The sequence below is a fragment of the Tachysurus vachellii genome, chromosome 15 (genome assembly GCF_030014155.1).
Source record: "Tachysurus vachellii isolate PV-2020 chromosome 15, HZAU_Pvac_v1, whole genome shotgun sequence".
Classification (NCBI taxonomy): domain Eukaryota; kingdom Metazoa; phylum Chordata; class Actinopteri; order Siluriformes; family Bagridae; genus Tachysurus; species Tachysurus vachellii.
In genome coordinates, this window is record NC_083474.1 from 15,188,472 (window position 1) to 15,249,419 (window position 60,948).

The window sequence follows — 60,948 nt, forward strand, 5'->3', positions numbered from 1 at the left end:
TTTAGCTTTTCAAATATCAAGCTAATTTGTGTTGATTCAAAGGTGTGTGTACATCAGCTAGTTAGACAGCATCTCTTTAGCTTGTGCAAATGACCTCTTGGACTGTGCTGTAGGTCTGGCAGGGACACAAGACTCCCTGAACAAACACCCAGAGCAGCTGTTATGACAGTTATAGAGAAGAGCGAGGCTGCTGATCGACACCGAATCGATACGACTGACTCTCTCTCCTCTACAGAGTTAGTGTTGGCTGATTTACATCCTGGTATGAGAGAAAAGGACCTCAGAGAGGAAAAACCCCAAACACACAACACTTTCTCTGGCACCAATATTTATACATCAAATATATATGATACACATTAAATACAATGATACATCATATATAAATACATATATATATAATATCTAATAATGCTCCATAAAGCTCTAATACTACAGTACACTTTTAATTTTGCACTGACAAACTTACACTCACTGACCGTATTATTAGGAACACCATCACATCTGCTCACTCGTGCACACACACACGAAATGTTTCAAAGAAACTTTCAGTGTAGTGGCTCAGCTTACAGAACCACCTCGTTGATTGGAAAGGTCAGAGGAGAAGGCACGGTTTAACCTGACAGGGTGACAACGGACACTCAGATCAGCACTCTTTAAGATACTCTTACAGATAGAACTTTATTAACCCGAAGGAAATTCTTTTGCCAGAGACTTCATCAGATTACAAGACAAATAAATCTAATGAAACATAAATGAAATATAAATGAAATATTATATATATATATATATACTGCTAGGGGCAGTGGTGGCTCAAGTGGTTAGGGCTCGGTGTTGTTGATTGCAGGATCAGGGTTCAAGCCCCAGCACTGCAAAGCTGCCACTGTTAGTTTAGTTTAGTTTATTAATTTATAAAGCACACATTTAAAAACAACAGCCGTTGCAGCCAAAGTGCTGTACATCAAGTAGAAACAAACAAGAATAGTGCAAAAATAAAAACACTGTTGGGCCCTTGAGCAAGGCCCTCAACGCTCCCTGCTCCAGGGGCGCTGTATCATAGCTGCCCCTGCACTCCGACCCCAACCTCCTCAATTGGGATATGTGAAGAAATGAATTCCACTGTGCTGTAAAGTATATGTGGCGATAATAAAGGCTTCTATGGCTTATATATATATATATATATATATATATATAATGTATACAAAAGTACAAAAAGGTGCCAGGAAACTAATAACCCTCAAACTTATTAAAAAATACAGCATCTCAGATTGCACTATATATCGAACCAGGTGATGTTTTTCTAATCTAATCCAATTTTGGTGGACTTAAACTCACTGTAGCTTCTGTAGCTTAAAGTCCTGTTCTGAGGAGCTGAACCAAATCTTCTGCTGTTGTAGTTCTTCTACCTAAAAGTCATATATGTTGTGCACTCTAAATGGTTCTCTGTTTTTCAGTCACTGAGATCATATTTTTTATGTATTTTTTTTTCCATTCTGCAACTGCAATAGTTATTAACAATTACAAAAACATTTCAAACATCACTGAGTGCTTCAAGGAAGTGAATGATGTGTTAAATTATTCCTCATTATAAGTTGTACAACATTATTAACTTTAGTTTGTAATGTGATATGAAACACTTTATTTCAAATGAATTACAAAATCATATACAGACTAGTCATTACTGAAGTTTGGAAATGAATGGCAAAATAATAGCGACACGAAAATAACTGGGTGCTTGTTAAATAGATGGCGAGTAAACTACATGTGTGTCTTTATCATTTTTAGAAGCACTCAAAGACGCCTGTTTAACTGTTTGAAATGTTTATTTGTAATAGTTTAAAATACTACACTAACTAGAATTATTAATATTCTAACTTTACTCTATACATTGTACTGTATATAATTCTTGATAAATGTAAAATGATTCATTTGAAGTATGTTTATAAACTTATACAATTTATAAACTTATAAAAGAATGTATTAAATGTATTAAAGTTTTAATACATTGTTTTGAATAATTTAGAACTTATAATCACGTTGTGTCCCAGTGCGAGTGTCACTCTGGAATATAATGTCATGTGGCATGATGATATCTTGTGAATAATTTTAAAGCAACTTTAACGTTAATTAACATTTGTAGAACTATTAAATAAAAGACAGACGTTCTAAAAGACAAACGCATGTAACATCTACTTAACCCTGGAGGAACAGAAAGCTCTGTGCTTCATGTGTGTTTGGACGCAGCCCATAATGACAATTTTAAATCGTTACAATATTCTTAGAATTGTTAGTTTATAATTGTTGAAGCTTTAAAATAAATAGTTAATACGTTTAATACGTTAATTTACATTACATAATTCTAGGTTATCAAGGAATTATTTAGTGCACATTAATCACAGATATAATTCTTTATGTATATGGGTTTGACAGAATGGGTTACCACAAACACCTTTTGGATGAGATGTATTACTAATCCTTTGCACCTAAAAATGATCTGTCTGCTCTGAGCAAGGCAGAAAAAAAAAGAAAGCAGAAAGAAAGAATGGATGTAAGACTAAAGCTAGTGGGCCGGGGCAAGTGGGTCCCGCTGGGTGATAATCTGATCAGCGTTATGGAAACAATCAAAATAATTCCCTTAAATTAGCCTGACGCGGCACCCTGCCAACCAGGAGATTGGAAAGCGATCGCAGAGAGACCCATCCTAATATGAGCGCTAGCTGTGCAACCAGGGCAGAAAATTGGGTGCCTAACAGAGGAGGATTCCTTATTGGCAAACACGCGGTAGTCAAATTAGCCACTGTAAATACAGGGGGTGGTATAACAAAGACCCCCAAAAGAGCTTCAAGAAACCCATTGTCTTATTTGGCTTAATTTAGACTGTAGCAGAAATCATTTTGGGTAATGTGACACTTTTCATTCACTAGCCGTAACAAGAAAACTGGAACGAGCTACTTTGTGAAAATTTTTATATAAGCACTTAATTATACACATGTGCAGTTCTGAACAAATGACTTGAGATTGGAAAAAATGAATCATGGAAAAATTATACAACAGAAATTGGAGACTCTATTTTGAGGAAGGGTTTAAGATATTCAACTATACAGTACCATGCCGCTGGGAAATGCCTAGCTCTAACGTTACCGCAATGCTTGCACCTTTGCAGCATAATGTATTAATTGTAATAAACAGTTTTCATTTATAAAAGCAGGATTGAACAGATTGTACCAACTACAGAAAAATGCTAGCTTGTTGACAGGGCCTCTTTTTATTATAAAATTTTTTGGGGTATTTCTTCCCCTAATAGCATGATTTGCTACATGTGAGCAAGAAGAAGTTAAACATGTGTAATACACACTTTTTTAACTGATCACAAGCAAAATTGTATCCATATTAGTCAGATTGGGGAGCACAGTGGCTTAGTGGTTAGCATGTCTGCCACACCTCTGAGGTTGGGGGTTTGTCTCCTATCCATTCTGCCTGGAGTTTGTATGTTCTCCCCGTGCATTAGGAGGGCTTTCCTCCTCAGTCCAAACACACATGTTATTGACAGACCAGCATCTCTAAATTCCTCATAGTGTGTGAATGAGTGTGTACAAGACGACCTGTGTTGGAATTGTGATGGTAGGGGTGTCCCCACCTTGTGCCCTGAGTCCTCTGGGAGAAGGTCTAGGCTCCCTAAGACCCTTAGTCGGATGGATTCTCTGTATTATTTTTTGTGCAACAGAATTTTTTTTAACCATTGACCAATTTATCTGTCTATCTATCTATCTATCTATCTATCTATCTATCTATCTATCTATCTATCTATCTATCTATCTATCTGGCTGTGTGTGTGTGTGTGTGTGCGTGTGTGCGTGTGTGTTTTCACAGACAAGTCAGAATATATCACCACTGTGATTGCAACTCATGGTGAAGTGAGGATGTGATGGAAAAGTAAAAGCTGATGCGATTATAATTATAAATGATGACAATGATTCACAAGCCTGGAGATGATCTCCTGTACATCTTTCCCTTCTATCCCACTGGAAGCAGGATAAATGTGCATGCTAACAAAGCGGCTTTCTGCCAAGCGCTAGGATCAGCAATTGAGCTTAAATGTGTGGAGATCCCTACTGCATTTTTGGCCTAGCATGTTTAGCTTGATTTGACAGCGCTATAGCATCAACACTGTAATTTTCATTAGGCCAGGGCCAGCCTTAGCTTAACACCATAGCCAGCGAGCAATTTAGAGTTTACAATTCAGCCTAATGTGAGAAGGTTTGCCATGAACCATTTGTCATTTGCTATTTGTCAGCACACACGCACACTGCTGACTGGCAATGAATGAGCGAGGGAGTGCAGAAAAAGACATAATCCATTTTTTGCTCACGCAGCCAGCTTCTTTACATACGCAAAACAAAAACAACTGCATGGGAGAGCGAAGGCTAATTTAATAGGATTTAATTCTGAGAGAGGGAGTAGTGAGGGGAGGGAGAAGCGAGGCAATTGAAGGCAGAGTCTTTTTCATGTATGGCAGGAATACCTCACAAATTACAGAAGGAGGGACACAATGATGCTGATGATTACCTTTGAGGGCCACAAAACAAATCGGCCTTTTCACAATCAAGGCCATGGTGTGTCTAATCAAATGAAGGCAAAAGCCAGTAATCCGAGCATTAGAGGAGAAAATGAACCGCTGCTGTCACCCATCCAGATTCATACAAGAGCATGAGGGGTACATGGAAGAACAAAAAATAACCTTGTATACACACACACAAAAACACATTTGACATATTATCCTTGTGATGATCTTTAACTGAGATAACTATTAATTAAACCTAACCATCACCTTAACCTCAGTAACAAATAAGAAACCTTTGGGCTCTTTTAGTTTTTATTTTTAATTGTAATTTTTTTAATTTATTTTAAATAAAAGCTGTAATTTTCAAGTTTGGCCCACAAAAACTTAGATATCCGTAATATTCTAGAGACATTTGCCCTTCACTGTATATATTAAAACACCCCATTGCACACACACACATACACACACACTAAATAACCAGGTTACACACTACAGGGGGAACTTAGAAAACGCCCAAAACTTGATTTTTCAAAACATTTCATAATACCCTAGCCTTAGGCCTTAAAGTCAATGTAAAACAAGACATATTAAAAAAAATTACCATAATATTCAAAAAGTACATTTTAAAGTCAATTCATATGCAAATTAAATCCTTAAAAAAAGCCACCCATACTTACAGTATACTAGTTACTTTATACTTTCTATTTCTTATTTTATAGTTTTATAAGCACTTTCAAAATAATAGAAAATTTAACTCAAATAAGAAAGTCAACTCTACAGTGAGTTTTGCTTGCATATTTACACAAATTTGTTGTGCTACTGTATATTTATCAAACCTAATCTTTTTTTTGCATTTTTGCAGTGTTGGCATGTGGATGGCATGGTGGTACAGAGCACTGCGCCTTGCAGTCCCAGGGTCCCTGGTTTCATACTGGCTTTGAGTTACTGTCTCCATAGAGACTCCCATGTTCTCATCAAGCCTGTGAGGGCTTTCTAAAGTTTCTCCATTTCCCTTCCAACTCCTAAAATGCATGCATATAGGTAAACTGTTCATTCTAAATTGCCACTTGGTGTGGAAGGACTATGCAAATCTGTGCATATGCATCCTACACTGTGTGTATTCCCACCTCACAACCAATGTTCCCAGGATAAACCCCTGACCATGATAAAGCTGATAATAAAGATGAGTGAATGTGAGCTTGCATCCAGCCTCAAACCGACTTTCACTATGATCAGTAACAATATTAGAAGATACTCTATCCAAACAAACCAAATCCAAAACACAGATGCTTTGTTTTTATGCATTTTACATGGCACCAGGATGGGATCCTCATGCAGTGATATATAAATTTAGTGGCAACATGATATAGGTCTTAAACTTAAAGTCGCACAAACAGGGGCTACGGGAATGCTTCCATGTTCTCTGCTTGGCAGATAATGGAGTCTGTTTAGCTGTCCTTTCTTGTTGTGTATTAGCCATGTCTGATTCAGGAGCCTGAGCTCTGGTTCAGAGGGGCAGATTAGGTCATCAGTTACCTGCAGTGCAACCATTGTGTCCCGGCGCTAGCAGCCTGCTCTGGGAGTCATTCAGTGTGATACGTGGCTAATATCTACACAGGAGCACAATGAGCTTGGCTGACTCTGCCAGAGCATTTGTCTTTGTACATGGGTCTTTTTGCTCAGTGCTCCCATGCAGTACAGGAGGAACCTATCCGGCAAATTCGTTGTACAGTTATTATATTTTACTTCCGCACCCACTTTTCATAGTGACAGTCCTTTGAGAAAGAGAGAGCATTGTGGGACTCATAAAACGCCCCAAATTGCCCACAGAAGCAAGAACAAACAATATACCACCTGCTCAAGAGACTAAAACACCTTTTTTCCCCTGCTTGGGAGTATGGTACAATACAACATGGGAATAATCAGAATGAAAATGTTGTACAGAAAGATGGTTACTCCTCTAAACTCCACGTCTCGTATGCCGCATGTTCAATGGATGCAGCCGAGATCACAGCATTTGAATAATACCAGCTGAAGGCACCTTTTTACCAGCAGAAGGGATTAAAATTCAGAAACGTGTAAACGTCTTTAAGAGGCTGGCGCTCGGTGATAAAGCATGACATTCGTCTTTGAGGGAGAGAGAGTAAGAGGCGTATGAGATGAGCAGAGAAGAAACACACAGACGTTGGCAAATGTGGTCTCTTCATGATCTTCTGGGCTGGGCTATACCTTCACTTTGACTGCTTGCCTTTTTTCAGCAACTGGTAAGCCTTCAATTAAATGACGGCTACCTTTTTCAAGTTAGTAATCCTCTTAGTGTAGAGCCTACCCTTTGCCATGTACGGTTTCAGTGCCTGGCAAGACAGTGCGCAAACTCTGTGAGCAGAATTATACCACTCCATCCTGCTGACTTCAGCAGTCTCAGCACCGATAAACACATCACACACACATAAACACACTCTTACTCTACGTTCATGCTAGGAGGTTACTGCCAACCATTCATTTTTTTTATGTATGTGTGCCACTGTGCTAAATTTCAGCAACAGCAACATTTCAATTGAGATTTTCTTAATTCTATAAATATGATGATGTAAATTAACAAATCTAAACAGATTAGGATGATCCTATGGCAAGTATGGGCAAATATTCCTTCAGTTCCCTATTCAAAACTTCCAACTTTATACTGTAGCTTCTACCACTTCTCATTAAAATGCATGATTCAGATGACAACACATTCACAAGCGACAAACTAAAGGTAACTTGTCGCTTGTAAAAGTGAACCACAGGATTGCATTACTTCCTCAGAATGACCTGATGGTGACCAGACAGCAATGCATCATCACTAACCCATCATCATCACCATCATCAACAGGCTGTAGGTCACTCTGTAATATAAGTAAAACAAAATTGTAATAAGGTCTTAGTGAGGAAAATAATCCGGTGGACCTCAGGATCTGGTCATGTGACAGTAAGACATTCGACTGCCTATTTTCCGAATGTCCCACTCTCAGCCACTCAATGCTTTTTCAATGCCCCTCTGTCTCCACTCCAGAGAAAAAGAGGGCAGCTTAAGACTAAATTTCAGCTTGTGTGATTGGACAGTTCTGTAGACCTTTCCCTTGGTGCCAAATTGCCCTACCAATTTCCACTCCTCTACAATTTAGCAAATCTGAGTGAGGAAAATTGCCATTGTTAAATATTTCATTTCCTTCGATGTGAATTTGGTTCTATCAACATCTCAAGTTCATTACATCTAAGGAAATGGGTGGACCGTAAAAATTACATCCAAGGATATATATGCAACTTGATGTTCTCGGACATAATAGGGTTGTATCCATTATTGTAAAGAGTTCTGCAAGTGTATGGCAAAGCCTTTTCAGTTGGGTCTTGGTTGCCTGGTCCAGGTACAGACATGATTACAGTTCTCATTCACTTCAAATATGTCCAGGTGATCATGTTGAAATTGCCAACTGTCCGTGGTTATAATGGTGCTCCAAACTCGGGCAGAAAGTCACTTCCTGTGACAGCAGTCATAGATTTGTGGTTCATCCACTAACCTAAAAGGTGGTCAGTATTCAGGCTTTTTGTCACCCCGATGCTACAGTACCCTGACAACCTGTACTAAAATAGCAACATGATTCCTGATACTTTAGACTTCATAAATAATTGCTAGCTTGGCCTGTTCCTGTCAGAGGAACTGGACGATACTTTGCATGGCATTCTAATGACCACTGTGCCGAACAGGGTTGGCAAAAACAGAGTGTATGCAGACTAAAATCACTGCAATATCGGCTTGGTCAAAATGGGCTAAACCACAGGGCAGGAGCGAGGGGAGGAAAGAGGGTCTCCGCATGAGAGAGCTTTGTCACATCTAGTCACAGAGCGTGGAGAAGCTGACACACGCTATAATCAAACAGATTTACCTCTACACATACACACACAGGCCTAGGGCTTTCAACACTCTGGCAGCTTAGAGTCTGGGAACAATAACACTGGACACACAATACAAACACTCACATCTCAATGTTCAGCGTAAATACAGAAAGAGGTGGAAAGGAGGGAAAAGAGGGAGGGAGGAAAAGAAAAAGTGAGTGAAAGAGAATAAATAACAGAGGCCAGTGACCCATGCTAGGTGTGGGAGTAAAAGAAGAGGAGATGGAGATCTGTGGTAGTGACACTGTCCCAAACTCCCTTCCTATTGTCCAGTCACTGTTAGGATAGACCTTGGGAATTGTCTGATTCTTCAGCTTTTTCATGTTTTACACAGTCAGTAAAGTCGATCTTTTTTGAATGCCACAGTCTAATAGACTCATTAGAGTGAACAGTGCAATTGGGAATACACTGAGAAGGACATGAAAATTTGATAGAATGTAATGTAAATTGGTAATGGTGAATCATGGGAACAAGATAAGCCAGAATCTGCCAATATTTCAGTTTGATGTGCATAATGACAGGTTAAACTGGGATTCCGTGATTTACAGGATAGCTTCTGGCTTCTTCAATTCTTTTTCAATAAAGTACAGTATGATAATATTAACACTCTGCAATCCATATATTCCTAACGAATTATTGATTCATCTGTGATAACACATTTTAAAAGGTAAACGCTATAAATTAAAGATTCTGCATCAAGAATTTATTTTAAAAAGTTATTCTTTTCCAAAAGCATACCTGTCAAACTGATGGATCAATTTGGACACTTACAGTACCGTCCAAACACACATATCACTAAAAGCTAAACAGTGTCTCATACATAAAATCATCCATGTTATAAAATCGAATTCTTTACTAAATTACACAATACTGTTCTATACTTCTTATAGAGTCAAAAAAAATTACACAAGGCTTTAATTGATTGAACATCTATACCTATAATTCAAGGCATGGTAATACGTAAAACTTTGTCTAAGAAAAAATAGAAACAGGATCAAAATAAAATAAGTTAATTTCATAGATTTTTTTTTAAAGACAATCAGATGTTAGCTATTTTATGCATTTTATCACTTTTATTTAAAATGTAGTTTAAAATATGTATTAATTTGGATCAATATAAGTCCATCGCTCTGAAACACCATTTAAAATGGTCAAAACAAAATTATATATATATTTTTAAATCTATTAATTGGATATCATGCATTATGTTATAACCTTCTTTTAAAGGCAATTTGAGTGAAATTAAAATACAGTGCCTTCTTATATACCCTTTCAATCTACTTCCCTCTTTCAGTTAAATAAGCTATATCATTTTATTTTAATACTTGTATGCACAAATGTATATGTTTTATTTTAACTGAATACTTTTAGAAACTTTGTGCATGGTGGCCTGGAATCCCATCCACTGCATAAGCTCCAGATCCACCACAACACTGACCAGGATTTTTTTTTATTTAGTAGCTAAGGAGGACCTAATTTTTTTTGCATAACCCAATACCCTTTCTCTCACACAAAAGGAATAATTGGGTTCTAGTGGGTTCTTCTGGAACCATGTGGTCATGTGATCTATTGCGTCTCCAAGAGACAGCAGTAGCAAGACATTAGTACTGGTGCATCTCAAACCACAGGCTACAAGCAAACTCTGCTAGTGATGGCAAGTAAAAATCGCAATCTTAATCAATAATTACAAAAGACACAGGCCAAAGAAAATCAATGAAGATAGTACTGTCAAGGGTTTGCACTTCAGACATTTAAGGACATAAAATGATTTCAATGGAATGTAGTAAAGAGTTTACTCAGGAGAAAAACACAGTTTTGTATTCATGGTGTTATTACAGCATATGAAGTAGAGAATGGTGCAATAGTCCATTTAAATGACTTTTTTTTGTGTCAGTTTGCAGCACCATTGTTCGTGCAATCATCTTTCTCTGTGGCCCAGACTATGAGAAATACAGTCAGTTTTTACTTCAGACCGCTGCAACATTCCAGCCTGCTACAATAAAACACGGCAACGTTATTTACAATCTGTGCACGGCTGCACCAATTAGCAGCAATTAACACCAGGCATGGAGCACCTGCAGCTTATTTTTCAGTGAGCGCTGGGCCAAAGTTTGTGGGACTCATGGTGAGAAATCCCTCCCAGCTATACTGTCTTTCTCTTAAACATCACAGTATGATCAGTGCAAGGAGCATGGACTAGATGTGGTTTGTCCTACTTGCCAATGACCAGCAAAACCTGCAACATCCAGTAGCAAAGAACAGAGATAGAAAGGAGGCATGGGGGAAGAGGTGGAGTGGATAAGATGAGGAGAAGAAGAGATGAAAGAAACAGCTGTATACAAATGACAGGAGCGCGTCGCATGCAGACACCCGCCGGAAGAGGTCTGTGTGCGGTCATCGAGCAGCTTCAAAGCACCAGAGCCAGCCGCAATGCACAAAGAGCCTCAAACACTGTTCAGTGTCCTTGCTCTCTCTCTCTTTCTCTCTCTCTCTACACACACAGTACTGCTTACATACTGGCACTTGCTACAGTGTAGAAAGAAAAGGAGCTGTGCTGAAGGAGATGCAATATGAAACTCACTTCTGCACCAACTAGAAAACCCCTACACTTTGTGGACACTAGATTTGTATAGGGTACTGACAGGAACAGGAGAAAGGTTAATTTAGTGTTTTAAGACTCATGGGCATTCTAAGTGACCAACATGTGTAGACTTATAGATAAGGTATCTGTAGCTTATGTGTATAAAATGCGAAAATAACATGTAAGAACATAACAACATTAGAACATTAAGAACATTAAAGATGTACAACACAGTCTGTTCTTGTGTACTTTTACATCTCTCTAGAGAAATATCATTATATAATAATTATTAATATAATTATAATATAAGAAGACATATTACATATAATATCAGAAAGAAAATGGTCCATGACACCATGAAAAAGAAAAATGCAAGTAATAGGATTGAAGTTAAGCATCAGAGTGGGAAATCATTTAATTAAAAAAAATATGTTAAAAAAACTATTGAGCATTAAAAGTTTACATGCTAAAACTTCAGGTAACTAACTCCTTTATGCCATGTTTTGCAAAGTATAGTCTTCCGTGCCAAAAAAGTATAATAATGTGTGAATAATACATGCTACATATCTAGGAATAATACTTGCTTCCAAATGTAAGAGGTGATTTTAAGAGAACTTCACTATGTGCCGTCCAGTCTCTTTAATCTCATCGCAGAAGGCTGACCACAGCAAACAGAACGACAGTCTAAAGCATGAGAGAGTGGTTATTATGCTGAGGGGCACCACCATGGCAGAAGGGAGTATATTTGCTGTCTTGTGTCTCAGCACCAGGCAGTTTTGGATGTAATTCCCTCACCTGGAGTGTGGCTGGGGTGGGGATATTTACCAGGGTTGTGGGGGTGTTGAGGGGTTGTGTCTGAAAGTTGAAGTGGGTGTGGGTGGTGCGGCTAAGAAGGGGGTGAGTGTTACCAGGAGAAGGAATCGCACCTTCACGACACCCCATAGTAATTACACACTCGAGTGGCTGGACTGTGGAGGAAATTGAAGGCCTGAGCAGGAGCCCAGCTGCCTCGCTTTCCCTCCCCATCAATGTGCCCGTGATTGAGGCTGCTTACCCACACACACACATACACACACACCCTCCACTTCCCTCAATCCTCAGAGGAAATGCCGCTTTGTGTCCTGGTAATGAGATTCTCACACACCAACCTTATTTACCATCCCAGACAGGGGAGCAGCGAGCAGACGAGAACAGAGGAGGAGAAGAGAGGAGAGGGAGTAGTGTGCTGCACAACTTTACCTCTCAATTACAGAGACACTAATCAAACCAGCTCCAGAAGTGTGCCTCTGTGGGCTCACGTCTAAAGTACAGCAAATGGAAAAATAAGTTATTTCATAAAATAGTAAGAAATATATAAAAAATATAAGAAATGAAAGTCTCAGTATGGAACCACAGACTCTTACTGCCAAGACTCAGAACTTTACCACACCGTCATCTACTTCAGCAGCTGATCACAGGAAAGCCTAGTTTGAACAAAACACACATATATCCCAGCCAATATTTAGTAATGTTTAACAGGTTTTATGAAGGCCAGGCTGAAATGATACCTGGATGCAACAAAGTTTTGAGAGTTCTTTAGATGATTGTTTCAAAACTTCTAAAAGGGTTCTGATTGGTACTTTTATGAAAGGCAAAAACCCTCTGTTGCAGGGTACAAGATATTTCCCATTCAGAAACCTGCTAGATTACTAAAATCATTAACTGTACAAAGAACTCTTGACTATATACAAAATTATATTACATCTGAAGTTTTTAGAATGGTGCATTTTTTGCTAACATTGTTTGGAATGGATTTAGCAGGTTCTGTAATGGATATGTTTAAATGTTACCAAAACAACATTTCTGCAATGTTCTAAAAACATTAACTTCTTTAAAAAGGAGCTTTAAATGATTTAAGAACATCAGATGGTAGTCTTATATGGGCCTAATATAGTCTTATATAATTGTTATAATTGTAAATGCATCTGACAAGTCTTAGGAAGGTTAGTCTGAAATGTTCTCCAAACAACATTTCGTCAATGTTCTGAAAACAGGCTGTAAGACAGTTAAAAAAAAAAAGGCTCATGGAGAGTTTGTTAAATGGCTAATGTTTTGAGATTTCTAAAAAGGTTCTGCTTGGAACCTTTCCTGATAAACAAACCCTACGTTGCATTTCTCAGGAAAGATTAGTAGAAGAAGCTGTTGGAAGCCTAGAATTTTTACCTGCCAAAGAACACTTGGAAAGAAACCTTTAAAACTGTACTGTACATCCCATGGTTTTAGAACTTTGCCTTAACATTGCTTTAGTAACATTCCCATGAATGCATTGGGCAGGTTGTAAAAGGCTAGCTTAAATATTACCCAAACAACAGGTCTGTCTCAAGTCACATACTTATGCACTATTCTGTGGTATTTTGTAGCATAAATAGTCCGAGTAGTGTGTGTTCACATCCTAAACTCAAATTCAACTGAAAAAATAAGTGTGGAACCTTAGACACGTTATGCACTGAATGCTTACAGCATTGCTTACGGATTGGAAGAGGATGGGGCTTCCAGATGCTAATGCCTGATGAGGAAACATTTTTAAATATGGCTGACACAATATTACTGACACAATACTATCATTTTAAAATTCATACACTACATGGTAGAGTACATAGGGCAGGTTCCCAGTACATCATTTTGGATGCTGATAACATTCCTTTAGTGTCCTGATAGCATGAGATATAATGAAAGTCTTTTCTTTAGATGGTTTAATTCTAGCTTTCTAAATCGGCTAACATTAATTTTTTTTATTTTATTTTTTTTTATTATAAAAGCCAAGACATGCTTTTAAGGTTCTACTAAGAACCTTTAAGAGCTTCACAGAAGCATGAACTGAAGAAACATTTAAAATAATTTGTAATGTGAAATGTTTGCACCAGAATGTTCTTAGATTAAAAATGTATTGTTTTGTTGTATGAACAACCCATCCATGTGGTAATTCCCACTAAAATGCTTGTGTTTCCCAATGAATTCCCAAAAAGTTCTCAGGAACTTTAGTTTGCTGTCAGTGTATTAGAATACACTTTTGGTCTATTTTCCAACACATCTGGGAGATCAGGTTGAGACTCTCAAAGATTTAGCCTTGTTTCTCTGTCTCTCTTCCATCCCATTGTATATCTAGTAGTACAACTTTTGTTCTAGCTAGCTAGATTGTTAGTCATTAGCTAGCATTCATTCTAGGTGGCAATATTTCTCGTGATCCCTATTCCTGTTCATGTAAACAGTAAGCTTTTAGTAAACAATTGCAACATTTTCCAGCAACATTTAACTTAAACCTCAAGAAAAAGCTCAGCAACTACTGCTAGTGTGTCACATCCTTGCTTTCTTCAAATGAGTGTATTGGAGGAGTGATGAAATGAACCTTTTTTTAATACAAAGTGAGTAAGGCAGCTCGCTAGGCCTGCCTGCCTTTAGCATGGTGACCAGCAGGATATTTTTGGCCACCCGGTTGTGTGAGGAGATAGTGGGGCGCTTTGGCCCCGACTGCCCTTCTCTACTGGCACAGTGTGAACACACACTTGTCACGGCAGCCTGGGAACGCACACAATTAAACACGTCAGCATGTGGTAACTGCCCCAGGCCAGCCGGGACATGGCTCACACTGCCGCCACGCTGCCCCTGGACACCCCTCTGCGAGTGTGTGTGTGTGTGTGTGTGTGTGTATGCACAGTCAAGAAGAGTTGATGATTAAACTAGCCTCAATATACAAAACAAAGCTTGCCTGTGACCCCAATTTACACTGCACCACTCCAAGACTCTGCAAGTCAAAAGTAATGGATGCACTTCCAAACCATCACCATCAACACATCCCACATTTCTGACTTCCCACTTCAAATATTCACATCTCTAGGATGCAACTCTATCAGATCTTAATCCATAAGCCACTAGTTCGTCTGAGCAACTCAACCAACGTCCGTGTCTCTGCTTGGCAACACGTGTTGTTTTTGTTTGTGATAGGCAGAGGCAGAATTACCCTGATAATGTGCAAAAAAGTCAATTAAATTAACTGTGAAAGGCTATTTATTTTGACCTGAGGATACATTTCTTCTCCGTTCTAAGGAATTACAAGGAAAGCAGCACAGTCCTTATATTGGCAAGAGAACAAAGAACGAGAAATGGGGTGAAGTTGTGCTTGCATCATACTGCCATCATGTGGGAAGTCAAGGCAGCATCATGTGTGTTACACCAGTGTCTGGGCCTCATCTATAGGAAATAATATCCATGACAAGCACAAGCACCACTGCTGCAACATTTTAAAATACACAGGCTAGCATCGGCAAAGATATGTTGTGTAGTAATAACTGATGCTGTAAAATGTACAGAAAATCATAAATATTAGTATTTTTAGCAGTCTCATAGACGTCTGGTGGAGAAGTGGAGTAGACTGGGACACTGTTCAAATGTGGAATTTTGTTGTTTTTTTATCATAATGACAGCAGTTGTTTTTTTTCCCCTATTTTATTAAAAATGCAACTGCCAAAAAAAGTTTGATACTAGATGACTGTCATTTATAACGAATTACAGTTAAAAACAAATGTAGACCCTGTTGTTACTAATGCCTGGTTTTCTGATATTGTGTGCATGTCTGCATTTATTTACTTGGTCATGGCTGTTATTAGTGTTATTATTTATTGTCTCAAACCTCATTTTATTTTACTTTCCTTTATTATGTATGATGCATTACAGTAGATGAGATCATTATCAACCAGTATCAAACTTGTTATGGTTACTGTTTAGTCAACTGGAATCTAACTGCATTTTTTAATATAATGAGGTATATTACTGTATATACTCTACAGTATTCTAAATCAGACTGTATATACTATATCATACTCTATTATATACTGTATATACACTACAGTACTCTAGAATAGACTGTATATATTCTATAATACTCTATAATATACTATATATACTCTACGATACTCTATAATATACGGTATATACTCTATAGTACTCTAAGGTATACAGTATATACTTTACAATAATCTATAATTTACAGTATATACTCTATAAAACTTTATAATATACTATATATGCTCTATAATACTCTATAATATACTCTATATACGCTACAATACTCTATAATATGCTCTATATACTCTACAATATACTGTATATACTCTACAATACTCTATACTATACTGTATAATATACTATATTTAATATGCTGACTTATTTAGTGTATGCAATGAATTGTGTCCTTGTAATAAATTCTGTGCAATGATATACACTGAAAGGAGTCTTACACTTGTTCTTAGTGGCTAAATGTGGTAAAAAAAAAAATCAACCAGTAAAGCCCATTTGCATGAGTGGCAAAATGTCGTCAAGATTAAAACACTAATCCACAACAGTTCAGAAAGACCTGGCTGATTAGAAACCATCATACACACAGTTCTTTGCTTTCTGCTGCTACTCTCTAATTCACACACACACACAAACACACGCACACACACACACAAACACATGCACACACACACACACACACACACGCACACACACAGAGCTATGCATGCACATAAAAAGTACACAAAATGCTGTAAAATCTATACTGTTGGTGTTTACAATGAACATGTTAAATGTAATTCATTAAATCTGTCAGACAGAAGTACAGTATGGAAAGGCAGAATGTTTTCTATCATGAGTGCACAGAACTAATCCCACAGCATTGAAGGCATACAGGGAGAGAAAAACGCCTGGCTTGTAGAGTCTTGTTATCCGTCTACCTGCTGGCTGAAGAACTGGCAGAACAGAGTGAGAAAGGCTTATGCTGCCTCTCTCCTGATGGGCTGCTCTTCAGTCAGTCACACACACTGCTCAGGATATCCTGCAGCTCCGACTGAGTCACACACAAGTCCCACAGAGTCCTCATCAGCTTTCAATCCCTGCGTCTTAACTAAGAGACAGAAAGAACACACACTAAAAGAACCAGCTACACAGATATATATTCAGCATGTTACACAAACGGTTTAATTAAATCTGATCAATTTCTATGCTTATTTCTAATCTTTTTTAGAGCAAATAAAAGTAAATTATGTAACAAATGACATAATTGAACATATTATTGATTATTCACCTTAAAGTGTTATTCATATTACATCTTTTTATTTTTTAAAATTTATTAAACTACATCACTTTTTTGTATCGATTTTATGTGGCATTTAATGTTGTGGAATATCCAGAAAATTCGAATTTGTGCCTGTTATTATTTATATTAAAGCAGCTCTCACAGCACCCACCTTCTGTCTCTCTCACTCTCTTTCTCTCTCTCTGTTTCTCTCTCTCTAGACAATGCAGCTTGTCAGGTTACCAATAAACCAAAAAAAACAATTTTTCTAAATTACCAATGATTTTCCACAGATTTGGGCACATTTGACGTCATCACATTATGCATTCAGCTAAAGCACTCTTTGATTTATGTGCATCAAACATGAGTAAATCCATAGACGGTAATTACATATGTCTTCACCAAACTCAAAAGTTGCATCACTATATATATATACATATATATATATATTGTTTTTTAATTTTTAAGTATATATATATATATACTTAAAAAATAAAAAACAAAATCCTGAGGGACTGAATTAACAAACATCTCTTCTTAGAAAGCTTATCCATATCAATAACTGCACATAGATGACTATGTTGGCTTTAAATATACAAATAACAAATAAAGAAATGCATCAGTTATCATTCTCTGGATGTAAGTATAATTTTCCATTTTATTAATTCTAATAGCTTAATTTGTGGACCACAGTGACTATATCAGCTAATGGCAGACCACCAGCTGAGTCAGCCTCGACCTGCTGAACAATCAGAACACCCAGGGCAGGGACAAACGCCCAACGCACAGTAATCACATTATTTATTCAGTTAAAGCACTTTCTGCACATAGAAGACTTGGTTTTTCATTAAAAAAAGAGTTGAATTTATGTTTAAAATTATGAATAAAAATACATGAATTATGTAGTTAAAGCACTTTCTGCACATAGATGACTATGAGTTGTTTTTATGTTTACAACTTATAAATAAAAATACATGCATTGTTATATCTGTGATTTGTTTTGCAGTTGTAATAAACTTAGAAAATAGAATATTTTCACAGAACACAACAGTGTGATATAAATAGTGTATATGAAACCTTTTACTACTTTGAGCTCTTCTGACCAACCCAGTAGGAAAGTGACTTCTGAAACAGCAGTGTGTGATTTGCAAATGAGGTTTACTGCACTCTGAGCATGTTAATAATACTAATCCTAGGATTACTGGCACATTTTCAAGCTGCAATTACATCACCAAGTGTTTGGCATCACCATGACCAGATATTCTGCTTCGAGTTAATCCTGTCACATCAGGCCAGGTGGAGAAACATCATCAGAGCTGCTGTGAAATAATTCCGAATTAAAGAGATTTGTGTTTCAGAAAATGAATGGAGATCAACCTCAGATTTGCTGGTTCCAAGAACATCACACATTACAGGACATGTGTTATGAAACATATAGGTGTTGCCTCAAACACACTAACATTATACATATCCTTTGAATAAACTCTGGATAAGAGGTTCTGCCAAATGCTGTAAATGTAAATGCTTTCCACATAATAAATAGCTATTTTCTTGTAATACTGACAAAGCATTAAGTCATGACTTAATTTGTCCTTTATTATTCAGGAAGCAGAAAAACCTGCACAATTCTGTAGTATCAGGGATAATATCGCAAATTTTATAAAGCGAGGCAGAAACAAGCTTCCATAGATCTCAAATATATTATACTGCCCTGATACGAGTTTGTGTATCAGCGATTCCATTCATCTCTAATATCTAGTTAGTATAATAGCGTATGTTTGGGAACGTAACGAGTTAAATTGACGTAATAGGAAGTGGGCATGGCCTATGTTTAGTCTTTTTGATTCAGGCTAGTGTATGTTAGAAATTTTTTAACGAAATCTATTGTTAGTAGTATTGTCATGGTAACAAATGGCATTAAAATATACAGCATTAATTAGATAGATTGATAAAAGCCACAACAATTGATAAAAGTCAACACAGCAACCACGGACCAGAGAGATATAACAGACAATCAACAGACCTACAGTTTGCATACCGAGGAAACAGATCAGTGAATGATGCAGTCAACACTGGGCTGCACTACATTCTGCAACACCTTGGCTGCCCAGGGACATATGCCCAGATTCACTTTGTCAAAATTCAGTTTGGTTTTTAATATCCTGATCCTGCCCCTGATCCTGCCCCTGATCCTGTCCTGATCCTGCCCCTGATCCTGCCCCTGATCCTGTCCTGATCCTGCCCCTGATCCTGTCCCTGATTCTGCCCCTGATTCTGCCCCCATATTGATGACATCATCCCTGATCTTCTATATAAACAGGAAGGAGAAGAAGAAGGAGGAAGGTGTTAGTAGTGGTGGTTGATTGTAGTGTTGTGAGAGAGTGATTTATGTTATTGATATTGTGTTTTCGTGATAGTTCTTGTTCTGGTTTTGACTCTGAGCTTAGATTACCCTTGTATTTGTTGCTGTGGGTTACATTTTGTATACACACACACTCACACACACACACACACACACACACACACACACACACACACACACACATATATATATCACTGTAAAGTTGTGCACTGTTTCACTGGCAGTAGGGTTGTGGCTGCTATATTAAACAATAATTTTTCATAATGTCATATACACACATTTGTGTATTTACACATTTAACACATTTAACACACATTTGTGTATTTACACATTTAACATACTTTAAAACAAATCACATTCTTCTAACTCTTTTTCATATTTCACATCTTTCCTCTACTGACTTATTTATTAATTTAGCTTTTACTTTTGGATTAGCTTTTGTAGGCTCTTAAAGGTGTGGAAATTCTAACTATAAGTGAAAGTGAAAGTGAAAGTGAAGTGACGTGACATACGGCTAAGTATGGTGACCTATACTCAGAATTTGTTCTCTGCATTTAACCCATCCAAAGTGTACACACACAGCAGTGAACACACACACACCGTGAACACACACCCGGAGCAGTAAAAATGATTAACAGTAGAATGGAACTGGCCAAATACCCAAAAGGTTTTCGGGAACAAAATGGCACTCAAACAAATCATATTACAGTAACTATAGATATTTGAGTAAATCAGACTTTGAAGACAAATAGTAAGGATTACTACCTCTACATCATTAAGCTAAACAAACAACTTCACATTGAGTAAAGTCCACAGAAAGAAATAAGTTAGCAAGATTGTTAGATTTTACAGTGTATAGTCTGCATTTATATTTAATACTCATACTGTCTATATTGTATCACATCGTCTGTATTGTATTGCATAGTCTGTATTGTCTTGTCTTGTATAATATAGTGTTATTTATGTCTGTACTATTAAGAGTCACAAACGGCTTGAACCAAATTCCTTGTGTGGCAACATCAACACACTTGGCCAATAAACCTGATTCTGATTCTGATTCTCATTTCAGAATTGCTTATATATGAATAGTAACCTGCAGAACTCGGAATCGTGCGTTAAGGTAAGTAGCTAATTTAATGCACAGCAATTCTGCTAGGTAGCTTTGTAGCTCACGGTGCTCTAGCTAGTGTGTCTGTAGTTACTGATGATTTGATATATTCTGTATCTAGTTTCCTACTCTTTTGACTGGCAGCACCATGGAGGAACAAGAAAATTATATGATAGATGTCACTGTGAAAACTCTGGACTCTCAGAGCAGAAGCTATACTGTGAGAGATCAGGTGAGTTAACTGCTATTTTTTTTAACAGGTAACAATAATGGTGCTGCTAAATATTAGACAAGTAACATTATGACAGACATTAAATACAGAAAATAGATTGTTATCATACATAATAGCTGTTTGACTGGCTCTTACTTACTTACTAGCTTTTACTTTGACTGGGTTTCATCCAAATCTCAGGAACTTGAACACGAGTAAATAAATAAATCATAAATGTCATATTGGACTTGTGTCCTGTCTGTGAAAACATTGACAGTAAAAAACATTATATAATGTTATAATAATATATATCCTATAATAAATATATCGATTATTATCATACTTATTTAAGTAATTTAAATGAAATAAATCTCTAGGCTATTGTGTGGCTTTGTTTGCATTAAAGGTGTATTATTTGTAGATATGTCTTTAATGGCTGAATGGTTGGTGATGAATATAATTTGAAACTTTTTTCACTGAACCCAACTTCATTTCCACCCACGTACACAAACCTACAACCGTAAAACACGATCTTTAATCGTTTTCAAGATTTATTTTGATACTTTATTTTAAACTTAATTTTCAAGTAATTAAAATGTTTTCACTTGGAAGTCTTTTATTCACCTTGGATAAGTTTAACTTTAGAAATTAATAGAATGGCAAGGCTACTTTTGTTTTTGCTGAGCACTGAAGACGTTTGGCTTTGAAATGAATATGAGACGATAGATCAAAATTTAATCTTTCATTTTAATTTCCTGATCTTTAGATGTTACATCTTAGTAGTGTCACCTTTTCTTTTTTTTAACCCCAGATCACTGTGAAGGAGTTTAAAGAGCATATATCTCCCTCCGTGGGAAATCCTGTAGACAAACTGAGGCTGATCTACCAGGGACAAGTTCTTCAGGATGAGAAAACTCTGGCAGAATACAGTGAGTGCATTCAGACATTTGCTTTAACAGAGCTGGTTGTTTTGTACCGTTTTATCCCTAAGGGGTATCCCAGTGGTTGACTTGGAGTGGTTTACTTATTTGACAGCAGGAATGAACCAAATTTGTTGTAGACGAACACAAGAGTTCACAAACCTTTGGTCATATAGTCTATTTTTGACATTTTTTTTGTTACCAATAATAATGTAATACTACTACTAATAGTATTGTTACATGTAATAATAGTAAGTGGTTGATGCAACTATCACTCATATTCTGATATGCAATACTGGATGCACTTTTAATACCTAACTAGTTATTTATTTGCTTTCTAGCATTAGGGCTTTCTTCTAATGAGCTTTTTTGATAATTTACAAAACATTATTGTTTTTAAGATGTATGTAAATGGGATGCACTGAAGCTAGCAGATAGCTGTTGATTACTCAAGACAAATCTGCATTTGTTTTGTTCATGGCATTTGATTTGAACACACCACGTTTCTGTTCCTGTATTTGCAGATTTAAATGGTAAAGCCATTCACCTGGTGGAGCGAGCGCCACCTCAGACGACTCAGTCAAGATCAGGCTCAAGAAGAGTACCTGGGACTTCAGGAGGCTCACAGACTGGAAACACCACAACTCCTCAGGCTGTACCGCAAGGAGCTACACATGATCGCAATGCTAATAGCTATGTTATGCTTGGTACCGTTAATCTCCCTGTGAATACCATGGACTCTCAGCAGATTCAGGTATGGACACGTGCTTTCTTTATTAGTCAGACATAAAGATGTCAGTGTCTTTGTATATAGTACACACATGTTATACACACTGGAAAGTCTACCTGTAAGTACCCTAAGAAAAAATATAGCCACCTTAACTATAGACATTTTAGCAGCTGAAATGTAATTACACTTGAAATTTTAACTTCATTTGCATATGTATTTCCATAGATGTCTATCCAGCAGATAATGGCAGCCCTCTGGGAGGGTATACGAAATACACGAGCCAGCAGCAGCAATGGGGTATGAGTGTCATTTAGACATTTAAAAGCACATGTCTCAGTTTAAAGTTTTATAAATGATGATATGTATATCTTTCACTGCTAGAATAATGGCTCGGTGAATGTTCATGTGGATCAGAACCTGCAACGTGAACCCAGGCTGCGGCTTCTCCTGGCTGAAAATTTGTTGCGAGACACCATTGCCCTGATTCAGAGACTAGAGGTACAGAGGATCTCTGAATTGAATATTTGCCTGTTTGTATTATACAGTAGTTATTAAGAGGATGTTTTTAACCAGTCCCATAGGTTTGCAACATTGAGTATAGCTAACCTCATGACTCACTCTCACTATCTGTGATTATAGGGAGAGCCCATGGATGGTTCTTCAGCTCAGGATTCTGCTCCACCCCCTTCTTACACCACCTCTACACCATCTCCTTCTGTCCAGCCCATAGACACATACCCTCTTCCATCCAGCTCACCTCCTTCATCCTCTACTTCTGCTCAGACTGATAATGCACCTCTTCATCCTTCAGGCACCAAGTAAGGATTAACATTGCAACTGAATTGGTCAAAACTTTAAAAACTTATTTTGAACACACAGTTCTCTACAAATAGTCCTGTTATTTCTGGTAATAGTTCTTAATAGGTTATTGGTTATAATTAAACATCACAACATCACAAGATCACAATTATTGGTTAAACTCATAGTAGAGTTGTTTGAATTGAACATGTTCCCATCAGCCATCCCAGCCCTGCAGAACTGGTCGAGATGTTAGGAGAGCTAAGAAGAGTAGAAGAGAGACTCCAGCCATTCATCCAGAGAGCTCACTCTATCCTGGAGGCAGCCACCACTGCTGAATACAACAATAATGTATGCTGTCATGACTATCCAGATTAGATTGCATTATTCATATCAAAGTTCATATCAAAGCTCTTCACACCCGGGTTTAGTTATGAATACCCATAGTGTATGGGGTTATCATATTGTTAGTAGTAATATTATTTTTGCATCAGTGCTAATGGAATTCTTTTCACTTCTTAAATATTATATATATATATATATATATATATATATATATATATATATATATATATATATATATATATATATATATATATATATATATATAATTGTCTTAATTATTCATCAATTAATTGAGAGAAATGGTTTGACACAATGCAGACACAGGAGAGAGAGGAGGACCAGCATTTTCTAAACCTGGTGGGAGAAGCTCTTCGGCTCTTAGGAAATGCTCTGGCTGTCCTGAGTGATCTGCGCTGTAATCTGTCGAGTGCACCTCCACGTCACCTGCATGTGATAAGGCCATATATTTCTCACTACGCTACCTCTGTTCTGCAACCAGGTGGTGTGCATCACATGCCCATAGAGGTAAGATTTAGTGTTTGCACATATTTTATAAACAAGAGACAAAGCTGAAATCTAATCTGAGAGAAATGACCAAATTAGTAGGTTAAACAGAAAGTGCTGCTGTTTGAAACGTGTTCTTTTTATGAGTTGCAACTATGTCTAATGTCTAAAATTATTTATGTGTATTATCTACACATTATTATTATTATTATTATTATTATTATTATTATTATTATTATCATCATCATCATTATCTACATGTACAGGAATTTGGTGCATCGTAATAATAGAAAAAAAGCATAAATATAAGAAAATATTAATGTTTTTTCTATTATTACTATGCACCAAATTCCTGTACATGTAGACCCTACAGTAACTGGCAATAAACCTGATTCTGATTCTGATGTCACTACTGTAGCGTTATACTACTGTGTATTCATTTGTTTAACTTTTGCTTATATTTACATGTTTCATGCCTGTGTATCTCATACAAAATCTGAAAATAAATTAAAAGACAGGTTACCAGTTTTATACTAATGTTGAAATCAGTAGTGAGATGTTCATTAAGATATGAATGTAAAATGTTCATTTTATACCTGAACAAATCTTGATATGCAGTGTGTACTTTATAATAAGGCACCAGTCATCATTCTGTGCATTTAAGTATAATTTGCCATTTTATTCATTCTTATAGCTTAATTTGTGGACCACAATGACTATATCAGCTAATGGCAGACCACCATAAAGAGTCAACCTCAACCTGCTGAACAATCCAGGGCAGGGACAAACCACAGTAATCACATTATTTATTGAGTTAAAGCACTTTCTGCACATAGATGATTATGTGTTGGTTTTAAGTATACCAATTATAAATAAAAAATGCATGCATTGTTATATCTGGGATTTGTTTTGCAGCTGTAATAAACTTATAAAATAGAATATTTTCACATCACCAAGTGTTTGAGATCACCATGACCAGAGATTCTGCTTCGAGTTAATCCTGTCACATTCATTATTAGGCCAGGTGGAGAAGCATCATCAGAGCTGCTGTGAAATGATTTCGAATTAAAGAGATTTGCATTTCAGAAAATGAATGGAGATCAACCTCAGATTTGCTGGTTCCAAGAACATCACACATTACAGGACATGTGTTATGAAACATATAGGTGTTGCCTCAAACACACTAACATTATACATATCCTTTGTATGGACTCTGGATAAGAGGTTCTGCCAAATGCTGTAAATGTAAATGCTTTCCACATAATAAATAGCTATTTTCTTGTAAAGAAATCTCTCTCAAGCTGAAATAGCTCTGTGGCTGTCAGTGATCGTCAAGTTCCACGTTAACATCTAACACTAGAGAAAGAGGCTGTCAGGTCTCCATCTTTACACATGCAACACCAGTCCCGTTCACAAGGTGGCAGAATTTCCCATTATAAAATGTTTTACTGTCTTACTCAGCTAGCTGTACAAATTAACCCAGGCTGGAAAATGCTAACATCGCTGGTTTTTGCAGGTCATTATCATTGCATTTCATTTGAACAACTTGTTGAACAACTTGGCACATATGCTCACCTGTCTCCACAGTCTAAGACATCCATGCTGCTGACCAAACTTTTACCACTTGAAGTGTAGACTTTCCAGAAGAAACTGCTTCATTTTAACTGGGTCTAGAAATGTACTCCAGCACTGGAACGAGTTACTCTCTGTAGCTTGTTGTGACTAACACCTCTGATTATTATACGCATTATTATCCTAGCACACCAAATAGCACTATAAGGGCAAGCAAACAAACACATGAATATGCAGAAGAATTGGCACTGTCAGTCTATTTAATGTGAGAATCTCCTTCCTGTTGAATTAATGGCTGTTTTAGACAGAGCTGGTCTGAGCCTTCGGGTGGTTCATATCCTCCTCTCATTGGCATGGCCTGGGTTTGATTACCAGTCACTGATTAGCTAACTCTCAGGTCCAGCTGGTCAGGAGGGTTGCAGCAGGAAGGACATGCAACATAAAACTTGTGCCAAATCAAATATGTGGACCATGTGATCCATTGTGCTGACCCCGAACAGGGAGCAGCTGAAAGAACAACATACAGTAGGTTTTGTCATGTGTTTTTGTACAAATAGAATAAAGTGCAGTGACTAAAGTGTTTTTTACCACATAAATGTCTCTAGCACATTTCAGGTCTGATTTCATTTGATCTTACCGATATAACAGGCATAATTCTGCTGGAGTGCCCAACATTACAGAAAATATATACTGATCCAAATATGACAAAATTATGTTAGAAAATAAAGAAGGTAATATGTCGTAAACATGTAATATATTTTTGTGTCCTATTCACTGTGTTTGATTTCACAAGGGTGGCATCTGTAATAAAAATGTGTCTACTAAACATCATTTAAAACCTCACATAAACTATCATGTTGGAATAAAACCTCCAGCAGGTGACTTTTCCTCTATTTCATATTTCTGTCACACAGGAAGAATGATCATTTTGTATATGGTTTCTGGTGGGTTCAGAGTTAGGTTTATTAAATGATTTATATATTAGGTGACAGAGCAAAACGATATACATGTGAGTGCTTTTAAATAGCGTATCTCACTGCATTTCTCTTGCTGCCTGGTTTTGTATTTTCAATCCTTAATAACTAGCTTATACTAATTTATAATCGCAATACACTAGAAAAAAAATAATGATAAAATATGGAATGTTTATTAAATCATTAGAAATATAAAGTTTGACATAAGATGAATAGAGTCAGTTTTAATGTTGTAAAGCACTCTGTGATGAAAAATTAAAAAATACAAAAGAAGTTTCACCAACACATGCCCAGGTAATAGCTTAAACTATGTTCACTGGTATGTTCTACATAGTGCTGATTCTGATCAGGTGCTTTTGTCACAAAATGCTGCCTTGCTCAAGGGCACCTCAGTCGTGGCCGGCCCAAACTCACAACCTTAGGGTTAGGAGTCAAACTCTCTAACCATTAGGCAATGACTTCCCCCATTTTGTTTTGATAAAACAAAATGTCATACCATACAGCAAGATCAACACGAGTAACTGGGAGAAATTATGGCAGGAGTATAAAATATATGGCAAAAAATATATATAAGGTTTTTCAAAAAGTCAGAATTTTGAGATTTAAAGTAAGAATTTTGAGATTTAAAGTCAGAATTTTGAGGAATAAAGTCAGAATTTTGAGATTTAAAGTCAGAATTCTGAGAAATATTGAGATTCTGAGAATTCTGAAATTTAAAGTCAGAATTTTGAGATTTAAAGTCAGAATTTTGAGAAATAAAGACAGAATTTTGTGATTTAAAGTCAGAATTTTGAGAAATAAAGTCAGAGTTTTGAGATTTAAAGTCGGAATTCTGAGAAATATTGAGATTCTGAGAATTTTGAGATTTAAAGTCAGAATTCTGAGAAATGAAGAGAAATAAACAGAAAGTAGATAAGATTAGAAAGGATGAAGTCAGGAAGGCTTTGAAGCTGATGAAAAGTGGAAAGGCAGTTGGTCCCGACAACATCCCGGTAGAGGTCTGGAAGTGTCTAGGAGAGTCAGCAGTGGAATTTTTAACTAGTTTGTTCAGCAGGGTTTTAGAGAGTGAGAGGATGCCTGAGGAATGAAGTGTTTTAGTGCCGATCTTTAAGAATAAGGGTGACGTGCAGAGTTTCAGCAACTATAGGGGGATAAAGTTGATGAGCCATACGATGAAGCTGTGGGAAAGAGTAGTGGAAGCTAGGTTAAGGAAGGTAGTGCAAATTTGTGAGCAGAAGTATGGCTTCATGCCCAGAAAGAGCACAACAGATGCAATTTTTGCTCTGAGAATGTTGATGGAGAAGTATAGGGATGGTCAGAGGGAGTTGCACTGTGTGTTTGTAGACTTGGAGAAAGCATATGACAGGGTGCCAAGAGAAGAGCTGTGGTACTGTATGAGGAAGACAGGAGTAGCAGAGAAGTATGTCAGAGTGGTGCAGGATATGTATGAGAGGAGCAGGACAGTGGTGACGTGTGCTGTAGGTCAGACAGAGGAGTTCACAGTGGAATTGGGACTGCATCAGGGATCGGCTCTGAGCCCCTTCCTGTTTGCTATAGTGATGGACCAGTTGTCGGAGGAGGTCAGACAGGAGTCTCCTTATACAATGATGTTTGCAGATGACTGTGATCTGTAGTGAGAGCAGGGAGCAGGTGGAGGAAAACCTGGAGAGGTGGAGGTTTGCACTGGAGAGAAGAGGAATGAAAGTCAGTCGTAGTAAGACTGAGTACATGTGTGTGAATGAAAGGGAGGGAAGTGGAAGAGTAAGGTTACAGGGTGAAGAGGTGAAGAAGGTACAGGAGTTTAAGTACTTGGGGTCAACAGTCCAGAGTAATGGAGAGAGTGGGAAAGAGGTAAAGAAGCGAGTGCAGGCAGGTTGGAATGGGTGGAGAAAGGTGTCAGGAGTCCTGTGTGATAGGAAAATATCAGCGAGAATCAAGGGGACGGTGTACAGGACAGTGGTAAGACCGGCCGTGCTGTATGGTTTAGAGACAGTGTCACTGAAGAAGAGACAGGAGTCAGAGCTAGAGGTAGCTGAGCTGAAGATGTTGAGGTTCTCTTTGGGAGTGACAAGATTGGACAGGATTAGGAACGAGTACATCAGAGGGACAGCTCATGTTGGACTTTTGGGGGACAAAGTTAGGGAGGACAGATTAAGATGGTTTGGACATGTTCAGAGGCGGGAGAGAGTATATTGGTAGGAGAATGTTGGACATGCAGCTGCCAGGCAGGAGGCAAAGAGGAAGGCCAAAGAGGAGGTATATGGATGTAATTAATGAGGATATGAAGCTAGTGGGTGCAAGTGTTAAGGATGCAGAAGATAGGGATAGGTGGAGCCGAAAGAAGAAGAAGAAAGTCAGAATTCTGAGAAATAAAGGAAACAAGCTTCCATAGATCTCAAATATATTATACTGCCCTGATACGAGTTTGTGTATCAGCGATTCCATTCATCTCTAATATCTAGTTAGTATAATAGCGTAGGTTTGGGAACGTAACGAGTTCAAGTGACGTAACCGGAAGTGGGCGTGGCCTATGTTTAGTCTTTTCGATTCAGGCTAGTATACGTTACCTAGCTACACAAGTTAATTACCTAACCGTAATCTAACGTTAGTTATACTGTCATGGTAACAAATGACATTAAAATATACAGCGTTAATTAGATAGATTGATAAAAGCAGAGTCAACACAGCAACCACGGACCAGAGAGATATAAAGGTAGAAGCTAGTTAAGTTAGCCTAACATTTAGCTAACGAGTTGTTTTGCTTGTTATGTTTTAATGCTAATAACATTTTACGGTCATTTCAGAGTTGTTTATATATAAATAGTAACCTGTAGAAACGTGCTTAAAGGTAACTAGATCATTTAATTCTGCTAGGTAGCTTTGTAGCCTACGTTGCTCTAGCTAGCTATGCACTATGCAGTTAGTCGTGATAGCTAACTTTTAGCATGTATGCTAAGGAATAGATAAGGAGTGGAATTAGGGGGCGGAAAGTTGGAGAAACCTCTGGAATTATGGCTAATGTTCTGACAGAACTCATTATTCAACACCCTGAAGCTGTATTTGTTCTCAGATAATTCACGTTTCACTTCAGAAACTTAACTTCAGCAAAGCAGCTTGTTGTGTGTGTGTGTGTGTGTGTGTGTGTGTGTGTGTGTGTGTGTGTGTGTATAGTTACTGATGATTTAATATATTCTGTATCTAGTTTCCTACTCTTTTGACTGGCAGCACCATGGAGGAACAAGAAAATAATATGATAGATGTCACTGTGAAAACTCTGGACTCTCAGAGCAGAAGCTATACTGTGAGAGCTCAGGTGAGTTAACTGCTATTTTTTTTAACAGGCAACAATAATGGTGCTGCTAAATATTAGACAAGTATCATTATGACAGACATTAAATACAGAAAATAGATTGTTCACTTAACTAGAGATTTCTCCAGGGGTCCATAAACCTTTATTCATAATTGTTATCATACATAATAGCTGTTTGACTGGATCTTTTACTTTGACTGGGTTTCATCCAAATCTCAGGAACTTGAACACGAGTAGATAAATAAATCATGTCATATTGGACTTGTGTCCTGTCTGTGAAAACATTGACAGTAAAAAAAACATTATGCCTATAATAAATATCAAGTCAAGTCAAGAAGCTTTTGTTGTCATTTCAACCACATATAGCTGTTGCAGTACACAGTACTTATCCAAGGTGAATAAACTGAGTATAGGTCACCATACTTAGCCGTATGTCACTTCACTTCAGTGAAGTGAGACAACGTTTCTCCAGGATTATGGTGCTACATAAAACAAAGACAGAGCTAAGGACTTAGTAAGTTAGTCCTAGATACATAAAGTGCATCTGTGTGACCTGGTACAAACAGTGCAGGACAAGACAAGACAGAAAGACAGTGTAGGACAAAAGACAACAAGACAGAAAGACAGTGCAGGACAAAAGACAGAAAGACAGTGCAGGACAAAAGACAACAAGACAGAAAAACAGTGCAGGACAAAAGACAGAAATACAGTGCAGGACAAAAGACAGTGCAAACAAAAAATTTAAGACATCACTCAAAGGACAATAAACAAAAGCAGCGCCGACCAGTATGAATACTGTATGTTCAGTCAATATTGCGTGTGCTGAAATACTGGAATTTATTTTGATAAACTGAATTTTGAAGTAATTAAAATGTTTTCACTTGGATGTCTTTTATTCACCATGGTTAAGTTTAACTTTAGAAATTAATAGAATGGCAAGGCTACTTTTGTTTTTGCTGAGCACTGAAGACGTTTGGCATCAAAATGAATATGAGACGATAGATCAAAATTTAATCTTTCATTTTAATTTCCTGATCTTTAGATGTTACTTATAAAGTGACACCTTTTCTTTTTTTAACACCAGATCACTGTGAAGGAGTTTAAAGAGCATATATCTCCCTCCGTGGGAATTCCTGTAGACAAACAGAGGCTGATCTACCAGGGACGAGTTCTTCAGGACGAGAAAACTCTGGCAGAATACAGTGAGTGCATTCAGACATTTGCTTTAACAGAGCTGGTTGTTTTGTACCGTTTTATCCCTAAGGGGTATCCCAGTGGTTGACAGCAGGAATGAACCAAATTAGGCAGACATCTAATGAACACATAACTAGTTGTTTATTTGCTTTCTAGCATTAGGGCTTTCTTCTAATGAGCTATTTTGATAATATTCAAAACAATAATGTTGTTTTTAAGATGTATGTAAATGGGATGCACTGAAGCTAGCAGATAGCTGTTGATTACTCGAGACAAATCTGCATTTGTTTTGTTCATGGCATTTGATTTGAACACACCATGTTTCTGTTCCTTTGTTTGCAGATGTAAATGGTAAAGTCATTCACCTGGTGGAGCGAGCGCCACCTCAGACGACTCAGTCAGGATCAGGCTCAGGAGGAGTACCTGGGACTTCAGGAGGCTCACAGACTGGAAACACCACAACTCCTCAGGCTGTACCGCAAGGAGCTACACATGATCGCAATGCTAATAGCTATGTTATGCTTGGTACCGTTAATCTCCCTGTGAATGTCATGGACCCTCAGCAGATTCAGGTATGGACACAGGCTGTCTTTGTATAGAGTACACACATGTTATACACACTGGAAAGTCTGCCTGTAAGTACCCTGATAAAAAATATAGCCACCTTAACTATAGACATTTTAGTGGCTGAAATGTAATTACACTTGAAATTGCATTGTCGTAGTATGTATTTTCGTAGATGTCTATCCAGCAGCTAATGGCAGGCCTCGGGGAGGGTGTACGAAATACACGAGCCAGCAGCAGCAATGGGGTATGAGTGTCATTTAGACATTTAAAAGCACATGTCTCAGTTTAAAGTTTTACAAATGATGATATGTATATCTTTCACTTCTAGAACAATGGCTCAGTGAATGTTGATATGGATCAGAACCTGCAAAGTGAACCCAGGCTGCGGCTTCTCCTGGCTGAAAATTTGTTGCGAGACACCATTGCCCTGATTCAGAGACTAGAGGTACAGAGGATCTCTGAATTGAATATTTGCCTGTTTGTATTATACAGTAGTTATTAAGAGGATGTTTTTAACCAGTCCCATAGGTTTGCAACATTGAGTATAGCTAACCTCATGACTCACTCTCACTATCTGTGATTATAGGGAGAGCCCATGGATGGTTCTTCAGCTCAGGATTCTGCTCCACCCCCTTCTTCCACCACCTCTACACCATCTCCTTCTGTCCAGCCCATGGACACATCCCCTCCTCCATCCAGCTCACCTCCATCATCCTCTACTTCCGCTCAGACTAACAATGAACCTCCTCATCCTCATCCTTCAGGCCCAAAGTAAGGATTAACATTGCAACTGAATTCGTCAAAACTGAAAACTTGCGCAAACAGTTCTCTAGAAATGGTCCTGTTATATCTGGTAGTAGTTTTTAATAGGTTATTGGTTATGGTTATAAGTAAACGTACTGAATGTGTATTGTTTATTATCCACGTTCTCAAACACATTAGTATGAAGTCATACGAATCCTCATTTCACTCTCCTGTGTTTACGTCCATTATTTGACCTAAAATGAGATGTTAAAATGTAAAAGATGTAAAAAAACTAGTTTGTACTTAACAGAACATTAAAAAAAGTTATAAAGAGCTATAATGAAACCCCTGACATCACTGTGTATTAAAAATTAATTCTCTAGATGTTATATCATCTTATTGCTCATTGTTTTTGAGTTGATAATTGCCTGTTAGTATTTCAGATCTAGATATTTTCTACTCTTGCACTAAGACTAAACTAATGGACTTTTAGGTCTAGCTCCTGTAAGGGTATCTGAAATAATACAAACTCATAATAAAGTTGTTTGAATTGAACATGTTCCCATCAGCCATCCCAGCCCAGCAGAACTGGTCGAGATGTTAGGAGAGCTAAGAAGAGTAGAAGAGAGACTCCAGCCATTCATCCAGAGAGCTCACTCTATCCTGGAGGCAGCCACCACTGCTGATTACAACAATAATGTATGCTGTCATGACTATCCAGATTAGATTGCATTATTCAGCTATATGTCTATTCATATATCTATATGATTAGATCACTAGTTCATATCAAAGCTCTTCACACCCGGGTTTAGTTATGAATACCCATAGTATATGGGGTTATCATATTATTAGTAGTAATATTATTTTTGCATCAGTGCTAATGGAATTCTTTTCACTTCTTGAATATAATTCTTTTTATAATTGTCTTAATTATTCATCAATTAATTGAGAGAAATGGTTTGACACAATGCAGACACAGGAGAGAGAGGAGGACCAGCATGTTCTAAACCTGGTAGGAGAAGCTCTTCGGCTCTTAGGAAATGCTCTGGTTGCCCTGAGTGATCTGCGCTGTAATCTGTCGAGTGCACCTCCACGTCACCTGCATGTGATAAGGCCAATGTCTCACTACGCTACCTCTGTTCTGCAACCAGGTGGTGTGCATCACATGCCCATACAGGTAAGATTTAGATAAATTAAGATTAAGATTTATATTTTTATAACCAAGAGACAAAGCTGAAATCTAATCTGAGAGAAATAACCGAATTAGTAGGTTAAGTAGGCAGGGTCTCCGATTTTTGAAAGCCAATGTTGACATTTGAATTCACCAAAACAAACACACCCCTAACCCAAATGGGTCCCACCCCTGTATTGATAGCTCCGCCCATACATACATATGTAACCCAGGCAAATAATCGAAAGAAATGTCTTTTTCATAGCTGAAGGGAAGAACAATACGATTGCAGATAAACAAACAAGCAAAAATGACACACAAGCATAATCATGCAAAGGACGGCATATATTAGTTCTGTAAAACAAAGCAAAACCAACGTTACTCTATATCAACACGGGTCCTACTTCTTGCCTTATCGTAAGCCTTTCATCACTTTCTTTCTTTGTTTTTATCCTCCATGTCAGTGCTAAAACCGCTTTCTGCTAATGTCACGCATGCGCACTGAACACTCTCCGCCACATATTGACAGCCCCTGACCCTTTCTCGCTACACGTTTGTTTTGATTTTTGTTTTGATTTTTATTATCCGGCCCGACTCAATTTTCTGAAGCATTTCTCAAAAAATCGGAGACCCTGCCTTTAAACAGAAAGTGCTGCTGTTTGAAACGTGTTCTTTTTATGAAAGTTGCAACTATGTCTAACATCTAAAATTAACTACTTAATTTTTTTCTTTCAGTTGTAATATGTAACATTTCTAATTGTATATTTGCACTGGCCACTTTGCACAACCTGCATTAGTGTACAATTCATGTCTTTATTCCTGTTTATATCCAATTGCTTGTTTTTTGTAAATATTTGTGTATACACATTATTATTATTATTATTATTATTATTAATTTTTATAACCTTTGTTTCTTATATTTATGCTTTTTCTCTATTATTACTATGAATGTAAAATGTGCTTTTTTTCCTGAACAAACCTTTATATGCAGTGTGTATTTTATAATAAGGCATCAGTTAACATTCTCTGGATTTAAGTATAATTTGCCATATTATTCATTCTTATAGCTTAATTTGGGGACCACAGTGTCTATGTCAGCTAATGGCAGACCGTCAGCTGAGAGTCAGCCTCAACCTGCTGAACAATCAGAACAACCAGGGCAGGGACAAACGCCCAACCCACAGCCAGGTATGGCCAATCAACAGACAGGACAGCCAGGGCCCAGAGTCATACGCATAAGCCATCAAACCATGGAACCAGTGGTGATGATGCAGATTAACATTGATGGTGGGTCTTTCGTGTGAGTGGGCATGTAGGTGTATATGCGCATTTATGAATGCCTGGACATGTGTTAATCAAACAAACACAACCATATGTGCAATTTTGAACGATATATCTAATTTTGTGTTTCAGAAAATGGAAGCCATGCCCAGGCCCCAGGACAGCAGAATGGTGCTGGTACTGGACAGCCTGGTATGTGATGAACACTTTTCATACAGTTTTTAATTAGCCTGTAGTCATAATGAGGTTTGATTTCAAACAATACAGCTTATAATGTTTCTGTCTTACTTATGACCTTTGTTTCTGTGTATTCCTATTTTAGGTACCACTCCTATACATATACCTGGTTTACCTCCAGAATTTATGCAAGCCATTGTAAATCAAGTTACTCAACAAGCTATGGCCATGGCAAATGCTGCTGCTGCTGCTGCTGGTGGTGGTCAACATGGACAACATACCCAAAGCCCTCCTGGGTCAGGTCCTACTCCTGCCGGTGCAGGTACCACCCCTGCTGGACCTGCACCTGCCGGTACTGGTCCCACCCCTGCCGGTACTGATCCCGCCCCTGCCGGTACTGATCCCGCCCCTGCCGGGGGTGGTCCCGCCTCTACCGGTACTGGTCCCGCCCCAGCCAGTACTGGTCCTGGTCCCACCCCAGCCGGTACTGGTCCTGGTCACGCCCCAGCCGGTACTGGTCCTGGTCCCTCCCCAGCCGGTACAGGTCCAATACCTATGGGTGCAGGCCCTGTTCCCCCTCCATTTCCCCCTCACCCACATCAAGCTAGGTTTGTATTCACCTTGCCGTCCTTTCCTAACCGCATGGCAAATCCTTCCTTTACCACCAGAGGAGCAACCTTCAATCTGCGAAATGCTGTTCCTCCAATGATGGGCCAGCCTCAAGGCCAGGTTAGCACATTAACATTCAACAAAGCTGGCCATCAAAGCTAGTTTTTTTGGGGGTTTTTTCTGGTTAAATTCTTTCTGCGTACATGTCTTTCTTTTCTACAGGCTACACCCATAAATCCAGCTGCTATTAATCAAATGATTAGTGGAATGATGGGACAGCTCTTGACAGGGGTGTCAGGCCAGATGAGTATGTTTGCAACATGTACAGTTCTCTTTCAGAATAAACTGAATACCACTTGCACCATTTGCAATGTGAAATAATACTTATTTTTATCCTACAGCCACTGAGTCCACTACTCCCTCTTCTTCCTCCTCCTCACACACATTCACATTTTCCACCTCATCTTCCTCCTCCTCCTCCTCATCATCATCCTCCTCATCCTCAACTTTCACCCCAACATCAGTACCTATCACCAGTGCCTCGGGACCCACACACTCCACAAGCACCACTACAAGCAGCGCTCCCCAGCCTGGACCTTTCCCCACACCTGCTCAGGGGCCTCCCCTCATGGGCAACTTGGACCAGCTTCTAGGCTCTGTCCTAGGAGGGGTGGCTGCTCCTGGCCAGGCTACAGGAGCAAATCCTTCCGTTACTGTGGCAATGCAAGGAATCCCTGCCTTTATTCAAGGAGTCACTGACTTTATACAGGTCAGAAAGCAGTTTAGTAACATGTTTTTCCAAATAGGTGTTTATAGATGTTCTCTGACAATTCTTTTTAACCAACCACATCACCAAAAGCATGTAGAATTTTATTTCCTGGCCTCCAGCAGAAATCCCCATTCAAACAAGATTGCTTATTAAATTAAGTGATAAAGTTTTAAACATTGAATATAAATACAGTTAACTTAAGTCAAATATAATTTAAATATAATTATATATTTATAAATATATATCTGCTAAATGCCAGAAATGTAAATGTATTTCTTTCAAGTACTGGAACTTAAACTCTTCTAGTTACAAGCATAGTATTCTGGCTATTGAGCTTCTATTGACATCCCATTCTGTAATGTGACTGAATGTTATTTAAACTGTGCCTTTATGCCTCCTCTTTGTCAGGCCTCACAACAGAGTCATGTTCAGCCCCCTACAGCTCAACCATCAGGTCCCACTCCTACTCCTCCAACTGCTGAACCACAAGCAGAGCCTGCAGGAGGTGCCGCATCTGAAGAAGTCATGAACACAGAGCTATTCACTGGGATAGTGCAGGGGGTCCTTTCCACTATGATGGGTTCCTTAGGTGCCTCACACAACAACACTGAGAGCATTGCTCAGTTTATTCAGAGACTCTCCCAGACCAGCAACATTTTCACCCCCAGCACAGGAGAAGCCATGGGTAAGAGTCCTTAACCTACAGTTTGCTTCTCACACTGTTTCAAGTGCACATTATTTGCTTTTGTTGATGCAGATGCTGTTATACCAACAGTTTTAATAATATTGATACCAAGGTGTTTACCAATAACCTTGCCTTACCAATAACCATGTCTGGAAAGCTTACTTAATGTCAGATTTTATTCTGTAATGACAGCCAAACATCATATATCTCAATAAGGTGTGTACCAGAATTTTTATTTTTATTTTTTTAGATTATTTGTTAAAAGATTTCCCATTTTGGATAATACAACCAAACGGCATGTTGCATCTTTTGCTTAACTTTTTTAAATAATGACACGTTAAACAACTAAATTTTATTACCAAAGCTCCAAATAAGATGGAAATGAGCAAATGTATTAATCGATGCTCATCTTATGTTGTTTAAGTCATAGCCAATTTATTCTGGTTGCAAATTCCCTAAGAGTTTCTGTTATCCAAAGGAATCAGCACACATCGCTACATCACGACACTACATCACTTGTGTATATCTTTTATAGAATCTGTAAACTGTATGCCTGTGTGTATATGTAGGTTTCTTTGGCGACCTGTTGACCCTTGTGTGCCAGAACTTCTCTATGGTGGACATGGTGCTGCTGCTCCATGGTCAGTCTCAACCACTAAGCCGTATCCAGCCCCAGTTAGCCCAGTTCTTCACAGAACAGTATCTGCAGGGCAGAGAGCCCACTGAAGCCAACATAGCAGTATGTCGTACTTGTGTATTTCTTGTGTAACTTTCATTTCCAATATATCATAATGAGTTCTGTAAGTTTGTTTTTTCATCTTATTTTTTATTTTCATTTGCCTTTTCTAAACCAAAGGCAGCTGCTGATAATCTAATTGGCGAACTAGACGAATATATCACAGAGAGTTTCGTAAGTGATTCAAGCCAGTTTTGAATGTTACTATACACATGTGTAAGATTACAATAATATTTGTTGTTGCTGTGCACGTCTTTTGTTCTTATATCTGTCACTTTCTTTATATCTCAGTCATCAGTTACAGTACGGGACGGCGTGGACATCACCCAGACAAACCGAGCATTTCTAAGACAGCAACTTATTGACATTGCCACGCACATTCTGCAATGCACAGGCATGTTCAGAGTTACTTATCTACATTATGTCTGGAATCTAAACAAGTCACTTCACATTAAAGTCTTAAAGCAGCAGATGTTTAAAAAACTGCAGCTAATATAAATTGGCACACTATAAGGATTCACTTTCTTTCCACTAGAGTTATCCCAGCGCTACAAAAAAACTAAAGATATGTTTCTCATAAAAGCTAAAATGTAGAGAGATCTGTTAGATCAGTGTTAGAGGTATCTAACATTGCATAGCAACATTTTAAAATGCTTAATTCCAGCAATGCAGGAAGATTAGAAATTCTCCTTCTTGCTAAAAGCCTATATCCACATTGACATTGCTCAGCCTAGGCTTATTTAGTTTAATGTGTGTGCATATATACAATTATTCATTTAGCAAATGCTTTTATACTATGTGATTTAAGGTTTAAGGACTTGCTTGAGGGCCTAACAAAGAGTCTCTGGCAGTCCTGGATTTGAACTCATGTATATAATATAAACACCGGTATAAAGTCTTAACCTTAAATGTTCCATATAAGAAACATGAATATTTTAATGTAGATCCATTGATGGGATGTATAACCCAAGATATATTTGCTGATGAGTCGGTTATGTTTACCGTCTTTATAGATCAAACCTTTGGACCACGCTTGCTGCAGCTGTGTAACCGTGCACTGTTTGAGTGTTTGGCCCTCAATCTGTACTGCCTGAGAGGAGAGCAGGGTGCCCTCACTGCAGTCATCAACAACCGCATTGTTAGTACTCAAAACTATAGTGCCTTCTCCACATACACTTCTCTGTGTTTGCAAATGGTTATGTACTAAATATCTCACTCCATATTTCTCCAGCGGACCATGTCAGCAGAGGTGAACCCTAGTATAGTCAGCTGGTTGACCAGTATGATGACTATGAGGCTGCAGGTCATTTTGGAACATGTCCCAGTCACAGAGGACCAAATCCTGCATTATGTTGTCCACACACATGTGAGTGTCTTCTAACACCAATACACACAGACACTTGTATTTGTATATTTTCACAATCCTAATATCATGAAGCATCAGGAACTTTGTGTAAATGGAATACTATTTATGATTATACCAAATAAAAGTCAAATTACAGGTAGAATATAAAAAGGCATTGCTATTTTACGACATTAACAGTATTCGAATTTATAGTACAGTATATTACCATATGACAATGTAAATATACAATTTACTAATAAAACCATTGATTAAGCAGTTTGATTTTTTGTTCATCAATAACATTTCAAATCTCCCATTAGGGTGAAGGAGCAAGAGAGGCAGATGAGTCAGGAAATCATCAAATGGAGGTATGCAAATTTTTACCAGTGGCGAATTAAATTACTTTAAATGTGTCTATGCACAGCATTGTACATTATGACCAATGTGAGTGCTATAATCATTGAAAACTAAACTGTAAGATGTGTTCTATCTTCAGATGGATGAAACTCTCTCTCCCACTCCGGCTACCACAGCAGAGGAGGCCATGGTTAGCTCACAGGAGGAAGGGGCTGTTGGAGGTTCAGCTGGAGAGACAGGGGAAGCAGCAGGTGGAGAGGAGCCTGGAGAAGAAGCTGAGGCCTGGGCAGCTGCTTTACCTCCTGTAAGCTCTCTATTCTGCTCTTTATGCATTCTGCAACATCTCCATACTGTTTGTGTGGTAAATAACTGGTAATGCTTCATCGTTCTATTGCAGGAGTGGGTGCCTATCATCAGTCAGGATATAAACAGCCAGAGGAAGATAAAGGGCCAACCTCCTCTATCTGATGCATATCTGCAAGGGATGCCTGCAAAGCGCAGGAAGGTAAGGACATTTCATAATCGTACAAAAAAAAAGCTTACTGATGGTTTGGTAATGTTTTAGAGTCCCTAAAAGTAGTGTATGTTTGTGTGTTTACAACAGACAGCACAGGCCGATGGCCCCAGACTCACACTCTCTGAGGCAGTGAGCCAAGCAGCAAGATCAGTTGGTGTCACACCTGTCACACCACCCAGTGCCTTACAGGAAGACCTTGAAAGTGCAGAACTTCAGGAGGCATACATACAGCAGGTACAGTACATAGTAGTGGATCTACCAGTCATGTTCGTTTAGCAGTGTCTTTAGAGTTTTGTTGTATCTTTAGTTTTATGTGGAGAACGAAAACAGATCCACATCTCTGCATGTATATTTTTCCTGTTTACATTTTTTTATCCAGTTACATCTGAGAATAATTTTGATCACATCCTATAGATGTAAACATTCTTCTGAATTGAGAAACCCCCATATTGTACTGAACAGCCTTTGTTTGCAAAGAGTAATCTTAAATATGATTTTTTTTTTTTTTTTAGTAAAGTAAAAATAAATTCAGAATAACTTTTTCCCCCACATGCTTCATTAGATGGTTTTGTCTTTTATTATAATTGCATTCATGAATGATGTTGATTCATAATAACTCCATAATTATTCCCATGCTTCATGCATGTCACAGTCCAGTTAGTTTTTATCCTTTGAAATAGAAGCATCTGTTTAATCTTTTATTCTTTACATTCTTAGGTGAAAAATGACATCAAACAACGAGTAAGAGAGGACCCTAATTTCAGTTCTAGAAGATTTCCCAACACGCATACCATGTTCTCACCAGATTCATAACCAGCATATATATCTGTACCATGGCCCTTCTTCCTCTGCTGCATGTGTATGCTCTTTTTCTTTTTAATCATCTGGGTTTAAAGATCTACAATTTTGAAATTCTCAGAAGATTTTATGCTGACTCTAGTATTAAATTATTTAGAAAAGACTGCATCATGGATTATATAAGAGCGGGTCTGTAAGTGTTTTGCTTCTCTTTGTGAAACTCACGCACTCTCACACATGAACTTGGACAGAAAACAAGGAAAATTCTAAAAGATAATGTAAAACATGTAACAAAAGCCACAGTGTATATGCCAGCTGTGACTCCTGAGGCAAGGCAATGTCATGACAGGTGAATTTCATAGATCCTGCCATGGCGCGAAACTAATTAAAAATATTTCTGCATTTTCCGCACATTAACGGAACGAGTCCTCACCTTCTTGTGCCAAGATCGTGATCAGTGTCTGTTTATAAAACTATCATTTAATACTGAGTATAACTTATTGGTATTTAAGCATACCTTGCTACCTTGTTTAATTTCATGAAGTATTAGAAGAACTGATATTGTTGCAGAGGTAGTTTCATGTACACGGTAACTTTGGAGTTGAGCACAAAGGGAAAAACTATTAAAGTCATAGTAAAGACCAAATTTTTAATTTCTGTTTGAAGTATGTCCAATAATTAATGAGATATATTAAAACCACATTCAATGTTTAACTTATTTTATTTTGTATTTAATGGCCTCAATACGTTTGAGGGATGAAGTCAGACTGGAAGAGATTCTGAGTTAATTCTTTGTTTTGGACACTGATCTCTGTAGTGTGTAAAGGGCTGCTTCAAACCTGTCCCATCCATAGTACATGCTTTACATGTTTATACCAAATCAAACATTTAAATCTGTACAAATTTTTAAATCTGTAATTATTGTGTTTGAGTCTTTTTAATATAAAAATGTACAATTTTCTAGCATAAGTCTTTAAGTCATAGCGTTTGTTAAATGTATCGAGTCTTTAACAGAATCGCATCTCCCTGAAAGCCAGTTTCATATCTTTTAGACCAACACTCGGATGTAGAGTTTACATCTATGTTCGCAATAAGATGTACATTCTCACTGATTTGAAGTCAGTATCAGTTCAATTGTACAATCTTTAATGCTGAACCCCCTTTTTTTCCTTTAAATTTTCAGCTTGCCTGCTGTATAATGCAGATGAATAGTAAGATGAATTAATCTAATTATGACATTCTATAAAATGCAGAAAATTAAACAGCTTTGCTAAAGTAAACATAAAGTTGCTCTTCATTTGCCAATTTAAAGCTGGGTGAAGTATACTAAAATGTCCTTTTTACACTGCATCCACACACACACACACACACACTATATGGCCAAAAGTACGTGGCACCTGGCCGTCAGACCCATATGTGATTGCTGAACAGACTTTCCAGAGATAGTATCCCTTCACTGGGAAGACATTTCACTAGAGTTTGGAGCGTGGCTGTGAGGTTTTGTGATCATTTAGCCATAGGAGCATGTTCAGGTGGTAGAGAAAACCTTGTGGTGCAGTCGGCATTCTGCTTCATTCCAAAAGTGTTCAGTAGGGTTTAGGTCAGGACTCAACCTTGTCATACCATGTCTTCATGGACATTATGGATTTGTGCACAGGGGCATTGTCATGCTGCACCAGGTTTGGGTTTCTTAGTTCTACTGAAGTTATAGTAATGCTACCGCATACAAGGACATCCTGTACAATTGTGTTTATTCTCCAGTTTGGAGAATGAGTGTTATAATTAGGTGTCCACATATTTTGGCTATACAGTGTATATCTAATAAATATAAAATTATACACAGTATAAAGTTTACTATAATGGTTCAAGTATGTCTGCTGGAATACTGCATGATACTTGGGGGAAGAAATAGTAAGAAAATGTATGAATAAAAATCATTCAGTCACTGATATACAGCTGAAACAATATAATAAAATATTAGTTAGACTGCAAATAATAAGGAGAAGCCTTTATTTTGTCACATATACATTACAGCACAGTGAAATTCGTTCTTCACATATCCCAACTTTAGAAGTTGGTATCTGACATGATAACAGTTCCCCTGAAGCAGTGAGAGTTAAGGGCCATGCTCAAGGGCCCAACAGTAGCAGCTTGGAGGCTTGAACCCTGACCTTCTGGTCAGTAACCCAGCACATTGACCACTGAGCCACCACGTAGTCAGAAGAGTCATTGATAAAAATTATTATAATTCAGAAATGGGACAAACACAATGGAATTGAATAATAAATTTGTTAAACATTTTGGGGTTTCTATGTTCAGAGTGGCCAATACTGCACAGGTAAACAACAAAGTCTCCCCAAAATGACCATTATACACATTTTAACACCATAGATAGCAGTGGTTACAGCGTACATGCGGCATAACTCCTAATTGTGTGAGTTTTTTCCTCACAGACTATTAGTCATTTCTTCAGTTCTGCCTACAAAGAACATTTCCTCCTTTATGATCATAATGAACATTACATCATACAGAGCACTGTATATAGGTTCAGCAATCATCTGTCTTTATCTGGTTATCTCAGCCATATCCAAATAAATGACGTAGCAGTTCCTGCTCACGTCCTGTTCAGAGTGCAACCACGTGGCCACCGATGGTGCGCCTTTGGGCTGAGGTCAAATACCTGTGTTAACTCAGCCCAGTAAACGCTCAGTGAAGGTAATGAGCAGTTTCTTCTTTCAATTATTGCAAAAGAAAGAAAAGGAAAACCTCTGCACAAAAACATGTTAATCCATTTAGTTTTAGTTTACAAAAATAAAATGCTGAGCTTTAGTCTTTACAAAGAGAAGTCTTAGTCTTTTATTACTACACCTTTATTATTGCTTACTATTAGGATGGTATGTCACTGGTTTATCAAGTCAGTCCAGTTTAACACCTCCTTTTTATGTCTAATGGCTCATCAGCTTTGTACAGTGTGTCTATGTTTACAACATTATTTTTTTCATTTGTACTAATGTCTAATTATGTTTGTAAATGTTTATAGCCAAATGATCTAAACCAAATTCAATGACATGCTTTGATATGACTATTTGAAAATATTTTTCAGTTAAATTTTCTCTGTAATTATTTTTATACACTATGGTGTAGAAACTGAAAATAAGAACGTTAAAGGAACGCACGAGGATTTAAACGAGGTTCTTTTAGATTCCTGTATCTGTATGTTAGCCAAACACCCACGATCTGAAATGACAAAAATAAATATATGATAGAAGTAAAGCATAAAAATTTAAATAATTAGAATTTTATCATAAACAAAAACAAAGAGGCAAAACACGACTTTGAAGACTTCCAGCACGTTCTAAAATCCATCCTATTCTCTTATTTCTGTTCAGTATTAAGCATCCAAAGTAAAACCCAGCATTTGAATTCACACAGAATAAGTGAGATATGCTGTGACTCACCTCAGTGAAACTGAAGAACAAACTGGTTCCTCCCACAAAGTGCAGTACATCGTCGGCATACGTCTGAATTTTTACCGAACAAGCCTCGCAGTTCTTAGCACTGTGACATTTCTGTAGCAAATAAAAATAATTCATTAGTGAGAAAAAGCAGTATGGCACATCTCTGGTGAGGCTAGTGAGTGAATGGCTGCTGTGATAACAGGAACAGGAATAACAGGAACGATCTTGTTTCACAACAAATTCCATAAGTGTAAATGAATAAAATGTATCCTTTGTTAATAAATAAAACTTTGTAAACACTGGCAAACCGCAGTTTCCTTATACTGACTTTTTAAACTTAAAACCAAGCTACACTTACAGCTTCACATGATATTTTGTAGTCAACTGCGTAAAAATCACAACAGTCCAGTGATATCTCCAGGTCTCTTTGCAAGGCCTCAGACTTATTCCAGGTGATCTCGAGGAGTAATTTCTTAGAAGAAGAGATTGTATAAGGAACCAGGAAAGCAACAAAATATATGGGGAAACATACTGAAGTAGTAATGCAGCTATCTGTTTACCTGTTGTTCCTTATTGATAGCCAGGCTTGCACATGACACTGAAAACTGCACAATAAACACCAGGAACAGAACGAACATGTACTGTCTAAAGTTAAGAATACTAACACGCATAAAAGCCAAACAAATAAACTGGAAGATATTCATTTAGCAGAAATGCCATTAACTCTATCACACTCAAAACCACATTTTTATAAGGGTGTGTGATAGGAAATGAAGACGAAGATGTAGTAAAGCTGAACAAAAAGGAGCAGATTTTGAAGGATACAAAGAACAAGAGGACTTGATGATGCTTTAACGCTCCACACAGACCCATCATTGCTACAAAGAAGAGAAAGACACCCACTGCAATGATGGCAGCAATCACACGAAAGCTGGAGACCAGATCCACCCATTTTCCCCAGGCTGCCCCTGCTATTAACAGCAAACTCACCAACTGCATAGGGTTACAGAGATACAAGCACTTATTATTATTATTATTATTATTATTATTATTATTATTATTATTATTATTATTATTAATGTATTATTATTATGTCAGATCAAGGTCACGACATATACACTGAAATGCTTCTGGTGAGACTCAACAACATTATAATGCAGAAAATTCATAAAATAAATAATATATTAACAAAAATACAATAAAAATTTAAAGAAAGGCAACGCACTAAAGTATGGCATAAATGAACAACATTATTGCTTTCTTTACAATCAGTACATTAAATAATAATAATAATAATAATAATAATAATAATAATAATAATAATAAAATACAAGGTCTAAATATCATTCACAAACACATATAAAGTCTATTTTCAGGCACATGCTATAAAATCCAAACACATCTTTCCACAAAAGCCTGCTGTTTGTGCATTTAATACTTACCATATAAAGAATGTTCAACGCACAAAGAGTATATTTCGAACAAACAAATCCGCCACACGCCATTTCAAGTGTTTATTCCTGCTATTGTCGTTGAGCTCCTGATGTTTTCCCTTAAAGTACAAGGAGAGCGGAGAGGAGTGAAAGGTAAGTTACACCTGCGCGGGTGAAGAGTGCTGATTGGTCACTTCCTCAACTGTAAGCAAATACACCTAGTTCAATAGATGTAGCACCTGTGGGCGGGGCTATCTGTCAATCATTTTCAATCGAAATGACGTTATTAATAGGCTACGTTGTTAATTAGTATTAGATGCATTAGATTTAGTTAACTACTGAAATTAAACCATTTCTACCAGGGTTGCCAGATCTTATCACGCAAACTGGTAAATCCATATCAATTTGTGGAAATTTGTAAGTTGGATTTAACCAAAGCCAGCAACCCATGTAAACAAACAAACAAACAAATAAATACATAAACTAATGAATAAGTAAATAAACAAACAAATAAATAAATATTGTTTAAATAACAACAATTTGGTACAACATACTGATAAGGATTTTAATTAGTAATAAAATGATTAATTGTTAAAATAATGTCCGTATAATTGCAGTTTAACTATTATTGCTATTATAGGCTGTTATTTTCTTTTTCTTTTTAAATCTGGGATCCTGGGGATGAATTTTCTAGACTTTTGTAGGCTAAACCACTACGACAGAGGGGCTCCCACTGCATAGCTAATTTACAGTATTACCGATTCTATGTTTTTTCGAGAAACGAATTATTTATAACAAATAAACATACCGTCTTATATAGTTATATGGAAAATGTAACAGCTTTAAAAGTTACAATTTATTATTTACAACGGAAAGTCCCTCTATACACCCACCTTTAGAGTAAACATGGTACAGTCCATTTGAACAAGAGACTGTAGTTATCGTCACTACAGAGTTAAAGTTATTTACTTTGGCTTTTAACGTAGAAAAATCCGATTTAGCTTTATTTCATTATGTCTGTTATAAAGAAGGGAGATTTAACCGACACTGAAAAAGAGCTTCTGGTTGTTATTGCTGCAGGTAACAGCTAGCTAACGGTTAGCATGCTAGAAAGCTAACTTAGTTATTAATGGACAGAATGCTAATAACAATATTAGTGAGCTATATAATATATGATGCGTTTTTTGTTTTATTTGACACGAGTAGTTATTAAAACATGCAGCATTCTGTTTGCTAGTTGTAAATCTTGTTTCAAATGATTTGTAATATTTAAGCAGATCAACGGTCAGATTAAGGATTAGCCAGTTAGCTTTACTAGCTAGGTAGCAACCTGTTGGTGACCCCTTTCTTTAGACAGCAGAGATTCGTGCTCTGTTATCAGCATAATGGTCTATTAAGAATAAGACAGCATTGAAATAAAAGGCTTGTAAGATGTTCATCATTGTTAAACATGTATAAATCAATGTTTTGCTGTCTCAGGTAATGTGCAAGGAGGCAGGGAGGTAGTAATGTTTAACAGCACTACCATGTTGTGTTAGTAATGTGGCTGAAATGTTGTGCAGGAAATGTACAGGAAGCTTCAAGATTGCTTGGCTCGAAGGATGTGAGAGTGAACTGCCTGGATGAGGTAAGTGCACTGATTATGCATTTAACTCAAAACATGTTTTTGTGCTATCATAGTAATAGTAAATACCAAAATTAAACCCAAGCAGTCATTAGTGCTGCACAGTTTTGTCCTGGTATAATAATCAAACCCATCACGTCAGTAGAAAACCCAAGGATGATCGTTACGTGTCCATCGGTGACCTGCCAAAATCAGATGTCAAGGGCACTTCACATCCAAAGCAGCTGTGTTTCTAAAGCATATTGATTGCGTTCTGTTTGTGGCACTTTGTTGTACAGAAGAGCACGTAAAGCCTTCTGGCATTATGGGATTTTTGATATATTTCTCTTCTTTACTGTGCTTGCCGATATATTTTTTGCTAATTATTCTGTCGACACATTTCTTACATCTCCTAATGAGTCCATGTCTTTTGGATTGATTCATATCAAACCTACTCTGTGTTTTCTGTGTTAATCTCTCCTCAGTATGGCATGACTCCTCTCATGCATGCTGCGTATAAGGGCAAGGCAGATATGTGTAAGCTGCTGCTGCAACATGGTGCAGACGTCAACTGCAATGAGCACGAGCACGGCTACACAGCTCTCATGTTCGCAGGACTATCGGGTATGTCTCGGCACACTCTAGGATAAAAGATTATGTCCTACAGGAATGTTTCCCCATTCAACGTTAGTCTTTGACATAAGGTTGTCGTTTTAAAGCTGCCGATAAGTTTTTACTCATTTATGTTTCAGGGAAGACTGATATCACATGGATGATGTTAGATGCTGGAGCAGAGACTGATGTGGTGAACTCAGTAGGCAGATCAGCAGCACAAATGGCTGCTTTTGTAGGTGAGCTCACATAACCTTAATACAGTTTACAACGGATCGTAACTGTATGTCTTCCGTAAACACATTGGAGAAGCTGGTGCTGCTTAGGGAGATGCGAAGCACTGAACCTCTTAAGATCCAAAACATTGGCATAAAAATACTGGCTAGCAATTGTTTAGCAAAAATTTAAATCCTTTGGCTAAATCCTACAGTATCTACACAAATACAAAGATTGCTCCATAGTCAACCACTGCATGCAAGATGATGTTTTTACAGTTGTTGCAGCTAATTGCAGCTGGATGATTCCTGATGAAACAGAAATCACACATTTTTGGCTTAGAATCAGCTTGAGATTCTCATTCACGATTCATTGACCGGTTTTGTACGTAGTGTGATATATATTTATTAAACGATCACATTACCGTTGAAGACCATGGACTTCATTTTCCTAGCAGAGCTTTGTGCATGACATCTCATCTGCATTTTGAATCACTCACATATTAATACTACAATGACCTGAAACAATAATATAATATATAATATCCAAAAATAAATGACATGTAGTATAAATTATATTAGGGTGGCAAGAGTGTGTCCTGCTGGAAGCAACTTGTTGATCAGCAAAGTCTGGTTAATATCCATTCAGCCCATTCATTAATATCACACATTCACCTGCTTTTTGCTGTAGTAAATGGTAATTTAATGTTCCTTCTTACTACAAGCAAGAGTCTATGCATTTTATTTTTAAATATTTTTTTCACTATTTTCCAAGTTTTTTAAATATATTTTAGAGATTTTCTTCAGACGAGTGTGAGGTCATATCTATGTGTAGTGTGTAGTGGTCACAGCTGAATAAACTGGAATAGTGGCACTGTTTTATGTAACGACTTCGGTTGCAAATACTGCAGAATTTGGCAATTACGTTAGCATTTAGCCCTTTATTCTGGGCTTCCATTTGCAGTGTACATGTTAGTCACTGTACTGCAGTTATCTGCTCTGTGAAAATGCTTATTGAAGTGCTTATTTGGTACAGACACGGATAAGCTTATATAAGAATATTATTTATTTATTGTATGTAGACCTTAAAGTAGACATGAGTAGACTGTGTGTGTTCTCTCCCCAGGTCAGCACGACTGTGTGACTGTTATCAATAACTTCTTCTCCCGAAAGAGGCTTGACTACTACACAAAACTGCAGGGCTTAGAAAAAGAGCCAAAACTGCCTCCTAAACTGGCTGGACCTTTGCACAAAATTATCATGAGCACAAATCTTAACCCTGTCAAGGTAGCTGTAAATGAATTGTACATTTAATTTCACTTGCATTATGTTTTTGCTCTTGATTTGATCACATTAAGAAGATCCTTTTAATTTTTAATGATTCCAAACTTTAATTTACTGCAAGCTCTGCTTTTGCATTGCTTATGTGGGTTGGAGTGACTGCCAAGCTCTTGTTTTAAGCATCTTTTTCTCTTTCAGGTGGTGATGCTGGTGAAGGAAAATCCTCTACTCGTGGACGTAGAGGCTCTTGAGAAGTGTCGTAAAGTGATGGAGCTGATCTGTGAGAAATGTGTAAAGCAGCAGGACATGAATGAGGTGCTGGCCATGAAGATGCACTACATCAGTTGTGTTCTGCAGAAATGTAGCGCCTTCCTCAAAGACCGGCAGGATAAACTAGATGGCTTAATCAAGTGGTATGATGTTTTAGTTACATTTGTTCTACTGACTTCACTAAAGACAGTCATAGCTTGCTGACCTCGTGTGTGTCTCTGACCAGTTCTTAATAAAAGGGCTGCAGATTTCAGATCTGTGATTTTAAATATTAACCACTAGATTGTGGAAATCAGAACAGTGATTTGATTCCCCTTCTACTGACAATGCTGATGAACAACGAACTGTATTAAGACGCAGTTCACATTTCCATCTGAGGGAGTTTACTGATAAATGATGGAAAATTAAGAACAATTGTTAAGGCTTTTAAAAGTTATACAGCATTAAAATGGTTAGTTTATTTTTGCTTCCTACAATAATGTTTAAAAATAAAACATCACAGCACTGTCTATGCCTCTGTGTCTTGAATGGTGGTCTTCTGTGGCTTTATTTGCCATGGTGACAAAATTGGTGCTTAAGGGCCTTGCTCAGGGGCCCAACAGGGGCAGTGTGGTGGACCTGGGATCGAACTCACAACCTTCCAATTGGTAGCCCAAAACCTTAACCACTAGGCTACCACATCACCAGACCTGAACCAAGCTGCATCTCACCCGTGGAAAATGTTTCATAAATCTCTCTTGAAACAAATCCTTTTTTTTCTTTTCTTTTTTCCTTCCTCCATCTCCTCTTCTCTTCAGCCTACTAAAGGGGCGAGACAGTGACTGCTTTCCGGTGTTCCAAGAAAAATTTATCCGGGAGTGCATCCGGAAATTTCCTTACTGCGACGCTACGCTACTCCAGCAGCTTGTCAGAAGTATAGCTCCTGTGGAAATAGTGAGTAATATTCCATTGCACTTCTAAGAATAACCGAATTGTAGATTTGTAATGCAGACTGTTTTATTAAATCCAGCAATTTTCTCCCTCAATGTGTCATCTTTCTCTAAATAGATCTGTGATGCAACAGAAACAAAATCAGACAGAATGATGTAGTATTTATGCATATGAAATAACTCATTATTTTTTCCCACCTCTATGGGGAGACAATTAAGTGGTGCATCTTTGGGTGCAACAATACAGTAGGTAGTTATTTTGATTAATAAGTAAATGAGTAATTTTTCAGGTATTTTGTTTGTTTGTTTAGGGCAATGACCCCACAGCTTTGTCAGTGCTCACCCAAGCTATCACAGGGCAGGTGGGCTTCATGGATGCTGAATTCTGCACCACCTGTGGGGAGAAGGGAGCAGAAAAGAGGTGCTCCATCTGCAAAATGGTAACATTAATGTTCCTGCTTGTTTCATGCTTGGTTTCCTAAGGCAGGTTTTCATCTTGGGCAGTGGGGGGTGGGGGACCTGTAGAGCTGTAAACACAAACTCAACAACACAAGAAAATTTAGAGCAACAACAGAATTGTTTATTCACAGCGATTAGAGAAAGTAACAATTCCATTTCTAATATAATTGAGCGTTTTCTTAATGAATAAATAATAGGCAGTGTTTAGACTAGAAGATCTTTGTGTTGTATACATGTATATTTGAGAGGAGGTTCTTCTCTGATGCCGGAGTAGTGCACAATTTTGATTAGTGCTACTATTGATTTTCTTTCCCTAATCTGAAGTCTAATCACTATTGTGTTCTTTTGGATTTAGTTTTTGTGCTCAAATGTTTTCATATTTAGTTTTGTGATGTCATAGTGTTGATCTAGCTAATAACGTGACATTGATGTTTGTCCTCAAGGTTATCTATTGCAACCAAGATTGCCAGAAGATGCACTGGTTCACCCATAAGAAGATCTGCAAGAAACTTCAGGAGCAGAGGCAGAAGCAAGAGGCTGAATCAGCCAAGCGACTAGAGAGACAGGCCAAAGGTATTCGCCGCCTGTAGCTTTTAATATGTTCCTTTGATTTAACCACTTCACAACAGAGCTCTGCCAGTTCTTTCTTGTGCTGTCACATTATAAAAATATATATGAAAAGCATACGACTCCAGGACGAGTTCCATTATTATTATTATGTTGACCTGGGCTTTTATTCTCTCCAGAATCTGAGGAGAAGAAAGCACTGGAAGAGACGAGCAGCAGTATGGAAAATCTTTCTGTTGAGCAGAGTGAAGTTACCAGCACATCAGATGTTCAAAAAGAAACTGAGAGCACTGACCCCATTCAGATATCTTCAGACTGAGTCATGCGGATTAAGCAGAGACAACATTAACCCCAGTCATTTCCCATAATCGCTGTCAAGTCCTGCCTTAGCCAGAACACTACGATGTGCATGTCGTCCAAAATCTGGGGACCTCCTGAACGTTTCTTTCAGAGGAAGGGTTTTTGGAGCGTGAAATCTGATGGAAAAGCTAACAAAGCTTTCATCACATGCACAGGCTTTCCGTCAACACGTGACACGTTTTATTGTAGCGTTTGTTCTTTTATAGCTAACGTTATGTATGTGGTCATGTGCATCAATATTAGATTTAGTAAAGAGAGTATATATTTATGACAGTCAGTCTTAAGTTAAACCTTATGTTGTTAGGTAATATTGCATGTAGAGGATAAAGATGTTGAAGCCTTTGCCTTAAACCATGTTGGCAAGTCTGTAGTTTTGTCTTGGATGAAAAACATTACACCGTCCACAGTAGATTTAAGAACATGTCACTATAAGTATAATTGTTTTACGGGTCGAGCTGATTTAAGTCCTCGTGCTGCATTTGCACGTCTTGCTTTTACAGAAACCTCACAAGACATGAAAGGTCTAAATTTGAATGTTAAAATTAGTGTGCCATTTTCCCCATAATGAAGATTCAGGGACAATAGGTAGCAGCTGCATACCTGTGCTTGCTATGTTTTAATGACAGTTGTGTAGAAATCACAATTTGCAGTCTGTGTGTGTTATCTGAATTTGACAGTAAGGATTTTGGCTGCAGTTGAACTGTGCTCCTCCAGGGGGTGCTGCTGAGCTCTTATGCTGCTCCAGTTCAGAGTAGAGAACTGCATGATGGATCTCTGCATGGCCCTGCGCTCACAGAGATCTTCAATCTCATCAAATGGGCATCTGAAAATACCAACCAGGACTTCATTAATTTTTTACTGATTCTAGAAAAATCCATGCTTATTAAAATGAGCTTTTCGATGCCACATCCAAGAACTTTTTTCTTTTTGCTATGAAATTCTTCTATCATCTCACTTTTATACAGTGATGCAGCAGCACTTTATTACTTTAGTCTGTCCAGTGCTCACCTCATATGTACACACTAAAGGTTGTAAATCTTCATGCTAATACCACTGTCAAATCCTTCTTGTTTCAGTCACTTAATAGCTGGGCCGAGTCATTGCCGTAACTCGCCTCCATTGCGTTCTGAACTTTTTTCTTTTTCTTGGTCCATGGTGGATATCCCATTAATATCATGAAAGTCACTGAAATATAGTGAGTGAGAACAAAATGCTCTTGTCCTTCTTGTTTTAGGAGCCAGCAGTGAAACCTGACTGTTATACATTATGTTCAAGACATAATATGTTGTAATATTATATCCAATATTCTAACTGTACTATCAATATTCCTTTCATGACACCAGAGTGGCAAACAACTCATAACTCTTCCAGAGAAAAATAAAAATACAGCACCAACTAACAACTGGGCACCAAAATCAGTCATCAGAAACATATCAGTATAAAAACCTCCCTTGTGGCTCTTTCCCATAGATCTACTTACTTTGTGCGTTTGGTGTTGGAGCTCCATTGACCTGGAATAAATGACAAATGAGTTAAAGAGCTTGAGGGAAGGATAGATGAACATAACCTCAGTTACAGACAATTGTACAGCATACAGTAAAATAACTAGTCATGTCAGTGTATAATCTGAATCTATCCCATAATAGTGCGACCCAGTATGAGACAGATGTAACCTGTAGTTTTCAATATAATAAACATTTGCCCCAAAACACATTTAAAGTCCCAGGCCACTGTAGCATTATGAGACTAATGCTCTGTTATTTAATTATGATTCAGTGACTGTCGTGTGTCCCACTGATATTACATTTACAATGATATAAAGCTTAAACACGGGTAAATTGTCCTTCATAACAACCTCTGTCCAGATTTCAGATAAAAATAATAAAAGCTTTCGATAGCAAGTGTTTGCTTGTGCCGTGATAAAAATACTTCGAAATATAATCATTATTGCCGTTTAAAAAACATTAGTTTTGCATTAATGTTTTTGTACGTCACACAACCTGATAGTTGAGATATTTGCACAACTATGATATATGGTATATTCTACAAGTCACATGTTTAACAGGAAGTTGAGTCTTTAAAATTTCCTGAAGAAATGGGAGCCTGTGATTTTGTGATATTGACTGAATGGTCATTTTGAACATACATCCTTGTTAACCAAATTATAGACTGAAATAAAATGATTCTGTTGCAAAATATATAACTTTGAAAGTAAGTAAATCAGTAGAATGCCTTCGATATCCAGGTATCATTATCGTGGTTATTACTCAACAACATTTTGTGAGTTTGATAATCCTATGCTAACAAACACAATTTGGTTACTTGTTTAACAATAAAAGACAGCAGAGAAAATGTTATTGCTTGAGATTGGTTCATTTCTAAATTATTAAATGTATGTTTTCTTAGATTTAGTGAAAATGACTTTATTTGTTTTTATTTCATGTTTCATTTTTAAAGTTATGAGATCTAAATTTCACACTCAAATATGGAGTCACACTTCTTACTAACCTACAACAGTATATAATTACTGATTTGTCAGCTTAAATGCCATCTGTCAAAGTCATATATATTTTTATGAAGGGTGTAAATACTTTGGTGGTGAACCATTTTAAATTCCTAACTCAGCAATGCCTTTCCTCCTTCACGAAGGGTGCCAATAATTCTGGAGTTGACTAAAGACAAGCGGTCGTATTTCCACTTTGTGTTGAATATGCTCCATGACATCCATCCATCCATCCATTTATCCGTTCATTCATCCATCCATTGTTCATCCATTCATTTGGTAGTGTTGAAGTTACCTCTCTTTGTGCTCGCAATCATTTTCCTTTCTGTCAGTGCTCGTCTGCCGAAGGCGATTGTGTCAAGAACTCTCTGTCTCTCAGGACTCATGAGTTTAAAGGCATGTCTCCTCTCCTCCTGTCTCACCTCTGTCAAATCAATTACATCATTCATACATCCGATGGTTAAGTAGTTATTATAACAAAGTCCTAAACATTAGACAAAATATATATGGCCAAAGGTATGTGGACACCACAAGATTTCTGTTCAGCATTAGTGAGTCTGTGTTCCAGTTCATCCCAAAGGTGTTGGGTTCACAGGAGTTGAGGTCAGGGATCTATTCAGAAGACTCAAGATCTTCTACATCATCCTTGGCACACCATGACTTAATGGAGCTCTTTTTGTGCACAGGGCATTATCAGGCTAAAACAGGTTTGAACCTCTTAGGTCCAGTGAACGGGACTTTTTAATCCCATAGCAAACATGGGACATTATATACAATTATGTTCTTCCTTTGTGGCAACAGTTAGGGGAAAATAATTATGGTGTGAAGGTCTGGTGTCCTCATACTTTTGGCCATATACTGTAGTTTTAAGTATAGAACATTTACCTTTTCTGTCTAATAATTGAACAGATGGTAAGTGATGGACTACGTATTCCCGATAAAGGGGATCTTGCGAAAAGGGATTCAGGAACAAATCTGGAATATTGCAAACAAATAATAATAAGTGTAATAAACAAGTGTAATAAAACGTAATAGTTCATTTATTTAGATTTTAGGAGTGGTTGTATACAAAATCCCCTTCATTGGATATGGAGCCATCCACAACATACGTTTCCACACTCAGTATAACATATGCAATCCTACCTACTGCTGTGCTCTTAAGAGGAAACCAGAGAACATTGTGAATGTTTACACGCACAGTAACCTGAGCTCATGTGGGGATGTGGTAGCCTAGTGGTTAAGGTGCTGGACTACCAATCGGAAGGTTGTTAGTTTGATTCCCATGTCCACCAGGTTGCCACTGCCGGGCCCCTGAGCAAGGCCCTTAACCCTCAATTACTAAAAATGAGATAAAAATGTAAGTAGCTCTGGATAAGAGTGTCTTCTAAATGCTGTAAATGTAAATGTAGCTCAGGATTAAAGCAGGGACCCTGGAGCTGTGAGACTGTAACACTCTCTGCTGCCCAACAAATATTAATTAATAAGCTTGTGACTAATTTTAAAGAAAAAATGTAGTTGCACTTATATGTATTGGGAGTTTACAGGGACTCACTGAGTGTTTGGAGGTGCTGCATGTGTCTCAGCTCGTCCACTGTTTCCTCCAGGATTATCAGGTGGTTATTATGAAGTAGCAGCACTTTCAGACAGCTCAGATGCCTCAGAGCTCCTGTGCACATGTTACATATATAGACAGACAGACAGGCAGACAGACAGTTACTGACTCTAGCCCTGCTGTTTCAATTCACATTGTGTCAGCACCATCTCTTTCTCTTTATAAGAGGAAGAGCACCACCATTGGACCACTGTTGACAGTGGTGAATTATTTTCAGTACAGCATGCACCCCAACATGGTAGTGGACATGGCACTGGTATGAATATATCAGATACAGCAGCATTGCTTGGATTCTTAAAGACATCAGTGTAGCTGCTGGGATGGGATACAACCACAAATATTCTGGCTAGCAGTGGTGCTGTGGTCAGAAACTCCCGGATCAATGGCTAAAAGAAGATTAACACAATACCACAGACTGTGGTGAGGAAAGGAAGAGCTTCAGTCTCTAATTGTGCACTTAGAAAAAAGGCTAAAAAAGGTAGGGCCATCTAGGAAAGCAGACAGTATGTGTACAAAGTTTCTAAAATAAATGAATAAATAAATGAATGAATGAATGAATGAATGAATGAATGAATGAATGAATAAACAAACAAACAAACAAACAAACAAACAAACAAACAAACAATAACTAAACAACTAATTAACACTCTGCTAAAAACATCCAAAAACAAGCTGATCCTATGATGGGCCCTTAACATTGTAAACAGATTAGAGTAGAGCTGAGACATTATCTACGAATGACAATGAAGAATGTACATAATAAAAAATACAATACTATTTTAAAGCATGCCAATTTTAACATGAAGTTTTAACTGTTTATGTATTGCTAAAACATATTACAATCTGATGATGCTACTAGACAAAAAAAGTACTCTTCAGTAAGTACTTCATCCTGGTCATGGTGGATCCATGATCTATCCTGGGAACACTGGGATTGAGGTGCCAATACAACCTGTGCACCCAGTGTGTCCATCACAGGGCATCATACATACACACACATTCAATCATACACAGATTGTTGTAATTTAGTATAGCCAGTCCATCTACTGTAGCTCGATGTAGCAGAAGGAAACATGCACAAGGATGTACAGTATGTATCAAGACTCTTCTCTGTTCTTGCAATGAGGAATGAACAGCTGAGTCTTCAAACAATGTCTAAAAACCCATTTTTCATGAAGTACTTAAAAGCTTAAAATAAATAAATGAAGTTTTTAAACTGATGGTATTTTTGTCTGTGACCTAATGGACCAGCTGCAGGATGTGTTTTATAATAGAAAATTAGAGCATTTCTGTAAGCCACTCTAGATAACAAAGTCTGCCAAATACCATAAATGTAAATGTACCTGATAAAAACTGAGGAAAAAAATCATTGCACACAGATACCCAACAGAGCTCAGGATCCAACCAGGGACCCAGAAGTTAGAAGGCAGCGACATGACCTACTGCACCACTAAGCTGTTCACGTGCATAATGTTGTGCTTGAGAAGTACCTGTGATTGAGGTAATCTCATTGTTCTGGAGGTACAGCTCTGCTAAACAGCAGTGAAACTCAGACCCACGAATGCGCTTTATCTGCGAGAAAAGAAATCAGATTTTAAAGCCCTTCAGGAAAAGTCTCATTATACAAAAAGCATGACTTGTGTTGTCTGGAATCTAATTCTATTAGTTCAACTGAATTATTGACATTATGAATGTCATGAACCCCACCCTGTTATTATTAAGCCAGATGTATCGCAGTTGGGTGAATCTGGACAAATCCGGAACATCTGTGAGCTGCCTGTAAGAGGAATAATACAATATTTCAAAGTTTATGCTGATACTCCATTAGTGTTCGATGTTTAACAAATCGTGACCTTAGAAATAAGGTTTTGTCCAGGGTTGTTTGGGCAGTTATCATTTAATCTGCATATAATCTTTATGCTTTCAGTATACTTAGCTGTAAATGTTTTTTAAGAGTGTATGCACTCAACATTTTCAAAAACATATAAATCTGACAGATGTGTTACCTTCTTGCAAGATAAAGCTCACTGACATGGACACTTATAAAGCTGTTCAAAGGGTCACTGTTTTCCTGTAAAATATGAATCTGACATGTCAGCTAAAATGAAATCAAAAACACTGACTAAAAAAGTTATTAAAAGAAGAACGCTACCTTGCTGCATGGCTCCATGTCTCACACGGACAAACGGTTGCCAAGACACACACCATGCAACTAGTAACAAACTGAGTAACTTGACTATTAAGGCTGAGAGCAGACCTTAACAATGCCACTATTTGTATCTGTATCTGGTCAATTTTAACAATAGACATTTTCACAAAGCAGCTTTACACAAATTTATACATTTTACATGTATAACTTCATCAATTTATGTCTAATGAATAAGTCAAAGGTGACAGTTCTATGTTTCTGTATCTGTATCTCTTTGTGCTCCGGATATCCATATCTGTATCTGTTTTTTATTTCAACTTGAAGTGGATGTGTCCTGAGTGGGAGGGGAGATTGGAACCCCCTGGAAACACTGGAAAAAACCCTGAAGGTGTGTCGGCATGGTGTGTGAATTCTGGCTCTGAAAGTTCCTCGACCACAAACTCAATTATTTGCTAATTGCTAGACATCTAGTAGTGTTTTTTTTTTTTTTTTTGGACATGCCTGGTATCTATTCTAGCCTATTTATTTAATTTATTTTCACAATTATCCTGACCAGGCAGTTACTAAGGATTCATCATTCAGCATCATTATTATTGACTCAGTGGCAACAACATGAAAGTAAAAACCTCCCCTTCATATAGTTTATTTGTTGTTGTTGTTGTTGTTCTTCTTCTTCTTCTTCTTCTCCTGTGAACCTTTTACATTTTTTTAAAGCTTTCTTTAACAAACAAACAAACAAAAAATACAGAAACACATACATTCCCTGTTCATATCTGTATTTATATGTGTTTAAAACACATTATCGGTTCATTCTGACTTATATATTCATATTCAGCTACATATTTACACTTGACACGAAAGTACTGCTGTTTGTTTTTGAAGTATTCAGGATCTGCCACAAGAGGGCGCACATTTCCCTCAAATACCTATATATCATTACCATTCTTACTAAAATGATGATCTACATACAGTGTATAAATTGTACCCATTATATTTATTCTATATCAATTTCTTTCTTCCTATCATTTGCTTATATACAAATTATTTTACTTTTAATATGTTTTTTTCTGTTTTCCAGTGATTATATAGTGAATCACTATTAAAAAAATGGAAAAAAACATTGGCACAATCATGCATCATACTGAAAATCTGGATAAATTTGACTCAGATGCATCCTCACTATCAAATGAGTTTAACATGTTGTTGTGAGAAGTTTGCCCTCTAACATGTTTTGCAAGGAAATAAATCCATTCTGGACCTCACACATTGTGGGGGTTTTTGTCACTTATTTTGACCTTCAAGAAAATCTAAATAAATGCAAAGCAGTCACATTGTGTTCTTCACGAGAATGTGCATAAATGCCAAAAAAAGCCATACTGCACTGAACATACACTCCTTGCCGATTCTTTTTTATTATTATTTTGGACTGCTAATACTATAGCATTATTAGATCGGTCATGCTGTGGGTGCAGAGGAACACACAGGGCGTGCTATGCAGAGTCCAAACTGAGACTGCTTCCATTAAGCCTGTTTCTTTTCACTTGCATGTCCTTTTTACCCCGCAGAAAGTTTCTGACAGTCCAGCTGTTAGTCATTCATTGAAAATCTGGTCTCAAGTAAGTTTACCTCTTAATCTCAGACATCTTTCCGTTTCAGCTTCTATTGCCCTGAATTTCTTATTTTCTCCTTCTTTAAGTAAAAGGGGCTTTGGACACTGGAAAGACCTTGGCCTGTCTAAGATGTCAGGCATTTATCAGTGGAACATTTACCACTTTTTAGGAGCTCCAGGAAAGTTTTAAACGTTCCTATATCTTGTGTTACTTTTATATTAGACTTTTTTATATTACTCAGACCTGAAGAGTATGTCTGAATTCCTTTTCTTGCTCTTGATGTGTCTTGTTAAAGGGAACAATTTCAAGGCTTATTAAAAAATCAGGAGGAAAAAAACAGCAACGTTTTCTCCCAAAGCTTTATGGTCACTCTGTAAAAAGGACCTGAATATGGCATTACAAGGGAATGTGTTGGACTCTATCATAGTTAGTGCATGAACCAAATTTAGAGTTTCCATGTAATGCTATTGGCCTCCAAATTGCAGGTACATTGCAGGTCAAAGGTTTGTGAACAGCTAGATAGTGGCATAATTTAAAAAGGCACAGAATGACAATTTACATGAATAAATATTTAACAAATACATAAATTGTAAAATGAGAATTTGGAAGATTTTATGTGAGTGCAAGACAATTTACTCGGGTGTCTAATTTACTACTATTTATCTATTAATTATTTAACTTTTCTAATACATCATTTTAAATGAGCTCATGGATTGTTTAGCAAAAGAAAAAACAGTTGAAAGGAAATGATGTTTAAAGGATTTCAGTTTTCAATGTAAATAAAACATAATGTCATTTATCTACAAAAAAAAAAATAAATAAACAAGCATGACATCATACTGTATATCTAAATCTATGTATTTTGGGAAGTAATAACCGGAAAGCTCAAAGATCACAAAGATCATAATGGGATTTTCTATAAGTGCCTTACTAAAGACTC

The 60,948-nt window shown here is 37.5% G+C and overlaps 6 protein-coding genes across 7 annotated transcripts; 4 read left to right on the top strand and 2 right to left on the bottom strand.

Annotated features, from left to right (window-relative positions):
• The first annotated feature begins 20,739 nt into the window (after nt 1-20,739).
• LOC132858510 (large proline-rich protein BAG6-like) lies at nt 20,740-22,873 on the top strand. Its single transcript, XM_060888890.1, has 4 exons — nt 20,740-20,865; nt 21,656-21,773; nt 22,289-22,518; nt 22,720-22,873. The coding sequence occupies exons 1-4, from the start codon at nt 20,782-20,784 to the stop codon at nt 22,795-22,797; spliced, it is 510 nt and encodes a 169-aa protein (XP_060744873.1). The 5' UTR covers nt 20,740-20,781; the 3' UTR covers nt 22,798-22,873.
• A 6-nt stretch (nt 22,874-22,879) lies between these two features.
• Nucleotides 22,880-24,342, top strand: LOC132858509 (large proline-rich protein BAG6-like). Its single transcript, XM_060888889.1, has 4 exons — nt 22,880-22,992; nt 23,134-23,312; nt 23,514-23,643; nt 23,956-24,342. Exons 2-4 carry the CDS (start codon nt 23,143-23,145, stop codon nt 24,208-24,210), a joined length of 555 nt encoding a protein of 184 aa, XP_060744872.1. The 5' UTR covers nt 22,880-22,992; nt 23,134-23,142; the 3' UTR covers nt 24,211-24,342.
• Nucleotides 24,343-29,197: 4,855 nt separating this feature from the next.
• bag6 (BCL2 associated athanogene 6) lies at nt 29,198-41,593 on the top strand. 2 transcript variants are annotated; one of them, XM_060888732.1, is made up of 25 exons: nt 29,198-29,400; nt 29,890-30,000; nt 31,082-31,199; nt 31,534-31,763; nt 31,931-32,002; nt 32,087-32,203; nt 32,345-32,529; nt 33,072-33,201; nt 33,476-33,679; nt 34,741-34,960; nt 35,087-35,146; nt 35,277-35,860; nt 35,963-36,047; nt 36,142-36,509; nt 36,918-37,194; nt 37,764-37,933; nt 38,051-38,104; nt 38,222-38,324; nt 38,944-39,068; nt 39,162-39,296; nt 39,596-39,643; nt 39,772-39,936; nt 40,030-40,137; nt 40,237-40,383; nt 40,867-41,593. In XM_060888732.1, exons 2-25 carry the CDS (start codon nt 29,917-29,919, stop codon nt 40,960-40,962), a joined length of 3,885 nt encoding a protein of 1,294 aa, XP_060744715.1. In that variant the 5' UTR covers nt 29,198-29,400; nt 29,890-29,916; the 3' UTR covers nt 40,963-41,593. The 2 variants fall into 2 exon arrangements, with proteins under 2 accessions (XP_060744715.1, XP_060744716.1); XM_060888733.1 differs by having other exon boundaries at nt 34,741-34,861.
• A 1,347-nt stretch (nt 41,594-42,940) lies between these two features.
• On the bottom strand, nt 42,941-46,037 carry tspan13a (tetraspanin 13a). Its single transcript, XM_060888734.1, has 6 exons — nt 45,848-46,037; nt 45,231-45,398; nt 44,966-45,046; nt 44,764-44,877; nt 44,406-44,516; nt 42,941-44,184 (listed from the first exon to the last, which is right to left on the bottom strand). Exons 1-6 carry the CDS (start codon nt 45,908-45,910, stop codon nt 44,110-44,112), a joined length of 612 nt encoding a protein of 203 aa, XP_060744717.1. The 5' UTR covers nt 45,911-46,037; the 3' UTR covers nt 42,941-44,109.
• A 707-nt stretch (nt 46,038-46,744) lies between these two features.
• On the top strand, nt 46,745-54,035 carry ankmy2a (ankyrin repeat and MYND domain containing 2a). The gene is made up of 10 exons (XM_060888202.1): nt 46,745-46,918; nt 47,401-47,465; nt 47,927-48,065; nt 48,194-48,292; nt 49,395-49,555; nt 49,748-49,962; nt 50,617-50,752; nt 51,060-51,188; nt 51,651-51,780; nt 51,954-54,035. The coding sequence occupies exons 1-10, from the start codon at nt 46,852-46,854 to the stop codon at nt 52,091-52,093; spliced, it is 1,281 nt and encodes a 426-aa protein (XP_060744185.1). The 5' UTR covers nt 46,745-46,851; the 3' UTR covers nt 52,094-54,035.
• On the bottom strand, nt 52,795-58,503 carry LOC132858035 (leucine-rich repeat-containing protein 72). The gene is made up of 8 exons (XM_060888203.1): nt 58,402-58,503; nt 57,957-58,026; nt 57,740-57,821; nt 56,190-56,303; nt 55,523-55,612; nt 54,933-55,061; nt 53,615-53,645; nt 52,795-52,957 (listed from the first exon to the last, which is right to left on the bottom strand). The coding sequence occupies exons 1-8, from the start codon at nt 58,455-58,457 to the stop codon at nt 52,795-52,797; spliced, it is 735 nt and encodes a 244-aa protein (XP_060744186.1). The 5' UTR covers nt 58,458-58,503.
• Between the last annotated feature and the right edge of the window lie 2,445 nt (nt 58,504-60,948).

What these genes read in the sequence shown, in the direction of transcription:
- tspan13a (XM_060888734.1), bottom strand. Translation starts at nt 45,910, where the DNA reads ATGGCGTGTGGCGGATTTGTTTGTTCGAAATATACTCTTTGTGCGTTG. An exon ending in ATCAAGTCCTCTTGTTCTTT is followed by an intron (nt 45,047 to 45,230) that starts GTATCCTTCAAA and finishes AACTTTAGACAG; the next exon opens with TACATGTTCGTTCTGTTCCT. An exon ending in ACAAAATATCATGTGAAGCT is followed by an intron (nt 44,517 to 44,763) that starts GTAAGTGTAGCT and finishes TATTTGCTACAG; the next exon opens with AAATGTCACAGTGCTAAGAA.
- LOC132858035 (XM_060888203.1), bottom strand. Translation starts at nt 58,457, where the DNA reads ATGGTGTGTGTCTTGGCAACCGTTTGTCCGTGTGAGACATGGAGCCAT. An exon ending in TCTGGCTTAATAATAACAGG is followed by an intron (nt 57,822 to 57,956) that starts GTGGGGTTCATG and finishes CTTTTCTCGCAG; the next exon opens with ATAAAGCGCATTCGTGGGTC. An exon ending in GATTGCGAGCACAAAGAGAG is followed by an intron (nt 53,646 to 54,932) that starts GTAACTTCAACA and finishes CATTTATTCCAG; the next exon opens with GTCAATGGAGCTCCAACACC.
- ankmy2a (XM_060888202.1), top strand. Translation starts at nt 46,852, where the DNA reads ATGTCTGTTATAAAGAAGGGAGATTTAACCGACACTGAAAAAGAGCTT. An exon ending in GGTGCTCCATCTGCAAAATG is followed by an intron (nt 51,189 to 51,650) that starts GTAACATTAATG and finishes TTTGTCCTCAAG; the next exon opens with GTTATCTATTGCAACCAAGA. An exon ending in ACTAGAGAGACAGGCCAAAG is followed by an intron (nt 51,781 to 51,953) that starts GTATTCGCCGCC and finishes TATTCTCTCCAG; the next exon opens with AATCTGAGGAGAAGAAAGCA.
- LOC132858510 (XM_060888890.1), top strand. Translation starts at nt 20,782, where the DNA reads ATGGAGGAACAAGAAAATTATATGATAGATGTCACTGTGAAAACTCTG. An exon ending in GCTATACTGTGAGAGATCAG is followed by an intron (nt 20,866 to 21,655) that starts GTGAGTTAACTG and finishes TTTTAACCCCAG; the next exon opens with ATCACTGTGAAGGAGTTTAA. An exon ending in TGGACTCTCAGCAGATTCAG is followed by an intron (nt 22,519 to 22,719) that starts GTATGGACACGT and finishes GTATTTCCATAG; the next exon opens with ATGTCTATCCAGCAGATAAT.
- LOC132858509 (XM_060888889.1), top strand. Translation starts at nt 23,143, where the DNA reads ATGGATGGTTCTTCAGCTCAGGATTCTGCTCCACCCCCTTCTTACACC. An exon ending in CTTCATCCTTCAGGCACCAA is followed by an intron (nt 23,313 to 23,513) that starts GTAAGGATTAAC and finishes TGTTCCCATCAG; the next exon opens with CCATCCCAGCCCTGCAGAAC. An exon ending in CTGCTGAATACAACAATAAT is followed by an intron (nt 23,644 to 23,955) that starts GTATGCTGTCAT and finishes GACACAATGCAG; the next exon opens with ACACAGGAGAGAGAGGAGGA.
- bag6 (XM_060888732.1), top strand. Translation starts at nt 29,917, where the DNA reads ATGGAGGAACAAGAAAATAATATGATAGATGTCACTGTGAAAACTCTG. An exon ending in CCCTGATTCAGAGACTAGAG is followed by an intron (nt 32,204 to 32,344) that starts GTACAGAGGATC and finishes CTGTGATTATAG; the next exon opens with GGAGAGCCCATGGATGGTTC. An exon ending in CAGCACAGGAGAAGCCATGG is followed by an intron (nt 37,195 to 37,763) that starts GTAAGAGTCCTT and finishes GTGTATATGTAG; the next exon opens with GTTTCTTTGGCGACCTGTTG.